At 43.4% G+C, this 72,089-nt stretch overlaps 3 protein-coding genes and 1 pseudogene across 4 annotated transcripts in view; all 4 read right to left on the bottom strand.

Annotated features, from left to right (window-relative positions):
- LOC120039544 (oocyte zinc finger protein XlCOF6-like) overlaps positions 1-3,503 on the bottom strand; it is a 9,143-nt gene extending 5,640 nt beyond the window's left edge. The window contains exon 1 of the mRNA XM_038984953.1: positions 3,177-3,503. Coding sequence (XP_038840881.1) covers positions 3,177-3,389 — 213 coding nt within the window. The 5' untranslated portion in view covers positions 3,390-3,503. The remainder of the gene's footprint in view (positions 1-3,176) is intronic.
- Positions 3,430-14,414, bottom strand: LOC120039545 (zinc finger protein 664-like). Of its 2 annotated transcripts, none has more exons than XM_038984955.1 (5): positions 14,014-14,414; positions 9,080-9,293; positions 5,643-6,574; positions 3,854-3,962; positions 3,430-3,688 (listed from the first exon to the last, which is right to left on the bottom strand). In XM_038984955.1, exons 1-5 carry the CDS (start codon positions 14,020-14,022, stop codon positions 3,459-3,461), a joined length of 1,494 nt encoding a protein of 497 aa, XP_038840883.1. In that variant the 5' UTR covers positions 14,023-14,414; the 3' UTR covers positions 3,430-3,458. The 2 variants fall into 2 exon arrangements, with proteins under 2 accessions (XP_038840883.1, XP_038840884.1); XM_038984956.1 differs by having other exon boundaries at positions 3,854-3,938.
- Positions 14,415-23,093: 8,679 nt separating this feature from the next.
- LOC120039546 (zinc finger protein 239-like) lies at positions 23,094-24,970 on the bottom strand. Its single transcript, XM_038984957.1, has 2 exons — positions 23,904-24,970; positions 23,094-23,584 (listed from the first exon to the last, which is right to left on the bottom strand). Exons 1-2 carry the CDS (start codon positions 24,880-24,882, stop codon positions 23,532-23,534), a joined length of 1,032 nt encoding a protein of 343 aa, XP_038840885.1. The 5' UTR covers positions 24,883-24,970; the 3' UTR covers positions 23,094-23,531.
- A 19,549-nt stretch (positions 24,971-44,519) lies between these two features.
- LOC120039543 lies at positions 44,520-66,960 on the bottom strand (annotated as a pseudogene).
- Positions 66,961-72,089: the final 5,129 nt, after the last annotated feature.

Below are 72,089 nucleotides of genomic sequence, written 5' to 3'. Positions count from 1 at the left end.
AGGGGGCAGCATTTTCACTTTGGATGAATAGCGTGCCCAGAGTGAACTGCCTCCTACTCTGTCCCAGATGCTAATATTCACCTATTGAAATCCCAGTGGGATATGGATCTGTTTGCACTTCCTACAGCTTCCACTAGATGTCAACAGTCTGTAGAACGTTGAATGAAGCTTCTACTGTGATGTTGAGCCGGATGGGAGCTGTTTGAGTTAGTGGTCTGGCAGAGAGCCAGGTCCTGGTCACGCGCATTCCACATGATATCGACTTGCGTTCCATTACTTCTATAGACACAAAGAAATTCTCCGGTTGGAACGTTATTGAATATTTATGATAACAACATCCTAAAGATTGATTCTATACTTAGTTTGACAAGTTTATTCGACCGTGGCTTTTGTGGAGCGATGGGTAACGACGCTTCGTGGGTGTCAGTTGTTGATGTGTGCAGAGGGTCCATGGTTCGCGCCCGGGTCGGGGCGAGGGGACGGTTTAAAGTTATACTGTTACATTGTATAATATAATACAATAATATTAATAATAACAATAATAATATAATATATAATATAACTTTTTGAAGGTTTCGTCCGGACTTCGCCTGGACCTGGCGCGAGCGTTTGGATATGTGTACTAAACGTGCTAACATGGACATTATCGAACAAAAACAACAATTTGTTGTGGAACTAGGATTCCTGGGAGTGCATTCTGATGAAGATCAAAGGTAAGGGAATATTTATGATGTAATTTCGTATTTCTGTTGACTCCAACCAACATGGCGGAGAAATTTTGTTTCTATCTGAGCGCCATCTCAGATTATTGCATGGTTTGCTTTTTCCGTAATAAAAATAAAAAAATCTGACACAGCGGTTGCATTAAGAACAAGTGTATCTTTAATTTGATGAAAGATACATGTTTTACATATAAGTTTATGATGAGCATTTATGTTATTTGACGTGGCTCTTTTGGAGGCATTTTTGAACATGGCACCAATGTAAACTGAGATTTTTTGATATAAATATGAACTTTATCGAACAAAACATATATGTATTGTGTAACATGAAGTCCTATGAGTGTCATCTGATGAAGATCATCAAAGGTTAGTGATTTATTTTATCTCTATTTCTGCTTTTTGTGACTCCTATCTTTGGCTGGGAAATGGCTGTGTTTTTTGGACTTGGCGGTGATCTAACATAATCATATGTTGTGTTTTCGCTGTAAAGCATTTTTTTTTTAAAAATGGGACACGATGGGTAGGTTAACAAGATGTTTATCTTTCATTTGCTGTATTGGACTTGTTAACTTCTTATGGCGGCAGCCCGACGTCGGTACACTTATGACAACAGCCAGCTCAAAGTGCAGGGCGCGAAATTCAAAAGATATTTTTTAAAAATATTTAACTTTCACACATTAACAAGTCCAATACAGCATATGAAAGGTACACATCTTGTGAATCAAGCCAACATGTCCGATTTTTAAAATGTTTTACAGGGAAGACAAAATATGTAAATCTATTAGCTAACCACGTTAGCAAAAGACACCACTTTTTTTTACTCCAACAGTTTCTTACTCCATCACTAGCTATCACAAATTCGACCAAATAAAGATATAAATAGCCACTAACCAAGAAACAACTTCATCAGATGACAGTCTGATAACATATTTATTGTATAGCATATGTTTTGTTCGAAAAATTTGCATATTTCAGGTATAAATCATAGTTTACATTTCAGCTACAATCAGAAATTGCACCGAAAGCAGCCATAATATTTACAGACACCAACGTCAAATACCTAATTACTCATCATAAAACATTTCTGAAAAATACATAGTGTACAGCAATTGAAAGACAGGCATCTTGTGATTCCAGACAATATTTCCGATTTATCAAGTGTTTTACAGCGAAAACAAAATGTAGCGTTATATTAGCTTAGCACAATAGCCAGAAACACTTGGGCGCCGGCGACTACGGCAGATATATGAAATAACATCATAAAATGGGTCTTACTTTTGCTGATCTTCCGTCAGAATGTTGGACAAGGTGTCCTTTGTACAGAACAGTCGTTGTTTGAATCTGGAACGGCAAATTTCCCTCTTCATTTAGCATGGGCACTTGCCAAGTGCTACATATTTCTCCAACGTCAACAAAGTCAGAGAACGGAACACGGCAAAACTCCCGAAAAAATTTCAATAATCTGATTAAACTATATTGAAAAAACATACTTTACGATGATATGGTCACATGTATCAAATAAAATCTAAGACGGAGAAGTTAGTCGTTCATAACGACAGCTAAAAAGAAGGCAAGTCCATGTCCTCTTTGCGTGCTCCAGAAACAGGAAGTGGACGGTCACGTCAAAGAAAGAGCTTTTATTCCACCTTAGACCAAGATAAACACAATTTTTTTTCTCTCACAACCTCTTGACCAACCAGGGGAAGGTGTATGAAGTGTACGTAGCCTCTTACGTCTTATGCCCATGTATAGGCAAGAAGTTGAACAGAGCATAGATTTCTGACATTCCACTTCCTGGTCAGGAAAAGTGCTGCAGAATGAGTTCTGTTTCACTCAGAGAAATAATTCAAACGGTTTTAGAAACTAGAGAGTGTTTTCTATCCAATAGTAATAATAATATGCATATTGTACGAGCAAGAATTGAGTACGAGGCCGTTTGAAATGGGCACTATTTAACTGGCTACTCAATGCTGCCCCTTGCAGCCATAAGAAGTTAATGTGTGAAAGTTACATATTCATAAAAATATTTTTGAATTTCCCGCGCTGCCTTTTCAGCGGAATGTTGTCGAGGGGTTTTGGAACGTGTGTCCTAGAAAGGTTAACTAGGCAAGTCAGTTAAGAACAAATTCTTACTTCTTAATTCTTACAAATTCTTACAACGACAGCCTACCGGGGAACAGTGGGTTAACTCCCTTGTTCAGGTATAGAACGACAGATTTTTACCTTGTCCGCTCGGGGATTCGATCCAGCAAACTTTTGGTTACTGGCCCAACGCTCTAACTACTAGACTAATGCTTAGTCCAGGGCCAGTCTTAATCTGTGTCTGGGATATGGGCCTATAGAATTAAAGGTGAAAGATTGGCCCTATATGAAGGACAAAAGTTTAGCTTTATTGAGAGGACAACTGCACCCTTGGACAAATGTTTGGTTGATAGGATAATAATTTCCACCGACCTTGACCAGTATATTCTGGAAGACAGTAGCATCTTGTGGAAGTAGAATCCCACTCCCAGTAGCCTGATTAAGGCTCACAGCACCACATATCCCTGAAGAGTTACGCTGGTGTCTCAGTAGGTTCTCAGAGAGCGAGAACCTCATTCCACACCCGGAGCACTGGTACGGTTTCTCTCCAGTGTGCAACAACTGGTGTCTCTTCAAGTCTCCCATGTGAGTAAACCTGCTCCCGCAGTCAGAGCAGGGGTACGGTTTCTCTCCACTGTGCACTTTCTGGTGCGTCTAGAGGTTTGCGGCTTGGGAGAAGCCCTTCCCACACACCATACACTCGTAAGGCTTCTCTCCTGTGTGTGTTCTCTGGTGTAGCATTAGTTTATAGGAGCTGGATAGTTCTTTTCCACACGTTGAACAGATGTGAGGGCCCAGAGCTTTGTTGCTCTCCTGGTGTTGGTCAGGTTCTGCTAATGTAGAGGGACTCTCCTCACTGTCAGAGGAATGGTCAGGTCTCTCTGCTGTGGTAAAGAGGTGGTATGGATAAGTAAACACCTTAAATATGTGAAAATTTGAGATTCTGCCAATAATATAGATGTTTCTTCATTTGGGTAATTGGAAATAAATAAAGTAAACTTGAATGTGTAGGCTAACCCATACCTTCATAAATTAACCTTTGAACTCACCAAAAGCAGGATCTTCCTCCTCTTCTTTGACTTTGACATCCAGTACTAGACTGAGACCAGACTCCTCTACAGCTGTGGGTTCAACCTGGTTGTTTTGGTCAACACAAGCCTAGGATTAATAATCAGACAACTCATTCAATATAATATTCAACAGCAGCATTAATCTTAGTTATATTGTTGTAAGGGCCTTAACCTCTCTTGGGTATGGGGCAGTATTTTCACCTCCGGATGAAAAGCGTGCCCAAATTAAACTGCCTGTTACTCAGGCCCAGAAGCCCAGAAGCTAGGATATGCATATAATTAGTATATTTGGATAGAAAACACTCTAAAGTTTCTAAAACTGTATAACAGAACTGATATGGCAGGCGAAAACCCGAGGAAAATCCAACCAGGAAGTACTATTATTTTGAAAGGCTGTTTTTCCATTGAAAGCCTATCCACCATACAAAGACTTAGGACTCAATTCATCTGGCCAGTCTTTAGGCATTGTTTCAGGCTTTTACTCTGAAAAATGAGGGAGATACAGCACTTTCAACGAGTGGACAATGGAAATTTCCAGACATGAGGCAAGCACATGATCGGGAGTGCGCATTTCTTGTTTCTCTTTTTCTATTGACGAAGCTTTTGTCCGGTTGAAATATTATTGATTATTTACGACAAAACAACCTGAGGATTGATTTTAAACATCGTTTGACATGTTTCTACAAACTTTTATTGTACTTTTTAAAAACTTTTCGTCTGGACTTAGTGCCCGCGCATTGTGCCTTTTGATTACTGATCTAAACGCACCAACAAAACTGAGATTTACAAACATTTATTGTCTAACATGGAGACCTGGGAGTGCCACCAGATGAAGATCATCAAAGGTAAGTGATTAATTTTAACGCTATTTCTGACTTGTGTGACACCTCTCCTTGGTTGTAAAATGGCTGTATGGTTTTCTGTGGCTAGGCGCTGACCTAACATAATCGCATGGTGTGCTTTTGCCGTAAAGCCTTTTTGAAATCAGACACAGCGGCTGGATTAACAAGACGTTTATCTTTAATCCTATGTATAAAACTTGTATTTTTCATCAATGTTTATGATGAGTATTTCTGTAATTTGATGTGGCTCTGAAATTTCACCGGATGTTTGTTTGAGACAATGAATACTGTACATAACGCGCAAATTTCAACTGAGGTTTTTGACATAAAGATTAACTTTATCGAACAAAACACACATTTATTGTGTAACATGAAGTCCTGTGAGTACCATCTGATGAAGATCATCAAAGGTTAGTGATTAATTTAATCGCTATTTCTGACTTTTGTGAGCCCTCCCCTTGGCTGGAAAATGGCTGTATGGTTTTCTGTGACTAGGCGCTGACCTAACATAATCGTATGGTGTGCTTTTGCCGTAAAGCACTTTTTGAAATCGGACTTTGTGGTTGGATTTATACGAATTTTATCTTATCTTTAAAATGGTGTATAATACTTGTATGTTTGTGGAATTTTAATTATGGGATTTCTGTTGTTTTGAATTTGGCGCCCTGCAATTTCACTTGCTGTTGTCGAGGTGGGACGCTACCAACACACTGGTGCCAGACAGGTTAATGACTGGTTTGAGGGTGCAAAATTCCAGTAACTTTCTTAAAAATTCCCAGGTTTTCCAGAAATACAGGTTGGAAGATTCCTGGAATCAGAAGAAAATAAGCAGGAAATCTGTAATCCAGCAACACGGACTTCTAGAAAAACCTTTTTAAGAAAGAAAATAAATGCAAAATTGCACTGGATGCACCATAGAAACCTACCTTATTGGTACCATCCACAGAGGTCACCTCCTGCTGCTGTGACCTACTCTGTATACCTTCATGGATACGACGACGGTGACTAGTTCTATTCGTTGACGAGGAGAAACTCTTCCCGCAGTCGGAGCACTGGAATGGTTTCTCTCCGGTGTGAACCCTCTGGTGTCTTTTAAGGAGTGACGAAGATGAGAACCTCTTCTCGCACTGAGAGCAGTGGTACGGTTTCTCTCCGGTGTGCTGGCGCATGTGTATCTTTAAGGTCCATGGCTGAGTGAATTCCTTCCCACATTCTGAGCAGCTGTACGGCTTGGCGGTACTATTCGCTTCGCTAATATGGGATTGCTCATGTCTTGTTAAAGAGCTTGGGAAAACAAAGGTCTTTTTGCAGGTGGAACACTGGTAAGGTCTCTCACCAGTGTGCATCCTCTGGTGCATCTTGAGCTCTGCTGCAGAGTTGCAGCCCCTCTCACACTCAGAGCATGGGAAAGGTTTCTTCATGCTGAGTCTCTGCTTCTCTCCGGCGTGCGTCATCATGTGGACCTTCAAGTGCCACATACGTGAGAAACTCTTCCCACACACAGAGCAGTGGCAAGGTTTCTCTCCGGTGTGTGTCCGATGGTGTAGTTTTAACTCTCCTTGGCTGACAAACCTCTTCCAACAGTCCTTTTCCGGGCAGGTGTACGGTTTCTCTCCTGTGTGCAACCTCTCATGTGTTTTGAGGGTCCCTGTATCACTGAATCGCTTCCCGCACACAGAGCAAGGATATGGTTTCTCTCCTGTGTGTGTTCTCAGATGTGTCTGTAGTTTTGATGGGTGAGGAAACTCTTTCCCACACTCCGGGCAGCGGTAAAAAGTCTTCTTAGCGGTGTGACTCTCCTGGTGTTGTTCAGCTACTCCTGATGCCTCATCACTAGAGCTGGGGTTAGGACTCTCTCCTGTTACAACAGTAAGGATAAAACAAGTTATGGTGCGTCCCAGATTTCCTATATAGTGCACTACTTTTGACCTGGACCCTGGTCAAGGGTAGTGCACTATACAGGAACTAGGGTATCATAATCTACTGTAACGTTCTATGTTCATGTATTAACCAAATAAATCATCTCCTCGAGGGGCACTAAAGTATCGTCAGTGGGATTGAAAGTATTGTCCATCTGTAGGTAGGAGGCTGTGGGTAGGGGGGTGTGGGTAGGGTGATGTGGGTAGGGTGATGTGGGTAGGGTGATGTGGGTAGGGTGATGTGGGTAGGGTGATGTGGGTAGGGTGATGTGGGTAGGGTGATGTGGGTAGGGTGGTGTGGGTAGGGTGGTGTGGGTAAGGTGATGTGGGTAGGGTGATGTGGGTAGGAGGGTTGTGGGTAGGAGGGTTGTGGGTAGGAGGGTTGTGGGTAGGAGGCTGTGGGTAGGAGGCTGTGGGTAGGAGATGAATGCATGTCGATGAAAGTTGTCATCACGTTGATTTAAAATCGCCCCGGCAACAAGGAAAGCAGGTCCGGGACCAGGCTAATTAATTGCCACATGGGACAATAAAGCTGGAATCCTTAATGGTGAAACTAACACGTTCCTTTAATATTACAAGAAAGACGTTACTGTAAACGACCAACACTGTTCTTCCCCCTCAGACATCATTACAACACTGTTCTTTCCCCCTCAGACATCATTACAACACTGTTCTTTCCCCCTCAGACATCATTACAACACTGTCCTTTCCCCCTCAGACATCATTACAACACTGTTCTTTCCCCTCAGACATCATTACAACACTGTTCTTTCCCCCCTCAGACATCATTACAACACTGTTCTTTCCCTCCTCAGACATCATTACAACACTGTTCTTTCCCCCCTCAGACATCATTACAACACTGTTCTTTCCCCCTCAGACATCATTACAACACTGTTCTTTCCCCCCTCAGACATCATTACAACACTGTTCTTTCCCCCCTCAGACATCATTACAACACTGTTCTTTCCCCCTCAGACATCATTACAACACTGTTCTTTCCCCCCTCAGACATCATTACAACACTGTTCTTTCCCCTCAGACATCATTACAACACTGTTCTTTCCCCCTCAGACATCATTACAACACTGTTCTTTCCCCCTCAGACATCATTACAACACTGTTCTTTCCCCCTCAGACATCAATACAACACTGTTCTTTCCCCCTCAGACATCATTACAACACTGTTCTTTCCCCCCTCAGACATCATTACAACACTGTTCTTTCCCCCTCAGACATCATTACAACACTGTTCTTTCCCCCCTCAGACATCATTACAACACTGTTCTTTCCCCCTCAGACATCATTACAACACTGTTCTTTCCCCTCAGACATCATTACAACACTGTTCTTTCCCCTCAGACATCATTACAACACTGTTCTTTCCCCCTCAGACATCATTACAACACTGTTCTTTCCCCCTCAGACATCATTACAACACTGTTCTTTCCCCCCTCAGACATCATTACAACACTGTTCTTTCCCCCCTCAGACATCATTACAACACTGTTCTTTCCCCCTCAGACATCATTACAACACTGTTCTTTCCCCCCTCAGACATCATTACAACACTGTTCTTTCCCCCCTCAGACATCATTACAACACTGTTCTTTCCCCCTCAGACATCATTACAACACTGTTCTTTCCCCCTCAGACATCATTACAACACTGTTCTTTCCCCCTCAGACATCATTACAACACTGTTCTTTCCCCCTCAGACATCATTACAACACTGTTCTTTCCCCCTCAGACATCATTACAACACTGTTCTTTCCCCCTCAGACATCATTACAACACTGTTCTTTCCCCCTCAGACATCATTACAACACTGTTCTTTCCCCCTCAGACATCATTACAACACTGTTCTTTCCCCCCTCAGACATCATTACAACACTGTTCTTTCCCTCCTCAGACATCATTACAACAATGTTCTTCCTCCTCAGACATCATTACATGGGTGACAGAACAGCAGATACGGCAACAACAAAAAATACCCCGCTGCTCACATCTGTTTCATCTACAAAACATAAAAAATAACAAAGAGTCTGTGGCAAACAGTGGATCTGTTTCCTCTAACGAGGATTCCATCTTTAAAGACTCATCAAGGCAAACAGTGGATCTGTTTCCCCTAATGAGGATTCCATCTTTAAAGACTCATCAAGGCAAACAGTGGATCTGTTTCCTCTAACGAGGATTCCATCTTTAAAGACTCATCAAGGCAAACAGTGGATCTGTTTCCCCTAATGAGGATTCCATCTTTAAAGACTCATCGAGGCAAACAGTGGATCTGTTTCCTCTAACGAGGATTCCATCTTTAAAGACTCATCAAGGCAAACAGTGGATCTGTTTCCTCTAACGAGGATTCCATCTTTAAAGACTCATCAAATTGAACTGCCCTTTTGAGAGAACCATTTTCTAGTGAACATTTTCAGTTGGCTACTTACCTGTATAATTAAAACTCCACTCCTCTAAATCTTCTTCCTCCTCCTCCTCTTTGACTACGATGTTAAATCTAGGTATTTCACTGAAGCCGTCAAGGCCTCCAGGGTAACCCTGCCCCTGTGGTGTGTAGTCCCGGTCACCGTGGTTACCGTCAGGACCTAGTGACGGTGTTGGTTGGGGTTCAGTGGAGCAGGATGGCGATGGCCCACCAAAGTCCTGGAATACAGAATCAAATCAAATTGTATTTAAAGCACATTTTAAAAAATCGCAACACTTTGGACCAGGTCTCTCTTGGAAAAGAGATGTTATCTCAATGAGAAAAAACCTGTATGAATAAAGGTAAAATAAATAAACTTTATAGTAAAACAAACAGTCAGTGCCACTTGTCAGTTAAAAAACGACATCATCATTTAAGAACCACCTTCTTCTGACACATTAGCCTGCTGTGGGTTTACAAGCCTTTCTGAAAGGGATTCTACGGTGACCCTTGACCCTATTCACACACATTAGCCTGCTGTGGGTTTACAAGCCTTTCTGAAAGGGATTCTACGGTGACCCTTGACCCTATTCACACACATTAGCCTGCTGTGGGTTTACAAGCCTGTCTGAAAGATATTCTACGGTGACCCTTGACCCTATTCACACACATTAGCCTGCTGTGGGTTTACAAGCCTGTCTGAAAGATATTCTACGGTGACCCTTGACCCTATTCACACACATTAGCCTGCTGTGGGTTTACAAGCCTGTCTGAAAGATATTCTACGGTGACCCTTGACCCTATTCACACACATTAGCCTGCTGTGGGTTTACAAGCCTGTCAAAGATATTCTACGGTGACCCTTGACCCTATTCACACACATTAGCCTGCTGTGGGTTTACAAGTACAAGCCTGTCTGAAAGGGATTCTACGGTGACCCTTGACCCTATTCACACACATTAGCCTGCTGTGGGTTTACAAGTACAAGCCTTGTTTTGTTTTGTGTGAAAACATGGTCGGAAGGCAGTGACGGCGCTTGGGATATTTTTCAGCCTTCTACGAGGACCAAATCTGAAGTGTGGTCGTATTTTGGGTTTTACAAGAGTGCCGAGGGAAACGTAATCTAAGATGGTCTGCAGAACATGCAACAAGGCACATGGTTTTCTGCAACTACTGACCCCTGGACCAGTGAAAGCGGGGTGGTCAACCCTACATCGGCTTCCCTATCCATTACCTCACCCCAGACTGGCAACTGGAATCAAACTGCCTGGAAACACAGTTCTTCCCAGAAGATCACTCGGCTCACAAAATCAGAGTTTTTTGAGAATATGCTGGAAGAGTGGGGGGGGGGGGGATCAACAAGAAAGACCTGGTCTGCATTACCACAGACAACGCACCCAACATGCACAAATTGGTCTCCACGGAAAAATTCTGGCCTGGTTTAGAGCTTATCTGTCGGAAAGATAGTTTGTCTCTGTGGATGGTTTGTCCTCTGACAAATCAACTGTAAATTTTGGTGTTCCTCAAGGTTCGGTTTTAGGACCACTATTGTTTTCACTATATATTTTACCTCTTGGTGATGTCATTCGGAAACATAATGTTAACTTTCACTGCTATGCAGACGACACACAGCTGTACATTTTGATGAAACATGGTGAAGAACCAAAATTGCTCTCCCTGGAAGCCTGTGTTTCAGACATAAGTCGATTTCTTTGTTTCTTGGGACAGAGAACTAGCATCTCTGTTTTGTTCACGTTTAAAAGTAAACCATTGCAAATGGTTTACTTTTAAACGTGAACAAAACAGAGATGCTAGTTCTCTGTCCCAAGAAACAAAGAAATTTTCTGTTGGATCTGACAATTAATCTTGATGGTTGTACAGTCGTCTCAAATAAAACTGAAGGACCTCGGCGTTACTCTGGACCCTGATCTCTCTTTTGACGAACATATCAAGACTGTTTCAAGGACAGCTTTTTTCCATCTACGTAACACTGCAAAAATCAGAAACGTTCTGTCCAAAAATGATGCAGGAAAATGTATCCATGCTTTTGTCACTTCTAGATTAGACTACTGCAATGCTCTACTTTCTGGCTACCCGGATAAAGCACGAAATGAACTTCAGTTAGTGCTAAACACGGCTGCAAGAATATTGACTAGAACCCAAAAGTTTGATCATAATACTCTAGTGCTAGCCTCTCTACACTGGCTTCCTGGTAAGGCAAGGGCTGATTACAAGGTTTTACTGTTAACCTACAAAGCATTACATCGGCTTGCTCCTACCTATCTTTCTGACTTGGTCCTGCCGTACATACGTACACGTACGCTACGGTCACAAGCCTCATTATTGTCCCTAGAATTTATATTTCTTATTGTCCCTAGAACAGCTGGAGGCAGGGCTTTCTCCTATAGAGCTCCATTTTTATGGAATGGTCTGCCTACCCATGTGAGAGACGCAGACTCGGTCTCAACCTTTAAGTCTTTACTGAAGACTCATCTCTTCAGTAGGTCCTATGATTGAGTGTAGTCTGGCCCAGGGGTGTGAAGTTGAACGGAAAGGCACTGGAGCCACGAACCGCCTTTGCCGTCTCTGCCTGGCCAGTTCCCCTCTCTTCACTGGGATTCTCTGCCTCTAACCCTATTACGGGGGCTGAGTCACTGGTGCTCTTCCATGTTATCCCTAGGAGTGGTGCGTCACTTGAGTGGGTTGAGTCACTGACGTGATCTTCCTGTCCGGGTTGGCGCCCCCTCGGGTTTGTTTCCGTGGGGGAGATCTTTGTGGGCTATACTCTGCCTTGTCTCAGGGTAGTAAATTGGTGGTTTGAAGATATCCCTCTAGTGGTGTGGGGGCTGTGCTTTGGCAAAGTGGGCGGGGTTATATCCTGCCTGGTTGGCCCTGTCCGGGGGGTATCGTCGAACAGGGCCACAGTGTCTCCCGACACCTCCTGTCTCAGCCTACAGTATTTATGCTGTAATAGTCTACGTGCTAGGGTCAGTCTGGTGTAATTCTCCTGTCTTATCCGGTGTCCTGTGTGAATTTAAGCACGCTCCCTCTAATTCTCTCTGAATTTCTTCTCTCGGAGGACCTGAGCCCTAGGACCATGCCTCAGGACTACCTGGCCCGAGGACTTCTCTCCACGTTTCTTCCGTGGTTCCTGCTGTTCTAGGGAGTTGTTCCTAGCCACCGTGCTTCTACATCTGCATTGCTTGCTGTTTGGGGTTTTAGGCTGGGTTTCTGTACAGCACTTCGTGACATCATCGGCTGACGTAAAAAGGGCTTTATAAAATACATTTGATTGATTTTACAATTTGAAAGTAGTCAACTGGGTGGGACTTCCTGTGGTTTAAAGAAGGATCACATAATTCCATCCAGGTAGGCAGGAGGGACCTGCCAATGAATTATACTCATGAGCAAACATACCATAACAGCAGGCCAACCATGGCTTTATAACTGTTTAAATAACACACAGTACGCACCCTTTCAGTTTGTTTACCAACTCATACAAGTAGTAGTAAATTGGACTACTTCAAAATGGAGATGGCCTCAATGGTGCTGCCCGTGCGCTCAGAGACGCCTTAATGAGACAGATACAACGCTGCCATCTTTAGACATCTCTATACTCCTACCAACACAGAGACCGGTTAGATCTGGTTCAGGGCATCGGAGCTGAATTCCACAAAGCCCGGTCTCTGCTCAACTCCGTTGGTGGAGTTCATCAGAAACTTCCTTCACCATGGAGTTGAGTTTAGTAACCTAGCTAGGTCAGGGAGAGATCTGTAGACCAACCAACAGCAATAACAAGGCATTCCACTAGTACTGAGCAATTCACCAAAATGTCTGTTATGCTTCATTTTTTAAACAACTAATTGACCAACGTTTAATTTCTTTCTGTGAGCTCAATGGGCACATTGCAGTTTCTCTAGAGTTACACCAGATCCGGCCTGAACTGTGAGATGTAGTAGGGAGTTGAAGTTTCCAACAAGCGAATATTCCACATAATTACGTTTTATGCGCTAAACTAACTACAATGACCATAATCTATTGTGCATCTATTTGTCTGGTCTGTGTTTCTTTTATGCCTGCTACAGCATGATTTGAGAGGTATCGCTACCTGAAAATACATGATCTAAGTGATTGATAGTTGCATGGGGAGGCAGGTAGCCTTGTTGTTAGAGCTTTGGGCCAGTAACCGAAAGGTTGCTGAATGGAATCCCTGAGCTGACAAGGGGAAAAAAATCTGTCTTTCTGCCCCTGACATGGTGGATGTTGATTAAGGCAGCCCCCCGGTACCTCTCTGATTCAGATGGTTTGGGTTAAATGTAGAAGACACATTTCAGTTAAGGCATTCAGTTGTACAACTGACTAGGTATCCCCTTTCCCTATTCAGCAGTCATTAAAGTATGCCTTATTTACTTTAAATTAATACTGATGACTTGGCATGAAATGAAAGTCATAAAATAAAACAAATGTAATATATATTAACTGAAATATTTTATTAGAGTAAATTAATGGTTAATAGGTGAAACGCTGTAATTGGCATTCACTACCATCATGGGACTTTTATTCATAGTTGTATCCTGTGCATTCAACCCCAATAATCGAAAACGAAAAGTTTTTATTTTTCTGAATCTAACAGACCTCAAAAATAACTAATCGTTCAGCACAGCGGGGATTGGTCGTGTTCGTGTGTAAGCCAAAGATATGTCGGGAGAAGAGTGGAGAATGCTAAAGGCTAATTACTATTCTGCCGAAGTGTACTTGGTTTACACAAGATCAATCCCCGCTACTGATAGCTAACGCTAGCTATCTCCATCCAACCACTAATATTGTGCTAACACCAATCCGATGCTTGTTTTAAATCTGGGAGTGTACACTTTGGGAAAAGGGTGGAGAAACGGGACGCAACTAGCTAGCTAGCTAGAGAACGTTTCGTTTGCTAGCAACCAAAGTCATGGTTCTCACCTCATCCATCTTGAATCCTTCAGGAATGGTTGAAGCAGCTAGCTAAATGCTGTAGCGGAAAATGAATTTCTGAAATCGTCCACGTCCTTCCTCTGAAATTAAATGTTCACCACGAGGTCACGTTAGCTAGTTAACTAGCGAATTAAATAGCCTCGCTACTAGTAGCACTTGCCATTACAATTTGACAAAGGTTAGTTAGCTAGGCTAACGGCAGCCAGGAAGCTAGCTAACTGCTTTGCTAAACAAGATTACAAAACTATAAAAATAGTAGTTGGAAATATTGCCTGCTCCGTGTTTACAGTTCGAGTTTGGCAACGTCACAGCATATTTTTCAACCGTATCATTGTGATATTTGACGAATTTTCAACAAAATTACGTGGACAGCTAATCCAGACTGCTGGCTAGCTACATCAGTGTCTTTCTGCTTCCGGTCAAACTTCCGGTTAGGATTATCTTCTACTGTGGACTCTGCTATACCGCCACCACCAGTTCAGGAGCACATTGCAGTGGTGTTTTACAAAATGTATACTTTAATTTCTTAATCCAAATAATGTTATTTTAATAATACTGAGTTGACTGTTATTGATATTTCATATGCAGAGCTCCTGAGGCATCAACTAAATGGGTAATACACAGAGTGGAAGAGGAGAGGTCCAGTGGCTACATGGCTCTGGATAAGAGCGTCTGCTAAATGACTAAAATGTAAATGTATTGTAAATCCTAGTAATATACTTCTGACGAGGGGTAACCAACCCTTCTCACGCATCGCTATTGGAGAAAAGCAACGAGTAGTAACAACTTTTACAAGTTGTAGATCACAAATTCTTCCTCTTAATACAATTAATCAATTAATGGTCTTAATTTTTCGGTTCCGCTTCCTGGACCATGAAACACATTTTCTGAAGCCTGTTTTGGTGGGTGGGCCTTAGAATTTACTTCCATGAAAATTTGACCATTGGAATTTACTTTCTGGATTGAAATCGCTATGAAAGCGACGGCAAAGATTATGGATATACTGACAGGACATGTCTCTCATTTGGGAGTCGTTGTCCACAAAATCGGCACGGCGGGCTGTCAAGCTTCGGTCTATCCTTTCTTTGGATTGGTGGATACGTCTCATCTCATTATTGTAATCCAGTTTTGAATATTCAATGAGGGTTGTTGACGTCAACCGCCGTTATACAATGGGGAGAGATGCTATGCCCCATTCATGAATATGCATAGCCATCATGAGACAACGCGGATTTAAAGTGTTTTTTTCTTAAAGATGCGGGGATGTCACGTGTCCTACTTATATAAGTACACTCGTAACAACTTAAGCTTTACGAAACGTCTATTAGATCAAATAAACCTCAGGTAGCAAATCATTTTTTGTTGTTGAACAAATCCGACACTCTCTTTGACCTCCATACAAAACTCCTTGCTTGGTGGGCGGAACAACGCCACCTGCTGGAGGGAGAAAGATTTTCCGCCGAGTTGGACACTCCCTTCTTCCTTTTCCTCTGGTGATGGCCACTTCCACGTTACTTCTGGGTCGTGTCCCATAATCTCTTGAATGGGCTTCAAGATTATATGATCAAATTCATGAAAACGCAGTCATTTAAGATATATACATTTGCTCATAACCGTAGCCTTTTATCAAAAATATTTGACGCTCAGAAACGAACACCCATCTCCTAAAGTTAAAACATTTGAACTACAACTCCTGCAGCCTTGTTACCATGCTGGAGCGTGGTAACAAGATCATGCTGGGTTTTCTCACTGAACCTTTCCAGCCAGTAGTTTTTTGTAGACCTGCAAACCAGACTGTATATAATAAGGACGAAGCCATCAGTGGCGTCACCCCATTGTTTCCTATGTGAAGTCTCAGTGGCGTCACCCCATTGTTTCCTATGTGAAGTCTCAGTGGCGTCACCCCATTGTTTCCTATGTGAAGTCTGTGGCGTCACCCCATTGTTTCCTATGTTAAGTCTCAGTGGCGTCACCCCATTGTTTCCTATGTGAAGTCTCAGTGGCGTCACCCCATTGTTTCCTATGTGAAGTCTCAGTGGCGTCACCCCATTGTTTCCTATGTGAAGTCTGTGGCGTCACCCCATTGTTTCCTATGTGAAGTCTCAGTGGCAGCACCCCATTGTTTCCTATGTGAAGTCTCAGTGGCGTCACCCCATTGTTTCCTATGTGAAGTCTCAGTGGCGTCACCCCATTGTTTCCTATGTGAAGTCTGTGGCGTCACCCCATTGTTTCCTATGTGAAGTCTCAGTGGCGTCACCCCATTGTTTCCTATGTGAAGTCTCAGTGGCGTCACCCCATTGTTTCCTATGTGAAGTCTCAGTGGCGTCACCCCATTGTTTCCTATGTGAAGTCTCAGTGGCGTCACCCCATTGTTTCCTATGTGAAGTCTCAGTGGCGTCACCCCATTGTTTCCTATGTGAAGTCTCAGTGGCAGCACCCCATTGTTTCCTATGTGAAGTCTCAGTGGCGTCACCCCATTGTTTCCTATGTGAAGTCTCAGTGGCAGCACCCCATTGTTTCCTATGTGAAGTCTCAGTGGAGCATTTGAAGATCAGGAAGTGTCATTTCAGCATGTCGCCATCTTGCTACATGGAGGTTTTGGAAACATGGCATGCAGTTTGAGCTACTCCAGGAAGTGAAACATCACATGCAGTTTGAGCTACTCCAGGAAGTGAAACATCACATGCAGTTTGAGCTACTCCAGGAAGTGAAACATCACATGCAGTTTGAGCTACTCCAGCAAGTGAAACATCACATGCAGTTTGAGCTACTCCAGCAAGTAAAACATCACATGCAGTTTGAGCTACTCCAGGAAGTAAAACATCACATGCAGCTTGAGCTACTCCAGGAAGTGAAACATTACAAACATCACATGCAGTTTGAGCTACTCCAGGAAGTGAAACATCACATGCAGTTTGAGCTACTCCAGCAAGTGAAACATCACATGCAGCTTGAGCTACTCCAGGAAGTAAAACATCACATGCAGCTTGAGCTACTCCAGGAAGTAAAACATCACATGCAGTTTGAGCTACTCCAGGAAGTGAAACATCACATGCAGTTTGAGCTACTCCAGGAATTGATACATCACATGCAGTTTGAGCTACTCCAGGAAGTGAAACATCAGATGCAGTTTGAGCTACTCCAGGAAGGAAAACATCACATGCAGTTTGAGCTACTCCAGGAATTAAAACATCACATGCAGTTTGAGCTACTCCAGGAAGTGAAACATCACATGCAGTTTGAGCTACTCCAGGAAGTAAAACATCACATGCAGTTTGAGCTACTCCAGGAAGTAAAACATCACATGCAGTTTGAGCTACTCCAGGAAGTGAAGTTGCAGCCTCAGTGCTGCTCCCTTCCATTGAGTATCTCAAGTTGAAGGCCGACTGGGTCACTGCAGGCTGCAAATTATCCTTATAACTTCTAATGTGTGTGATTTTAAAATAATCGGTTCAAGGACATACGTTGTTTGGGGGCAGCAGGTAGCCTAGTGGTTAGAGCGTTGGACTAGTAACCAAAAGGTTGCAAGATCTAATCCCTGAGCTGACAAGGTAAAAATCTGTTGTTATGCCCCTGAACAAGGCCGTTAACCCATTGTTCCTAGGCCGTCATTGAAAATAAGAATTTGTTCTTAACTGACTTGCCTTGTTAAAGGTAAAATAAAAAATACTTCTGGTGAAATAGAAGCAAGTATTGGTCACATTGTGTACTGAAAAAATAATGATATTGACCATGAAGTTTGCCATACTCCCATTGATTATAATGGGGGAATCCAACTTTCTGAAAACATTCCCTCAGTACCCTTGATATCCTAAATGAGAGAAGGCAGCTTGTTCTCCCCTGCTGCAAACTCTCGAAAGATAGATATATACAGCTGTTGGGAGTTGTAGTTTATGTGTGTAGTTCTAATGAAACGTAACTTTTCGGCTTCGTGCTCCTTCTTGGGAATCAAATAAGTTGAAAACCGATATGGTAAGTACATTCATATGAAAACACATACATTTTACTATGCAGTACCAGTCAAAAGTTTGGACACATCTACTCATTCAAGAGTTTCTTTCTATTTTCTACATTGTAGAATTTGTGAAGACATCAAAACTATGAAATAACACATATGGAATCATGTAGTAATCAAAAAAGTGTTAAATAAATCAAAATGTATTTTTTATTTTTCAAAGTAGCCATCCTTTGCCTTGATGACAGCTTTGCACACTCTTGGCATTCTCTCAACCAGCTTCACAGTGCAGTGGTGTGGTGTAAAGCAGTGGTGTAAAGTACTTAAGTAAAAATACTTTAAAGTACTACCTATACATTTTCCCTGACACCCTAAAGTACTCGTTACATTTTGAATGCTTAGCAGGACAGGGAAATGGTCTAATTCACACACTTATCAAGAGAACATGCCTGGTCATCCATACTGCCTCTGATCTGGCTGACTCACTAAACACACGTTCCGTTTGTAAATTATGTCTGAGTGTTGGAGCGTGCCCTCTGTGAATAAAACAAAAAAAAAAGAAAATTGTCCCATCTGGTTTGCTTAATACCAAGAAGTTTAAATTATTTATACTTCTACTTTTGATACTTAAGTATATTTAAAATCAAATACTTTTAGACTTTTATTCAAGTAGTATTTTACTGGTTGACTTTCACTTGAGTCATTTTCTATTAAGGTATTGTTACTTTTACTCAAGTATGACAATTGGGTACTTTTTCCACCACTGGTCACCTGGAATGCATTTCATTTAGTAATACAGGAAATTACCACGACAACACTCTTGGCATTCTCTCAACCAGCTTCATTAGGTAGTCACCTGGAATGCATTTCAAGTAACAGGTGTTCCTTGTTCAAAGTAAATTTGTGGAATTTCTTTCCTTCTTAATGTGTTTGAGCCCATCAGTTGTGTTGTGACAAGGTAGGGGTGGTATACAGAAGATAGCCCTATTTGGTAAAAGACCAAGTCCATATTATGGCAAGAACAGCTCAAAATAGCAAAGAGAAACAACAGTCAATCATTACTTTAAGACACGAAGATCAGTCAATCCGTAAAATGTAAATAACTTTGAAAAGTTTCTTCAAATGCAGTCGCAAAAACCATCAAGCGCTATGATGAAACTGGCTCTCATTTGTTTTTCAACAGGACAATGACCCAAAACACTCCTCCAGCCTGTGTAAAGGCTATTTGATCAAGAAGGAGAGTGATGGAGTGCTGCATCAGATGACCTGGCCTCCACAATCACCTGACCTCAACCCAATTGAGATGGTTAGGGATGAGTTGGACCACAGAGTGAAGGAAAAGCAGCCAACAAGTGCTCAGCATATGTGGGAACTCCTTCAAGACTGTTGGGAAAAAAGCATTACTCATGCAGCTGGTTGAGAGAATACCAAGAGTGTGCAAGCTGTCATCAAGGCAAAGGGTGGCTACTTTGAAGAATCTCAATTATATTTTTGTTGAAATATTGATTTGTTAAACACTTTTGGTTACTACATGATATCATGTGCTATTTCATAGTGTTGATGTCTTCACTATTGTTCTACAATGTAGTAAATAGTACAAAATAATGAAAAACCCTTGAATGAGTAGGTGTGTCCAAACTTTTGCCTGGTACTTTATATCTTAAATGAATTTGAAGATGACAATTTGGAGCCCATTAGCCTACAAAACCAGAACCCAGAAGTTAAAATGACACGTCACTTTCATAGGGTATTGAAATTGCCCCCAACCCTGCTGTGCCATCTCTATTATCCTCTCCTCCATACCAGGTAACTAAGGTGTATCTTTAACACACCTGAGGCAACTCTGTCAATGACATTTGCTTACTGTGTATCGCAAATGAAAGGACCAATCAAAGTCATTATTTACTTGGCTCTTTATTTTTCTACACAACACTACAGATAACATATTTTCACTATATTTAGCCGTCTTTGTTGAGTATAAACATCTAAATAAACGAGTGCTTCTTGTAAACGTACACCAGCGTTCTTCCAGGAAGCACAGTGCATTCAGAAAGTATTCAGACCCCTTGACTTTTTACACATTCTGTTACGTTACAACCTTTTTCTAAAATGGATTAAATAAAAAAATCCTCATCAATCTCCACACAATAACAACACAACAACACTATACCCCACAACGACAGAGCTGAAACAGGTTTTTAGACACGCTGGCAATTTTTTTGTTGGCAAAAAAAACAAAACAGAAATATCTTATTTAAATAAGTATTCAGACCCTTTGATCATCCTTGAGATGTATTTACAACTTGATTGGAGTCCACCTGGGGTAAATTCAATCGACTGGACATGATTTGTAAAGGCACACACCTGTCTGTATAAAAGGTCCCACAGTTGACAGTGCATGTCAGAGCAAAAACCAAGCCATGAGGTCGAACAAATTGTCCGTAGAGCTCCGAGACAGGATTGTGTTGAGGCACAGATCTGGGGAAGGGTACCAAAACATTTCTGGAGCATTGAAGGACCCCAAGAACACAGTGGCCTCCATGATTCTTAAATGGAAGAAGTTTGGAACCACCAAGACTCTTCCTTGTGCTGGCCGCCCGGGCCAAACTGAGCAATCGGTGTTGAAGGGCCTTGAAGGGCCTCAAGGAGATGACCAAGAACCAGATGGTCACTCTGACAGAGCTCCAGAGTTCCTCTGTGGAGATGGGCAAACCTTCCAGATGGACAACCATCTTTGCAGCACTCCACCAATCAGGCCTTTATGGTAGAGTGGCCAGACGGAAGCCACTCCTCAGTAAAAGGCACACGACAGCCCGCTTGGAGTTTGCCCAAAGGCACCTAAAGGACTCAGACCATGAGAAACCATATTCTCTGGTCTGATGAAACCAAGATTGAATTATTTGGCCTGAATGCCAAGCATCACATCTGGAGGAAACCGGGCACCATACCTACGGTGAAGCATGGTGGTGGCAGCATCATGCAGTGGGGATGTTTTTCAGCGGCAGGGACTGAAAGTCTAGTCAGGATTGAGGGAAAGAAGAACAGAGAGATCCTTGATGAAAACTTACTCCAGAGCGCTCAGACCGGGGCAAAGGTTCACCTTCCAACAGGACAACGACCATAAGCACACAGCCAAGACAACGCAGGAGTGACTTCGGGACACATCTCTGAATGTCCTTGAGTGGCCCAGCCAGAGCTCGGAATTGAACACGATTGATCATCTCTGGAGAGAACTTCAAATAGCTGTGCAGCAACGCTCCCATTCCAACCTGACAGAGCTTGAGAGGATCTGCAGAGAAGAATGGCAGAAACTCTGTAAATACAGGCGTGTCATACCCAAGAAGACTCGAGGCTGTAATCGCTGCCAAAGGTGCTTCAACAAAGTACTGAGTACAGGGTCTGAATGCTTACAGCTGAAGTCGGAAGTTTACATACACTTAGGTTGGAGTCATTAAAACTAGTTTTTTAACCACTCCACAAATTTCTTGTTAACAAACTATAGTTTTGGCAAGTCAGTTAGGACATCTACTTTGTGCATGACAAGTAATTTTTCCAACAATTGTTTACAGACAGATTATTTCACTTATAATTCACTGTATTACAATTCCAATGGGTCAGAAGTTTACATACACTAAGTTGACTGTGCCTTTAAACAGCTTGGAAAATTCCAGAAAATGTCATGGCTTTAGAAGCTTCTGATAGGCTAATTGACATAATTTGAGTCAATTGGAGGTGTACCTGTGGATGTATTTAAAGGCCTACCTTCAAACTCAGTGCCTCTTTGCTTGACATCATGGGAAAATCAAAAGAAATCAGCCAAGAAATCAGCCAAGAAAGTGAGAAATTTCCAAATGCCTTAAGGTACCACGTTCATCTGTACAAACAATAGTACGCAAGTATAAACACCATGGGACCAAGCAGCCATCATACCGCTCAGGAAGGAGATGCGTTCTGTCTCCTAGAGATGAACATAGTTTGGTGCGAAAAATAACAAATAAATCCCAGAACAACAGCAAATGACCTTGTGAAGATGCTGGAGGAGTAAAACGAGTCCTATATCGACATAACCTGAAAGGCCGCTGCGCACGGAAGAAGCCATTGCTCCAAAACCGCCATAAAAAAGCCAGACTACGGTTTGCAATTGCACATGGGGACAAAGATTGTACTTTTTGGAGAACTGTCCTCTGGTCTGATGAAACAAAAATAGAACTGTTTGGCCATAATAACCATCGTTATGTTTGGCGGTAAAAGGGGGAAGCTTGCAAGCCAAAGAACACCATCCCAACCGTGAAGCACGGGGATGGCAGCATCATGTTGTGGGGTTGCTTTGCTGCAGGAGGGACTGGTGCACTTCACAAAATAGATGGCATCATGAGGACGGAAAATTATGTGGATATATTGAAGCAACATCTCAAGACCTCAGTCAGGAAGTTATAGCTTGGTTGCAAATGGGTCTTCCAAATGGACAATGACCCCAAACATACTTCCAAAGTTGTGGCAAAATGGCTTCAGGACAACAAAGTCAAGGTATTGGAGTGGCCATCACAAAGCCCTGACCTCAATCCGATAGAAAATATGTGGGCAGAACTGAAAAAGCGTGTGCGAGCAAGGAGGCCTGCAAACCTGACTCAGTTACATCTGTAAGGAGGAATGGGCCAAAATTCACCCAACTTATTGTGGGAAGCTTGTCAAAGACTACTCGAAACGTTTGACCCAAGTTAAACAATTTAAAGGCAATGCTACCAAATACTAATTGAGTGTATGTAAACTTCTGACCCACTGTGATGAAAGAAATAAAAGCTGAAGTAAATCATTCTCTCTACAATTATTCTGACATTTCACATTCTTAAAATAAAGTGGTGATCCTAACTGACCTAAGACAGGGAATTTTTACTTGGATTAAATGTCAGGAATTGTGAAAAATTTAGTTTAAATGTATTTGGCTAAGGTGTATGTGAACTTCCGACTTCAACTGTATGTAAATGTGACATTTCCGGGGAAAAAAGCCCCGTTTTTGCTTTGTCATTGCGGGTTATTGTGTGAATGTTGATGAGGGGGGAAAAAACGATTTAATCAATTTTAAAATGAGGCTGTAACGTAACAAAATGTGCAAAAAGTCAAGGGGTCTGAATCCTTTCCGAAGGCACTGTATATATTTTACTTCAAGATGTTTAGGGTTAGTTCTTGTTTCCCCCCTTCCACCGTGCTACCGTTGACATAAGAGGATGCCTCCTCCTCTTCATCTATGATACTATTGGAGTCTTCAGTCTTGACCCCGCCAGCCTGGTCCTCAGGAAGTGAGATGTGGCGTCTCTTCTTGTGTCTCCCAAGACTCTGAGAAGTGGTAAATCTCTGGCCACATTCGACAAGGCTGTAAGTTCTCTCTACTGTATATGTTAAGGTCTGATGATCTTGTCAAACCCTTCCCACAGACAGAACAGCTGTGCGGTTTCTCTCCTGTGTGCGTTGTCATGTGTCTTTTCAGATCAAATAACCGTTGCCAGTCTTTCCCACACACAGAGCAACTGTATCTCTGAGCTTTGAGATTCCCCTAGGTTTCTTTAGGTTCTCCTGATGTAGAGGCTCTCCCCTCCGAAATCCCGTCTGTGTGAATGAGAAAACATAGGTTAAAAGGTCCAGTGCAATCAAAAATGTGATTTCCTGTCTTTTATACACATTTCCACACTATGAGGTTGGAAAAATACTGTGAAATTATGATAATAATACAATTCTTGCTTGAGAATTTGCTCTTATCTACAAAGATATGTTTATTTTAATTGAAAACAATCACAGCAGGGTACTTAATAAAATACAATTTCATATGGAGTTAAAAAGTGGCATTGGATTTTTAAATAAAAGAGCGATGTTCATTCAAAGTCAATATTGTATTAATGTTATTCATGGCTGTTCTGCTTCCACTTACCGAGACGATGAAGATCCCAACCAACCGCTTCTCCATCTGAATTAATCAGACCACCAACTTCCTCTTCTTCTCCCTCCCTCTCTCCTTCAATTGGAACAGGGTTTTGAAACTCAACAGGTGGTAAACCAGCATGAGTTTTCTGATGTCTCTGAAGTTTTTGAGAACTAATGAAGCTCTGGCCGCATTTAGCACAGCTGTAAGGTTTCTCTCCTGTATGATATCTGTGGTGGACTTTAAGGCTTGCTGATCTTGCAAAACTCTTTTCGCAGACAGAGCAGGAGAAAGGTTTCTCTCCAGTGTGTGTCCGGAAATGCTCCTTCAAGTAACGTGCTTCAGAAAAACTCTTCCCACACACAGAGCAGGAGTGGGATTTCCCTTCTATGTGCAACAGTCCGTGTTTACGCAGGGATGAAGCACATCCAAACTTCTTGTCACAATCAGGGCAAGGATGTCGTTTCTCCCCAGTGTGCACTGACCGGTGGTCTTCAAGATACGCCTTCTCGCTGAAACTCTTCCCACACACAGAGCAACTATAAGGTCTCTTTCCTGTGTGAGTCTTCTCATGCTTCAGGAGTTGTTTAGACAAGGCAAAGCTTAGCTCACACACAGAACAGTGGTGGGGTTTCCCTGCATGTTGCAGAGAGTGGTCCTTTAACTGATCTGGACGGCTGAAACTCTTTCCACAGACAGAGCAGGAGTGGGGTTTTTCTCCTGAGTGCATCAGGAAGTGTTCCTTCATGCGTGATTGTAAGCTAAAACCCTTCCCACACACAGAGCAGGAGTAAGGTTTCTCTTCTATGTGTAACCACTGGTGCCTTTTCAAGGCTGAGGCGAAACCAAACCTCTTGTCACATTTGGAGCAGACGTAAGGTTTCTCTCCAGTGTGCACTGTCTGGTGGTCTTGGAGATGTCTTTTTACACGGAACTGCTTTCCACACACAGAGCAAGGGTATGGCTTTTCTCCTGTGTGTATTCTCATATGTATTAGCAGTTTTGATAACTTTTTGCAGTCTTGTCCGCACACTGAACAGCAGTGAATTTTCTTAGCTGTGTGATTCCCCTGGTGTTGTTCAGGTAGTTCTGATGTAGAGGGACTCCCTTCACTGTCAGTGCAGTGGTCATGTCTCTCTGCTGTGGGATAAGATGGCATGGATAAACTATGCAAACATTTGGAACTGTAACAAAAAATATTTTTTCTCCTTTGAATAACTGAAAGTAATACAAAGATGTATAAAAAATGTTTTGCAATTCAACCCCTTACAGAATAAGTCCCTTTTAAACTTACCAAAAGCAGGATCCTCTTCCTCCTCTTTCACTTTGATAACCAGTGCTGATGTCAGACCACACTCTTCTACAGCTACAGACACTGGACTCTCTCCTGTGTGTGTTCTCTGGTGTTTGGTAAGATTTAACGATGAAGAGAAACTTTCCCCGCACACGGAGCAACTGTACAGCTTCTCTCCTGTGTGCAACGTCTGGTGTTTTTTCAGGTTTCCTTTCTCACTGAATTGCTTCCCACACACAGAGCAGGAGTACGGTTTTTCTCCTGTGTGAGTTCTCATATGTGTTTGTAGTTTTGATAACTTGTGACAGTTTTTTCCACACACTGAACAGCAATGAATCTTCTTAGCTGTGTGATTCCCCTGGTGTTGTTCAGGTAGTCCTGATGTAGAGGGACTCCCTTCGCTCTCAGAGCAGTGGTCAGGTCTCTCTGCTGTGGTAAAGACATAAGTATGGATTAACTCAAATTAGTCAACACCCTAAGTCAAAATGTTTGTTCCTGACTAAACAGAAAATAATAAATATTGTAAAATTATACGGTCCATACTTATCCCGAAAATGCTACATGTTAGCTTTTCCCATGAGATAACCTGGCACAGTTAGCCCTAAGCTAACCACCAGAGGGATATTTTAAACCTCCAAATCAAGGTTGCTCCACTTAAAATCAAATACAATTTTATTGGTCGTGTACACACAGTATTCTGCCATTGTTATAGCAGGTGCAGCTAAATGCTTATGTTTCTAGCTCCAACAGTGCAGCATTACCTAATTATACAAAACAATACATACAAATCCCACCAAAATGTATCAGAACAGTCTGGAATATATATAGAATGGTGTGTATAGACAGTATATACAGTATATGAATAGAAAAGGTGTGTATAGACAGTAGTTATATAGGATGGTGTGTATAGAGACAGTAGTTATATAGGATGGTGTGTACAGCAGTAGTTATATAGGATGGTGTGTATAGACAGTAGTTATATAGGATGGTGTGTATAGACAGTATGGACAGTAGTTATATAGGATGGTGTGTATAGACAGTAGTTATATAGGATGGTGTGTATAGACAGTATGGACAGTAGTTATATAGGATGGTGTGTATAGACAGTAGTTATATAGGATGGTGTGTATAGACAGTATGGACAGTAGTTATATAGGATGGTGTGTATAGACAGTATGGACAGTACATGAATAGAAAAGGTGTGTACAGCAGTAGTTATATAGGATGGTGTGTATTGACAGTAGTTATATATGATGGTGTGTATAGACAGTATGGACAGTAGTTATATAGGATGGTGTGTATAGACAGTATATGAATAGAAAAGGTGTGTACAGCAGTAGTTATATAGGACAAACTACTGACTAGAATACAGTATATACATATGAAGTGGGGAAAACAGGATGTAAACATAATTAAAGTGACCAGTGTTCAATGACTATGTACATAGGGCAGCAGTCTCTATGGTGCAGGATACAGGGTGGTAGCCAGCCAGTAACAGTGACTATGTACATAGGGCAGCAGTCTCTATGGTGCAGAATACAGGGTGGTAGCCAGCTAGTAACAGTGACTATGTACATAGGGCAGCAGTCTCTATGGTGCAGGATAGAATACAGGGTGGTAGCCAGCTAGTAACAGTGACTATGTACATAGGGCAGCAGTCTAAGGTGCAGAATACAGGGTGGTAGCCAGCTAGTAACAGTGACTATGTACATAGTGCAGCAGTCTCTATGGTGCAGGATAGAATACAGGGTGGTAGCCAGCTAGTAACAGTGACTATGTACATAGGGCAGCAGTCTAAGGTGCTGGATAGAATACAGGGTGGTAGCCAGCTAGTAACAGTGACTATGTACATAGGGCAGCAGTCTAAGGTGCTGGATAGAATACAGGGTGGTAGCCAACTAGTAACAGTGACTAAGTTCAGGGCACGGTACTGGGCGGAGGCTAATAGTGGTGACTATTTAATGGTCTGATAGAAGCTGTTTTTCAATCTCTCTGTTCCAGCTTTGATGCACCTGTACCGTCTCCCCCTTCTAGATGGTAGCAGGGTGAACAGGCTGTGGCTCGGGTGGCTATAGTCCTTGATGATCTTCTTGGCCTCCTGTGACACCGGGGGCTGTAGATGTCCTGGAGGGCAGTGTGCTCCCGGTGATGCGTTGGGCTGAACGCACCACCCTATGGAAAGCCCTGCGGTTGCGGACGGTGCAATTGCCGTAACAGGCGGTGATACAGCCCGACAGGATGCTCTCAATGGTGCATCTGTAGAAGTTTGAGGGTCTTCGGGAGCCAAGACAAATTTCTTGAGCCTCCCGGGAGGTTGAAGAGGCGCTGCTATGCCTTCTTCACCACACGGCCTGTGTGACTGGATCATTTCAGGTTGTCAGTGATGTGACGCTTCTCACCATCTTCACTTCTCTGCCGTCTCCAGGATCCGCTCCTTCATTTTGTTGACGTTGAGGGAGAGGTTATTTTCCTGGCACCACTCCACCAGGGCCCTCACCTGGTAGGCTGTCTCGTTGTTGTTGGTAATCAGGCGATCCCAACACAACAGGCTGAAATTTCAGGCGGCAGTTTCAAACAGCTCTTACACAAAAAAGGGTATTATCATAATTTTTACATTTTCACAGTATGATTCCATCCTCAGCGTGGAAATACAGGACCAGTCAAAGGTTTGGAAAACTACTCATTCAAGGGTTTTTCTTTATTTTTTACTAATTTCTACATTGTAGAAAAATAGTGAAGACATCAAAACTATGAAATAACACATGTGGAATCATGTAGTAACCAAAAAAGTGTTAAACAAATCAAATTATATTTTCTATTTTAGATTCTTCAATTTTCTGTTTGAGATTCTTCAAAGTAGCCACCCTTTGCCTTGATGACAGGTTTGCACACTCTTGGCATTCTCTCAACCAGCTTTGTGAGGTAGTCACCTGGAATGCATTTCAATTAACAGGTGTGCCTTGTTAAAAGTGAATTTGTGGAATTTCTTTCCTTCTTAATGCATTTGAGCCAATCAGTTGTTATGACAAGGTAGGGGTGGTATTCAGAAGATAGCCCTATTTGGTAAAAGCAAGTCTATATTATTTAAAGAAAAGCTCAAATAAGAAAAGAGAAACAACAATCCATCATTACTTTAAGACATGAAGGTTAGTCAATTCAGAAAAATTCAAGAACTTTGAAAGTTTCTTCAAGGACAGTGGCAAAAACCATCAAGCGCTATGATAAAACTGGTTCTCATGAGGACCGCCACAGGAAAGGAAGACCCAGAGTTACCTCTGCTGCAGAGGATACATTCATTAGAGTTACCAGCCTCAGATATTGCAGCCCAAATAAATGCTTCAGAGTTCAAGTAACAGACACATCTCAACATCAACTGTTCAGAGGAGACAGCGTGAATCAGACCTTCATGGTCGAATTGCTGCAAAGAAACCACTACTAAAGGACACCAATAAGAAGAAGAGACTTGCTTGGGCCAAGAAACACAAGCAATGGACATTAGACCAGTGGAAATCAGTCCTTTGGTCTGATGAGTCCAAATTTGAGATTTTTGGTTCCAACTGCCGTGTCTTTGTGAGACGCAGAGTAGGTGAACGGATGATCTCCGCATGTGTGTTTCCCACCGTGACTCATGGAGGTGGTGGTGTGATGGTCCTTTGCTGGTGACACTGTCAGGGATTTATTTAGAATTCAAGGCACACTTAACCAGCATGGCTACCACAGCATTCTGCAGTGGTACGCCATCCCATCTGGTTTGCGGTTAGAGGGACTATCATTTGTTTTTCAACAGGACAATGACCCAACACACCTCCAGGCTGTGTAAGGTCTATTTTACCAATTTTATACAGGACCAGTGCTCAGCATATGTGGGAACTCCTTCAATACTGTTGGAAAAGCATTCCCCATGAAGCTGGTTGAGAGAATGCCAAGAGTGTGCAAAGCTGTCATCAAGGCAAAGGGTGGCTACTTTGAAGAATCTCAAATATAAAATAAATGTTTTGGTTCCTACATGTTTCCATATGTGTTATTTCATAGTTTTGATGTCTTCACTATTATTCTATAATGTAGAAAATAGTGAATATAAAGAAAAACCCTTGAATGAGTAGGTGTGTCCAAACTTTTGACTGGTACTATATCTATAAAGCACAATATGTATAAAAATAAAATATTGGCTGATGTGGAATTTGTTACAGGAAATAATCACGCTGTCAGCTGGTTGTGTTAGCATAGGGCTACGTTTTCTCATGTTGTCAGCTGGTCGTGTTAGCATAGGGCTACGTTTTCTCATGCTGTCAGCTGGTCGTGTTAGCATAGGGCTACGTTTTCTCATGTTGTCAGCTGGTCATGTTAGCATAGGGCTACGTTTTCTCATGCTGTCAGCTGGTCGTGTTAGCATAGGGCTACGTTTTCTCATGTTGTCAGCTGGTCATGTTAGCATAGGGCTACGTTTTCTCACCCTGTCAGCTGGTCGTGTTAGCATAGGGCTACGTTTTCTCATGTTGTCAGCTGGTCATGTTAGCATAGGGCTACGTTTTCTCACCCTGTCAGCTGGTCGTGTTAGCATAGGGCTACGTTTTATCACCCTGTCAGCTGGTCGTGTTAGCATAGGGCTACGTTTTCTCACCCTGTCAGCTGGTCGTGTTAGCATAGGGCTACATTTTCTCACCCTGTCAGCTGGTCGTGTTAGCATAGGGCTACGTTTTCTCACCCTGTCAGCTGGTCGTGTTAGCATAGGGCTACGTTTTCTCACCCTGTCAGCTGGTCGTGTTAGCATAGGGCTACGTTTTCTCACCCTGTCAGCTGGTCGTGTTAGCATAGGGCTACGTTTTCTCATGTTGTCAGCTGGTCGTGTTAGCATAGGGCTACGTTTTCTCACCCTGTCAGCTGGTCGTGTTAGCATAGGGCTACGTTTTCTCACCCTGTCAGCTGGTCGTGTTAGCATAGGGCTACGTTTTCTCACCCTGTCAGCTGGTCGTGTTAGCATAGGGCTACGTTTTCTCACCCTGTCAGCTGGTCGTGTTAGCATAGGGCTACGTTTTCTCACCCTGTCAGCTGGTCGTGTTAGCATAGGGCTACGTTTTCTCATGGTTAAAGCTTAAGCAAGAGGTCACAAGTATGGACCCATTAAACATCAAAGCTACAGTACAAAATAAACACTTTTACTCACCAAAAGCAGGATCTTCCTCATCTTTCACTTTGACATCCAGTACAACAGACTCCTCTACCGCTGCAGACACCTGCTGCCGTGATCCCTGTCCAGGAGCTTGGCTCAGGCTAGTCACAGCTCCGGCATGGAGACAGGACTGATTTGCTGATGAGGAGAATTTCTCTCTGCAGAGAGAGCAGGGGTGAGGTTTCACCTTAGTGTGAACTCGTTGGTGTCTTTTGTGGAGTGGTGAAGCTGAGAAACTCTTATCACACTGAGAGCAGTGGTACGGGTTCTCTCCGGTGTGCTGTTGCATGTGTATCTTGAAAGTACACGATTGGCTGAATTCCTTCCCACATTCTGAGCAGCTGTATTGTGCGGCACTAGTGTGGGATTTTTTGTGTCTTGCTAGAGAGCTACGGTGAACAAAGGTATTTTTACAGGATGTACACTGGTAAGGTTTCTCTCTATCAGCATAGACAAAAATACTAATTTCCTCCTCCTCCTCTTTGACATTAATTGCCAGCTCCTGTTCCTCGTCTTCGATCTTGATATTCATAGTTCGACTGCCTGATGACGCCGTATCTGAAATTCCCAGTGTACACTGGTTGCTATGGTTACTGGCATGGCTGCATTGACGTTTGCGAAGACCTTTGGTCGAAGCGAAACCCCTCCCGCAATCAGAGCACTCGTAAGGTTTCTCTCCAGTGTGCATAGTCTGATGCTGCCTGAGCCTCGATGGTGACTCGTATCTCTTCCCACACTGTGAGCATTGGTAAGGTATTGTTGTGGGTGCTCCTGTATGGCGTCGTACGTGTCTCGATAGAGTTCCCTTACAGCCAAAGCTCATCTCGCAGTAGGAGCACTGGTGAAGTCTCTCCCCTGTGTGCTTTCTCATGTGCATTTTCAGTTCATATGCAGAGAAACATTCCTTTCCACAATCGGAGCACGGGTGCTTCTTTTTCGCGTCTGGCTGCTTCTCTCCAGGGTGGGTCATCTGATGTCTTTCCAGGTGGGGCTTTAGTGTGAATCGCTTCCCGCACACAGAGCACTGGTAAGGCTTCTCTCCTGTATGTGTTCGGAGGTGTCTCTTCAGTTTGGAGAGGTGAACAAAGTCTTTTACACATACTGGACAGACGGAAGACTCCTTAGCAGGTTTTGTGTGTGTTCTCAGGTGTCTGTTGAAATTAGATGGGTGAGCGATCTCTATTCCACATTCTGGGCAGCGCCAAAGCTTCTTAGCTCTAGGATTCTCCTGGTCCTGTTCAGGTTCTGCTGGTGCCCCATCACTGGAGTTAGAACTCTCTCCTCTTTCAACTGGAAAATAAGGGGGGGGGGGGTCATTCAACCTCAAAAAACACACGAAAAAGGCTTTCAACACTCAGATTGTTCTGAAATCGTTTCTATAGTTTCTAACAGATAAGAGAAGCGTTTCTGAAACGCAAATTATTTTTGTTCAAATGTAATTTGATCTCTGAGAAATTCAGCTAATTTGATTGCACCCAAATTGGCCATTCTAATTGAAGGGATTCATATAATTTTCAGTAAATATAGTACCGGACGTCCAATTTAAAATGGTCAAAAGTCATCTGCAGACACCAATCTCACCCAGACAGCCAGTGTTACAGTATCAGTTCTTTACAGTGCCTTGAAAAGTATTCACCCCCTTGGTATTTTTCCTATTTTGTTGCATTACAACTTGTAATTTAAATAGATTTTTGGGGGGGGGGGGGGTTTCATGTAACGGACAGACACAAAATAGTCCAAATTGGTGAAGTGAAAAAAAATTACTTGTTTCTAAAAAATAAAAAACTGAAAAGTGGTGCATGCATATGTATTCACGACCTTTGCTATGAAACCCCTAAATAATATCTGGTGCAACCAATTACATTCAGAAGTCCACCTGCGTGCAATCTAAGTGTCACATGATCTCAGATATACACACCTGTTCTGTAAGGCCCCAGAGTCTGCAACACCACTAAGCAAGGGGCACCACCAAGCAAGCGGCACCATGAAGACCAAGGAGCTCTCCAAACAGGTCAGGGACAAAGTTGTGGAGAAGTAAAGATCAGGGTTGAGTTATAAAAAAAATATCAGAAACTTTGAACATCCCACGGAGCACCATTAAATCCATTATTTAAAAAATGGAAAGAATATGCCACCACAACAAACCTGCTAAGAGAGGGCCGCCCACCAAAACTCACAGACCAGGCAAGTAGGGCATTAATCAGAGAGGCAACAAAGAGACCAAAGATAACCCTGAAGGAGCTGCAAAGCTCCACAGCGGAGATTGGAGTATCTGTCCATAGGACCACTTTAAGCCATCCACTCCACAGAGCTGGGCTTTACAAAAGAGTGGCCATAAAAAAGCCACCGTTTAAAGAAAAAAATAAGCAAACATATTTGGTGTTCGCCAAAAGACATGGGAGACACCCCAAACATATGGAAGAAGGTGCTCTGGTCAGATGAGACTAAAATTGAGCTTTTTGGCCATCAAGGAAAACGCTATGTCTGGTGAAAACCCGACACTTCTCATCACCCCGAGAACACCATCCCCACAGTGAAGCATGGCCGTGGCAGCATCATGCTGTGGGGATGTTTTTCCATCGGCAGGGACTGGGAAACTGGTCAGAATGGAAGGAATGATGGATGGGGCCAAATACAGGGAAATTCTTGAGGGAAACCTGTTTCAGTCTTCCAGAGATTTGAGACTGGGATGGAGGTTCACCTTCCAGCAGGACAATGACCCTAAGTATACTGCTAAAGCAACACTCGAGTGGTTTGGTCTTGGAATGGAATCAATCTAATTGAGAAGCTGTGGTATGACTTAAAGATTGCTGTACACCAGCGGAACCCATCCAACTTGAAGGAGCTGGAGCAGTTTTGCCTTGAAGGTTGGGCAAAAATCCCAGTGGCTAGATGTGCCAAGCTTATAGAGACATACCCCAAGAGACTTGCAGCTGCAAAAGGTGGCTCTACAAAGTACTGACTTTGGGGGGGGTGAATAGTTATGCACGCTCAAGGTCTGTTTTTTTGTCTTATTTCTTCTTTGTTTCACAATAAAAAATATTTTGCATCTTCAAAGTAGTAGGCATGTTGTGTCAATCAAATGATCCATTTAATAAACACAGTACACCAGTAAAATGTATAAAATTATGTGGCAGCAGTAGGAACAGCGGCATCTCGTGGGAAAAACCTGGTACTTGCACACAAATTTATGGTAAATAATGCAAGTTATTTAAATGGTTAATTTCAACGAACAGAGGAAAAAAAACATCACTAGATTCACAGGGAATGCATTACATAGTATGGAGAAGCAATACTCCAAGCCGCAGCTTCGTACTACTTGTCAGACAGAGAACTGATACTGTACACTGGTTAAGGTGAGATTGGCATTGGGGTGTCGGTTGGTGCCTATTTATCATTATATATTGGATTTCTCATACACTACATGTTCAAAAGTATGTGGACAGCTGATTGAACATCCCATTCCAAAATCATGGGCATTAATATGGCCTCACTTTGATATGGACTCACTTCCACCAAACTTTACAGTGGGCACTATGCATTCGGACAGGTAGCGTTCTCAAACCCAAATTAGTCCGTCGGACTGCCAGATGGGGAAGCGTGATTCATCACTCCAGAAAACACGTTTCCACTGCCCCAGATTCCAATGGCGGCGAGCTTGGCATTGCGCATGGTGATCTTAGGCTTGTGTGTGGCTGCTCGGAACTCGGTAGTGAGTGTTGCAACTGAGGACAGATGATTTGTATGCACTCTTCAGCACTCTGCGGTCCTGTTCTGTGAGCTAGTGTGGCCTACCATTTCGCGGCTGAGCCGTTGTTGCTCCTAGACGTTTCCACTTCACAATAACAGCACTTACAATTGACCGGGGCAGGTGAGCTCTTCAGTACGGGCCATTCTACTACCAATGTTTGTTTATGGAGATTGCATGGCTATGTGACTGATTTTATTTTATAAATGTTTTCAATTTAATTTTACATGTTTTATTTTACCCCTTTTTCGTCAATATCTAATTCGTAGTTAGTCTTGTCCCATCGCTGTAACTCCCGTACGGACTCGGGAGAGGCGAAGTTCGAGAGCCATGCATCCTCCGAAACATGACACCACCAAGCCACACTACTTCTTTTTTTAATTTTTTATAAATCTTTACCCCATTTTCTCCCCAATTTTCGTGGTATCCAATCGCTAGTAATTACTATCTTGTCCCATCGCTACAACTCCCGTACGGGCTCGGGAGAGACGAAGGTCGAAAGCCATGCGTCCTCCGAAGCACAACCCAACCAAGCCGCACTGCTTCTTAACACAGCGCGCCTCCAACCCGGAAGCCAGCCGCACCAATGTGTCGGAGGAAACACCGTGCACCTGGCCCAATCGGTTAGCGCGCACTGCGCCCGGCCCGCCACAGGAGTCGCTGGAGCGCGATGAGACAAGGATATCCCTACCGGCCAAACCCTCCCTAATCCGGACGACGCTAGGCCAATTGTGCGTCGCCCCACAGACCTCCCGGTCCCGGCCGGCTGTGACAGAGCCTGGGCGTGAACCCAGAGACTCTGGTGGCGCAGCTAGCGCTGCGATGCAGTGCCCTAGACCACTGTGCCACCCGGGAGGCCCGCCACACTACTTCTTGACACACTGCTCGCTTAACCCGGAAGCCAGCCGCACCAATGTGCTGGAGGAAACACCGTACACCTGGCGACCGTGTCAGCGTGCATTGCGCCCGGGCCTGCCACAGGAGTCGCTAGAGCGCGATGGGACAAGGACAACACGGCCGGCCAAACTCTCCCCTAACCCGGGTCAATTGTGCGACACCTTATGGGTCTCCCGGCCGCGGCCTGGGAACGGACCAGGATCAGTAGTGACACAGCTAGCACTGCGACACCTTATGGGTCTCCTGGTCGCGGCCTGGGAACGAACCAGGATCAGTAGTGACACAGCTAGCACCGTGTCAACGTGTTCCGTCCAGGTCAGCCTAGTATAACCAGCCTAGTGTCAATATGTTCTGTCCAGGTCAGCCTAGTATAACCAGCCTAGTGTCAATATGTTCTGTCCAGGTCAGCCTAGTATAACCAGCCTAGTGTCAATATGTTCTGACCAGGTCAGCCTAGTATAACCTGCCTAGTGTCAATATGTTCTGTCCAGGTCAGCCTAGTATAACCAGCCTAGTGTCAATATGTTCTGTCCAGGTCAGCCTAGTATAACCAGCCTAGTGTCAATATGTTCTGTCCAGGTCAGCCTAGTATAACCAGCCTAGTGTCAATATGTTCCGTCCAGGTCAGCCTAGTATAACCAGCCTAGTGTCAATATGTTCCGTCCAGGTCAGCCTAGTATAACCAGCCTAGTGTCAATATGTTCCGTCCAGGTCAGCCTAGTATAACCAGCCTAGTGTCAATATGTTCCGTCCAGGTCAGCCTAGTATAACCAGCCTAGTGTCAATATGTTCCGTCCAGGTCAGCCTAGTATAACCAGCCTAGTGTCAATATGTTCCGTCCAGGTCAGCCTAGTATAACCAGCCTAGTGTCAATATGTTCTGTCCAGGTCAGCCTAGTATAACCAGCCTAGTGTCAATGTGTTCTATCCAGGTCAGCCTAGTATAACCAGCCTAGTGTCAATGTGTTCTGTCCAGGTCAGCCTAGTATAACCAGCCTAGTGTCAATATGTTCTGACCAGGTCAGCCTAGTATAACCAGCCTAGTGTCAATGTGTTCTGTCCAGGTCAGCCTAGTATAACCAGCCTAGTGTCAATATGTTCTGTCCAGGTCAGCCTAGTATAACCAGCCTAGTGTCAATATGTTCTGTCCAGGTCAGCCTAGTATAACCAGCCTAGTGTCAATATGTTCCGTCCAGGTCAGCCTAGTATAACCAGCCTAGTGTCAATATGTTCTGTCCAGGTCAGCCTAGTATAACCAGCCTAGTGTCAATATGTTCTGACCAGGTCAGCCTAGTATAACCTGCCTAGTGTCAATATGTTCTGTCCAGGTCAGCCTAGTATAACCAGCCTAGTGTCAATATGTTCTGTCCAGGTCAGCCTAGTATAACCAGCCTAGTGTCAATATGTTCTGTCCAGGTCAGCCTAGTATAACCAGCCTAGTGTCAATATGTTCCGTCCAGGTCAGCCTAGTATAACCAGCCTAGTGTCAATATGTTCCGTCCAGGTCAGCCTAGTATAACCAGCCTAGTGTCAATATGTTCCGTCCAGGTCAGCCTAGTATAACCAGCCTAGTGTCAATATGTTCTGTCCAGGTCAGCCTAGTATAACCAGCCTAGTGTCAATATGTTCTGTCCAGGTCAGCCTAGTATAACCAGCCTAGTGTCAATATGTTCTATCCAGGTCAGCCTAGTATAACCAGCCTAGTGTCAATATGTTCTGTCCAGGTCAGCCTAGTATAACCAGCCTAGTGTCAATATGTTCTATCCAGGTCAGCCTAGTATAACCAGCCTAGTGTCAATATGTTCTGTCCAGGTCAGCCTAGTATAACCAGCCTAGTGTCGGCATGTTCTGTCTAGGTCAGCCTAGTATAACCAGCCTAGTGTCGGCATGTTCTGTCTAGGTCAGCCTAGTATAACCAGCCTAGTGTCGGCATGTTCCGTCCAGGTCAGCCTAGTATAACCAGCCTAGTGTCAATATGTTCTGTCCAGGTCAGCCTAGAATAACCAGCCTAGTGTCAATATGTTCTGTCCAGGTCAGCCTAGTGTCAATGTGTTCTTTCCAGGTCAGCCTAGTATAACCAGCCTAGTGTCAATGTGTTCTGACCAGGTCAGCCTAGTATAACCAGCCTAGTGTCAATGTGTTCTATCCAGGTCAGCCTAGTATAACCAGCCTAGTGTCAATATGTTCCGTCCAGGTCAGCCTAGTATAACCAGCCTAGTGTCAATATGTTCCGTCCAGGTCAGCCTAGTATAACCAGCCTAGTGTCAATGTGTTCTATCCAGGTCAGCCTAGTATAACCAGCCTAGTGTCAATATGTTCCGTCCAGGTCAGCCTAGTATAACCAGCCTAGTGTCAATATGTTCTGTCCAGGTCAGCCTAGTATAACCAGCCTAGTGTCAATATGTTCCGTCCAGGTCAGCCTAGTATAACCAGCCTAGTGTCAATATGTTCTGTCCAGGTCAGCCTAGTATAACCAGCCTAGTGTCAATATGTTCTGACCAGGTCAGCCTAGTATAACCTGCCTAGTGTCAATATGTTCTGTCCAGGTCAGCCTAGTATAACCAGCCTAGTGTCAATATGTTCTGTCCAGGTCAGCCTAGTATAACCAGCCTAGTGTCAATATGTTCTGTCCAGGTCAGCCTAGTATAACCAGCCTAGTGTCAATATGTTATGTCCAGGTCAGCCTAGTATAACCAGCCTAGTGTCAATATGTTCCGTCCAGGTCAGCCTAGTATAACCAGCCTAGTGTCAATATGTTCCGTCCAGGTCAGCCTAGTATAACCAGCCTAGTGTCAATATGTTCCGTCCAGGTCAGCCTAGTATAACCAGCCTAGTGTCAATATGTTCCGTCCAGGTCAGCCTAGTATAACCAGCCTAGTGTCAATATGTTCCGTCCAGGTCAGCCTAGTATAACCAGCCTAGTGTCAATATGTTCTGTCCAGGTCAGCCTAGTATAACCAGCCTAGTGTCAATATGTTCTATCCAGGTCAGCCTAGTATAACCAGCCTAGTGTCAATGTGTTCTGTCCAGGTCAGCCTAGTATAACCAGCCTAGTGTCAATATGTTCTGACCAGGTCAGCCTAGTATAACCAGCCTAGTGTCAATGTGTTCTGTCCAGGTCAGCCTAGTATAACCAGCCTAGTGTCAATATGTTCTGTCCAGGTCAGCCTAGTATAACCAGCCTAGTGTCAATATGTTCTGTCCAGGTCAGCCTAGTATAACCAGCCTAGTGTCAATATGTTCCGTCCAGGTCAGCCTAGTATAACCAGCCTAGTGTCAATATGTTCTGTCCAGGTCAGCCTAGAATAACCAGCCTAGTGTCAATATGTTCTGTCCAGGTCAGCCTAGTGTCAATGTGTTCTTTCCAGGTCAGCCTAGTATAACCAGCCTAGTGTCAATGTGTTCTGACCAGGTCAGCTTAGTATAACCAGCCTAGTGTCAATGTGTTCTATCCAGGTCAGCCTAGTATAACCAGCCTAGTGTCAATATGTTCCGTCCAGGTCAGCCTAGTATAACCAGCCTAGTGTCAATATGTTCCGTCCAGGTCAGCCTAGTATAACCAGCCTAGTGTCAATGTGTTCTATCCAGGTCAGCCTAGTATAAACAGCCTAGTGTCAATATGTTCCGTCCAGGTCAGCCTAGTATAACCAGCCTAGTGTCAATATGTTCTGTCCAGGTCAGCCTAGTATAACCAGCCTAGTGTGAATATGTTCCGTCCAGGTCAGCCTAGTATAACCAGCCTAGTGTCAATATGTTCTGTCCAGGTCAGCCTAGTATAACCAGCCTAGTGTCAATATGTTCTGACCAGGTCAGCCTAGTATAACCAGCCTAGTGTCAATATGTTCTGTCCAGGTCAGCCTAGTATAACCAGCCTAGTGTCAATATGTTCTATCCAGGTCAGCCTAGTATAACCAGCCTAGTGTCAATATGTTCTGTCCAGGTCAGCCTAGTATAACCAGCCTAGTGTCGGCATGTTCTGTCTAGGTCAGCCTAGTATAACCAGCCTAGTGTCGGCATGTTCTGTCTAGGTCAGCCTAGTATAACCAGCCTAGTGTCGGCATGTTCCGTCCAGGTCAGCCTAGTATAACCAGCCTAGTGTCAATATGTTCTGTCCAGGTCAGCCTAGAATAACCAGCCTAGTGTCAATATGTTCTGTCCAGGTCAGCCTAGTGTCAATGTGTTCTTTCCAGGTCAGCCTAGTATAACCAGCCTAGTGTCAATGTGTTCTGACCAGGTCAGCCTAGTATAACCAGCCTAGTGTCAATGTGTTCTATCCAGGTCAGCCTAGTATAACCAGCCTAGTGTCAATATGTTCCGTCCAGGTCAGCCTAGTATAACCAGCCTAGTGTCAATATGTTCCGTCCAGGTCAGCCTAGTATAACCAGCCTAGTGTCAATGTGTTCTATCCAGGTCAGCCTAGTATAACCAGCCTAGTGTCAATATGTTCCGTCCAGGTCAGCCTAGTATAACCAGCCTAGTGTCAATATGTTCTGTCCAGGTCAGCCTAGTATAACCAGCCTAGTGTCAATATGTTCCGTCCAGGTCAGCCTAGTATAACCAGCCTAGTGTCAATATGTTCTGTCCAGGTCAGCCTAGTATAACCAGCCTAGTGTCAATATGTTCTGACCAGGTCAGCCTAGTATAACCTGCCTAGTGTCAATATGTTCTGTCCAGGTCAGCCTAGTATAACCAGCCTAGTGTCAATATGTTCTGTCCAGGTCAGCCTAGTATAACCAGCCTAGTGTCAATATGTTCTGTCCAGGTCAGCCTAGTATAACCAGCCTAGTGTCAATATGTTATGTCCAGGTCAGCCTAGTATAACCAGCCTAGTGTCAATATGTTCCGTCCAGGTCAGCCTAGTATAACCAGCCTAGTGTCAATATGTTCCGTCCAGGTCAGCCTAGTATAACCAGCCTAGTGTCAATATGTTCCGTCCAGGTCAGCCTAGTATAACCAGCCTAGTGTCAATATGTTCCGTCCAGGTCAGCCTAGTATAACCAGCCTAGTGTCAATATGTTCCGTCCAGGTCAGCCTAGTATAACCAGCCTAGTGTCAATATGTTCTGTCCAGGTCAGCCTAGTATAACCAGCCTAGTGTCAATATGTTCTATCCAGGTCAGCCTAGTATAACCAGCCTAGTGTCAATGTGTTCTGTCCAGGTCAGCCTAGTATAACCAGCCTAGTGTCAATATGTTCTGACCAGGTCAGCCTAGTATAACCAGCCTAGTGTCAATGTGTTCTGTCCAGGTCAGCCTAGTATAACCAGCCTAGTGTCAATATGTTCTGTCCAGGTCAGCCTAGTATAACCAGCCTAGTGTCAATATGTTCTGTCCAGGTCAGCCTAGTATAACCAGCCTAGTGTCAATATGTTCCGTCCAGGTCAGCCTAGTATAACCAGCCTAGTGTCAATATGTTCTGTCCAGGTCAGCCTAGAATAACCAGCCTAGTGTCAATATGTTCTGTCCAGGTCAGCCTAGTGTCAATGTGTTCTTTCCAGGTCAGCCTAGTATAACCAGCCTAGTGTCAATGTGTTCTGACCAGGTCAGCTTAGTATAACCAGCCTAGTGTCAATGTGTTCTATCCAGGTCAGCCTAGTATAACCAGCCTAGTGTCAATATGTTCCGTCCAGGTCAGCCTAGTATAACCAGCCTAGTGTCAATATGTTCCGTCCAGGTCAGCCTAGTATAACCAGCCTAGTGTCAATGTGTTCTATCCAGGTCAGCCTAGTATAAACAGCCTAGTGTCAATATGTTCCGTCCAGGTCAGCCTAGTATAACCAGCCTAGTGTCAATATGTTCTGTCCAGGTCAGCCTAGTATAACCAGCCTAGTGTGAATATGTTCCGTCCAGGTCAGCCTAGTATAACCAGCCTAGTGTCAATATGTTCTGTCCAGGTCAGCCTAGTATAACCAGCCTAGTGTCAATATGTTCTGACCAGGTCAGCCTAGTATAACCTGCCTAGTGTCAATATGTTCTGTCCAGGTCAGCCTAGTATAACCAGCCTAGTGTCAATATGTTCTGTCCAGGTCAGCCTAGTATAACCAGCCTAGTGTCAATATGTTCTGTCCAGGTCAGCCTAGTATAACCAGCCTAGTGTCAATATGTTCTGTCCAGGTCAGCCTAGTATAACCAGCCTAGTGTCAATATGTTCCGTCCAGGTCAGCCTAGTATATCCAGCCTATTGTCAATATGTTCCGTCCAGGTCAGCCTAGTATAACCAGCCTAGTGTCAATGTGTTCTATCCAGGTCAGCCTAGTATAACCAGCCTAGTGTCAATATGTTCCGTCCAGGTCAGCCTAGTATAACCAGCCTAGTGTCAATATGTTCCGTCCAGGTCAGCCTAGTATAACCAGCCTAGTGTCAATGTGTTCTATCCAGGTCAGCCTAGTATAAACAGCCTAGTGTCAATATGTTCCGTCCAGGTCAGCCTAGTATAACCAGCCTAGTGTCAATATGTTCTGTCCAGGTCAGCCTAGTATAACCAGCCTAGTGTCAATATGTTCCGTCCAGGTCAGCCTAGTATAACCAGCCTAGTGTCAATATGTTCTGTCCAGGTCAGCCTAGTATAACCAGCCTAGTGTCAATATGTTCTGACCAGGTCAGCCTAGTATAACCTGCCTAGTGTCAATATGTTCTGTCCAGGTCAGCCTAGTATAACCAGCCTAGTGTCAATATGTTCTGTCCAGGTCAGCCTAGTATAACCAGCCTAGTGTCAATATGTTCTGTCCAGGTCAGCCTAGTATAACCAGCCTAGTGTCAATATGTTCTGTCCAGGTCAGCCTAGTATAACCAGCCTAGGGTCAATATGTTCCGTCCAGGTCAGCCTAGTATAACCAGCCTAGTGTCAATATGTTCCGTCCAGGTCAGCCTAGTATAACCAGCCTAGTGTCAATATGTTCTGTCCAGGTCAGCCTAGTATAACCAGCCTAGTGTCAATATGTTCTATCCAGGTCAGCCTAGTATAACCAGCCTAGTGTCAATGTGTTCTGTCCAGGTCAGCCTAGTATAACCAGCCTAGTGTCAATATGTTCTGACCAGGTCAGCCTAGTATAACCAGCCTAGTGTCAATGTGTTCTGTCCAGGTCAGCCTAGTATAACCAGCCTAGTGTCAATGTGTTCTATCCAGGTCAACTTAGTGGGAACCTGAAGGCCCCCAGCCTCTACAAGTTTCTCCCATAAAACCTCAAGCCTGCTTCATCTCCCACCGTTCCTCCTGGTACAGAACACTGTCTGAGTTCTCTACAGAGAACCTGAATCACCACATTAATACCCAACGCTCTACCTCCTCAATGGGCTTCCTGCACCTTCCTGGCTGTGTATGATACCCCTCTTCTCCTCTTCCATAAGGCCCATCACCTGCAAATAGAGACCTTCCAATATCCCGCCGTACCTGAGAGTAAACATCATTAACGATGATTGAGAAAAGAAGAGGACTAATTACACCCCCCTGCGGTGTACCATGATCCGCTATGTAGCTGCTCGATAGAGACTTCCCGACCCCTGACCTTTATCCACTTGTTCTTCCTTCTACCTACAAAAGATCGAGCTCGATTAGCAACCCCTCCTTTCAGATCGTACGTCTTCTCCACATCCAACAAGACAGAGACTTTCAGATCGTACGTCTTCTCCACATCCAACAAGACAGAGACTTTCAAATCGTACGTCTTCTCCACATCCAACAAGACAGAGACATTCAGATCGTACGTCTTCTCCACATCCAACAAGACAGAGACTTTCAGATCGTACGTCTTCTCCACATCAAACAAGACAGAGACTTTCAGATCGTACGTCTTCTCCACATCCAACAAGACAGAGACTTTCAGATCGTACGTCTTCTCCACATCCAACAAGACAGAGACTTTCAGATCGTACGTCTTCTCCACATCAAACAAGACAGAGACTTTCAGATCGTACGTCTTCTCCACATCCAACAAGACAGAGACTTTCAGATCGTACGTCTTCTCCACATCCAACAAGACAGAGACTTTCAGATCGTACGTCTTCTCCACATCCAACAAGACAGACACAACCTTCTCCTTCTTCACCTGGGTCTTCCTGACCTCTGCTTCTAGGCAGACCACTCGGTTCCATAGCTCCCCTTCAATTCTGTGGCGATACTAACCCCCTTACTCTCCAGGAAGTTGGTTAGCCTCTCTGTTATCAACCTTAAACACGATGATTAGGGCTATTGGCACGATAGCTTGATGTCCTCGTTGGGTGCTCCCCTGGCTTCTGGATCGGCACCACTACTCCCTCAGTACAGACTCCATTACGTTATCCAGCGCCTCATCACTGAAATGGGCCAACATGACATGGCACAGCTCATCCTGCTCAGGTGAAATGGGCCAACATGACATGGCACAGCTCATCCTGCTCAGGTGAAATGGGCCAACATGACATGGCACAGCTCATCCTGCTCAGGTGAAATGGGCCAACATGACATGGCACAGCTCATCCTGCTCAGGTGAAATGGGCCAACATGACATGGCACAGCTCATCCTGCTCAGGTGAAATGGACCCGAGAGACAACTGGCTTGTCTGATGCCTCTTCTCATACCTCTAAGGTATTTCAGACGGTTGCTAGGCGACCTTGGTCCTGAAGACTGGCTGTTTGTTATGATTGTGTTTTTGCTTTTCATGTGTTGTTGTGTATAATGTTTATTTTAAATGCGTAGTTGAATGTGTTGATGTGTATTGTGGTGCTATTTTCCCATCTGGGAAAGAGACCTTGGTCTCAGCTTTGACTCCCTGTCAAAATAAAGGTACAACAAAATAAACCCAGCCTTGCCTATTGCCCTCTTCATCTCTGCCATAGTAGGGTGCTCCCCTCTCGTTCTCCCTCTCCTTCTGACAGAGGAGAAACGCTTTAGCCATCGTCTCCGCTTCCTCATCTGTTACTGCCATATTCTCCCACTCGTCAACACGGGATCCTATCCCTTCTGACCCCACTCATCCCCCCACACTTCTCACCCTTCCAATGCTCGCCTTGTGTGTACGGTATGAAAGTGATCTGTCGTTTTCCAGGAAGTAGCCTTGTAGTCTATTCACTTTCGTAGGAGTTTTGAATGGTTTCATTATAAAAAACATCATCAAATGCATCTGGGAGAAGTACATTCATCCACAAACAAGAATATAATCTGAATGCAGATTGGCTGACAGCCTTGGTATATTAAAGCAACAAGGCCCGAGGGGGTGTGGTATATGGCCAATATACCACCAAGTTTATAATCTTTCACAAATTTGATGATAGAATTGTCAAAGCCCATTCAAAAAAAAGGTTAGGTGAGGACAGGACCCCGGAAGCATGACGACGCCACCTGCACATGGCATTACCAGACTGATTACCTCTGTAGCGAATCAGAATGCAAGCTCACGAGACTTCTGGGATGGTTGTAACCAGGCTAGATCCTCTCCACTAAAACCAGAAACCACATATGTTGAGAGGTGTTGCAATAGTGTAAATGTCATCGACAACACGTGCTGACTCTGGACAATGAAAGGGACTAGCACATTCACTAGCTTTACTTTTATTTCCATTGTTCACGTAACATGATTATGACATCACGTAACATGATTATGACATACAATCCATATCAATATTCCACAAACACCTCATTCTGAAATGATTGTCCACACACACACACTTCTTTCAGCAATATCCTACTCTGAACAATCTCGACTTTCTAAAATAACATCGTTTACTAAGATGATGAACATTGATATTAAAAGACAAGTTTTGTAAGTGTTAAGAACAGGGAAGAAGAGCTATTCTATGGACTACAAACCTACTATTTGGACTGTTGCATAATTAGCATATTATCACATGAATTAACCTTAATAAAATAGAAAGAACATGGATCACTTTATTAAAATGTTTATAGATACCACCAGCTAGTTTGCTCATGTCATTTCTTACGTTGGATTGACTGATTGTGTATTAGTATGTTGTTTATCCGCTTTATACTGTTCAGTCTGCTGTCTTTACCTTTTCATGCTTTTTTTTATAGTTTAAATGTATTTGATACAAATTGGCTTAAATCTTGAAACCATTAACCTTTCACAAAAACATTGCTCACTTAAAATAAAATACAATTCTTGGAAACATGCATCAGTGTGCAGATATATTTTGTACATTATGAAGTCATCATTGTTCATCGTTCCCAGTCTAAACCGGCACCTCGTTAGGAGACCAACGGTCATCAGGCGGCACTCTCAATCATCACGATTATCCACCCTACTAGCATCCACTAACTGTAGAGGCTCCTCCTCCTCCTCCTCTTCACCCTACTAGCATCCACTAACTGTAGAGGCTCCTCCTCCTCCTCCTCTTCACCCTACTAGCATCCACTAACTGTAGAGGCTCCTCCTCCTCTTCACCCTACTAGCATCCACTAACTGTAGAGGCTCCTCCTCCTCTTCACCCTACTAGCATCCACTAACTGTAGAGGCTCCTCCTCTTCACCCTACTAGCATCCACTAACTGTAGAGGCTCCTCCTCCTCTTCACCCTACTAGCATCCACTAACTGTAGAGGCTCCTCCTCTTCACCCTACTAGCATCCACTAACTGTAGAGGCTCCTCCTCCTCTTCACCCTACTAGCATCCACTAACTGTAGAGGCTCCTCCTCTTCACCCTACTAGCATCCACTAACTGTAGAGGCTCCTCCTCTTCTTCACCCTACTAGCATCCACTAACTGTAGAGGCTCCTCCTCCTCTTCACCCTACTAGCATCCACTAACTGTAGAGGCTCCTCCTCCGCTTCACCCTACTAGCATCCACTAACTGTAGAGGCTCCTCCTCCTCTTCACCCTACTAGCATCCACTAACTGTAGAGGCTCCTCCTCCTCTTCACCCTACTAGCATCCACTAACTGTAGAGGCTCCTCCTCCTCCTCTTCTTCACCCTACTAGCATCCACTAACTGTAGAGGCTCCTCCTCCTCCTCTTCTTCACCCTACTAGCATCCACTAACTGCGGAGGCAGCCTCCACTTCTTCATCATCATCAATACTCATGGAATTCTCTTCACATCTTTAGTCAGATTCTCTTCAGTGTTTGTGTTCTGATGGATCTTCTTGTGTCGTCCCAGCTTCATAGAACTGGTGAAGGTCTTACCACATTCAGCACAGCTGTACGGTCTCTCTCCTGTATGAGATCTGTTGTGTATAGTGAGTTCAGAAGGGTTTCTGAAGGTTTTCTCGCAGACAGAGCAGGAGAAAGGTCTCTCTCCCGAGTGCGTCCGTAGGTGTTCTTTCAGGCGCCCTGCTTGAGAGAAACAATTCCCACACACAAAGCAACAGTGGGGTTTTTCTCCTGTGTGTAACTGCTGGTGTCTTTTCAAGGCTGAGGAGAAGCTGAACCGCTTGTCACAGTGGGGGCAGGGGTACGGTTTCTCTCCAGTGTGTACTTTCTGGTGGTCTTGCAGATGTCTTTTCTGAGTGAACTGCTTCTGGCACACAGAGCAACTGAAGGGCTTCTCTCCTGTGTGGAACCTCATGTGCAACTTGAATGCGGACAACTTCTGGCAATCTCTCCTACATATGTTACAGGTATAAGGACTCTCCCCCAAGTGGACTTTGCTGTGCGTTTTGAGGTGCGTTTTGAGGTACGACGCAATAGTGAAGCGCTTCCCACACTCAGAGCAGCAGTGTGGTTTCTCTCCCGAGTGCGTCGGGTAGTGTTCCTTCAAACGTGACAGTTGAGCGAAACCTTTCCCACACACTGTGCAAGTGTGAGGTTTCTCTTCTCTGTGTAACTTCTTGTGTCTATTCAGAGCTGTGGTTGAACCGAACATCTTGTCGCAGTCTGAGCAACCATAAGGTTTTTCAACTGAATGTACACTCTCGTGTCTTCGCAGATGTCCTTTGTGGTTGAACTGCTTCCCACACACAGAGCAGCTGTACCTCAGAGCTGTATTGTGGTTCACCTGGTATTGTTCAGTTTCTCCTGATGTTGACGGACTCTCCTCTTCCTCAGAACTCAGAGGATTGAGACAAGGAGGATCCAAGTCCAATCCAACTTCTTCTCCATCAGAATTGATCAGAACACCGAATTCCTCCTCCTCCTCATCTAGTCCTTCGTTTTTAGTATTCATCTCAGGTGTTTGGTTGTGGTTGTCAAACTCAACAGGTGGTGGTAGTCCAGGTGGTAGATGGGTCTTCTGATGTTTCCATAGGTTGTGGGAACTGGTGAAGCTCTGGCCACATTCAACGCAGCTGTAAGGTTTCTCACCTGTGTGATCTCTGTGGTGTACTTTAAGGTCTGCTGGTCTTGCAAAATTCTTCCTGCATACAGAGCAGGGGTAAGGTTTCTCTCCAGTGTGTGTCAGCAGGTGTATTTTCATGGCTCCCAAATGGGCGAACTTCATCCCACAGGTCGGGCAGTGGTAAGGTTTCTCTCCAGTGTGTGTTTTCAGATGTGCTTTCAGGTGTCCCTTCTCACGGAATTGGTTTCCACACAAAGTACAGGGGTAAGGCTTCTCTCCTGTGTGAATTCTCATGTGTTTTTGTAGCGCCGATAATTTTTGGCAGTCTTTTCCACACACTGAACAGCAGTGAGAGCTCTTAGCGGTATGGTTCTCCTGGTGATGTTCAGGTACTCCTGATGTAGAGGGACTCTCTTCAATGTCAGAACTCTGACTGGGATTATATCCTGTGTGAACATTTTTTGAATGGGTTAAACAAAGCAGCAGACAAGTCAAGAAAAAATTCCCAGGTTTTCCTGAAATCCTGGCTGGAGTATTCCGGATTTCCTGTTTATTCCCTCCTGATTCCAGGAATCTTCCAACCAGGATTTCTGAAAAACCTGGGCATTTTGGGAAAGTTAAATGAATTCAAACTCATCTCAATTTACCAAGAAGAGAAGGATCCCAGTCCATTTCTTCTCCATCAGAATTAATCAGCCCAACAACTTCCTCCTCCTCCTCCTCTTCCTCCGCCTCTTCTTCTTCATCCTCCAGTTCTTCAGTTTTAATCTTCAGTCCAAGTGTTCGGTCCTCCTCTTTAACATTAACAGTCATTCCAGCAGTTTGAGTGGAGGCTTCACTTTGGCTCTGGTCAGAAGGCAGGGACTCTGTTGGTTTGTGCCCAGCCTGGTGAGAAAATAAACGTTTATTTAGAAAAACAATTAAAACAGTTCAAATTGCCTTAAAATTACATTTTTGGTCCACCAGCCACAAAAAAAAAATTACCAGCTAAAATATTTATTTTCTGCTTAAAATGACACCAACAAAAACACAAAATAAACAGATGTGCTTCGTAATGTTTCAAAAACAACATGTATTACTGAATTCAACCACTTTGAGTCCCCTTTTAAGGGCTTGTGGTTACCGTGGTAACGGGACTCGAGTCATGTTTGTGCTTGTGAGATCGAGTCTGACGAGTAGAAGTGCTACCTTCTCTTCCCTAGCAGTTGAAACTCAAAACATTGAAAAACCAACCTAGCTTTGTCAACAAAACCATGTAAATAGCCAAGAAACACAAGGACAAAGTGACACTTCAGTAGACTTTTCTTTTCAAGTAAATTAGACCAACTTTTATACCTGTGCGCAGCGCTTCTAAAAATGAATATTTTACTCAGCTCTTCAGGTGCGCACAGCCCCCAGCAAGGCAGCGATGCAGCACGAGCTGGGAGGGGCTTTAGGAGTTGCAGTTCTTGGACTTTGTGCAATTTATTTTCCAGTTAAGAAACAAATTTGGCAGGAATAGTTTGAAAACAGCTACTGCAGCATTTCCTTTGCTATAAATGTGATCATACCTGACTAAACATGTGATCATACCTGACTATAAATGTGATCATACCCGACTATAAATGTGATCATACCTGACTATAAATGTGATCATACCTGACTATAAATGTGATCATACCTGACTATAAATGTGATCATACTTGACTATTTTTATTCACAAATCTTAGTGAAATGCTGGCACTGTGGAGCGCTGACCACCCGTCAACGTGGTGAAAAATCTACCCGCATTTGGCAGATGGCGGGTGTTAATTTTAGGCAAGGGTTTTCTCACTGTCTAGGGAGTCGGGCATACTCAAAGGTGACGACTCAATGGTGACGACTCACAGGAGACAGCATGGTGCAAACAGACTGGCTTTTATTAAGAAAAAGGCTAATTAAATCTTGGCTCTTCCAGAGCTCTACAGGGTCACACTTTAAAATGATCAAGTCAACAGGACTAGCCACAAGCTGCAGGACAGGACTAGCCACAAGCTGCAGGACAGGACTAGCCACAAGCTGCAGGACAGGACTAGCCACAAGCTGCAGGACAGGACTAGCCACAAGCTGCAGGACAGGACTAGCCACAAGCTGCAGGACAGGACTAGCCACAAGCTGCAGGACAGGACTAGCCAAACCTCAAGTGACGTGCTCTTCAGAACGCTCTTTCCCCATAGTGAGAGCTGCAGACCTTGAAGTCTATAGGGAGTCCATTAGAGGGCTGCCACACCCTCGTTAAGGGAACCGCGCTCAGCTGGTATCTAGGCTTGGCCCTGCTGCACCACAGTCATGACTAAAATGCATGTACAATGGAGAATCTCCCAATGGACAATTTTTGTAAATGTTTTATTTTACCTTTATTTAACTTTTTAGGGATAGGGGGCAGCATTTTCACTTTGGATGAATAGCGTGCCCAGAGTGAACTGCCTCCTACTCTGTCCCAGATGCTAATATTCACCTATTGAAATCCCAGTGGGATATGGATCTGTTTGCACTTCCTACAGCTTCCACTAGATGTCAACAGTCTGTAGAACGTTGAATGAAGCTTCTACTGTGATGTTGAGCCGGATGGGAGGTGTTTGAGTTAGTGGTCTGGCAGAGAGCCAGGTCCTGGTCACGCGCATTCCACATGATATCGACTTGCGTTCCATTACTTCTATAGACACAAAGAAATTCTCCGGTTGGAACGTTATTGAATATTTATGATAACAACATCCTAAAGATTGATTCTATACTTAGTTTGACAAGTTTATTCGACCGTGGCTTTTGTGGAGCGATGGGTAACGACGCTTCGTGGGTGTCAGTTGTTGATGTGTGCAGAGGGTCCATGGTTCGCGCCCGGGTCGGGGCGAGGGGACGGTTTAAAGTTATACTGTTACATTGTATAATATAATACAATAATATTAATAATAACAATAATAATATAATATATAATATAACTTTTTGAAGGTTTCGTCCGGACTTCGCCTGGACCTGGCGCGAGCGTTTGGATATGTGTACTAAACGTGCTAACATGGACATTATCGAACAAAAACAACAATTTGTTGTGGAACTAGGATTCCTGGGAGTGCATTCTGATGAAGATCAAAGGTAAGGGAATATTTATGATGTAATTTCGTATTTCTGTTGACTCCAACCAACATGGCGGAGAAATTTTGTTTCTATCTGAGCGCCATCTCAGATTATTGCATGGTTTGCTTTTTCCGTAATAAAAAAAAAAAAATCTGACACAGCGGTTGCATTAAGAACAAGTGTATCTTTAATTTGATGAAAGATACATGTTTTACATATAAGTTTATGATGAGCATTTATGTTATTTGACGTGGCTCTTTTGGAGGCATTTTTGAACATGGCACCAATGTAAACTGAGATTTTTTGATATAAATATGAACTTTATCGAACAAAACATATATGTATTGTGTAACATGAAGTCCTATGAGTGTCATCTGATGAAGATCATCAAAGGTTAGTGATTTATTTTATCTCTATTTCTGCTTTTTGTGACTCCTATCTTTGGCTGGGAAATGGCTGTGTTTTTTGGACTTGGCGGTGATCTAACATAATCATATGTTGTGTTTTCGCTGTAAAGCATTTTTTTTTTTTAAATGGGACACGATGGGTAGGTTAACAAGATGTTTATCTTTCATTTGCTGTATTGGACTTGTTAACTTCTTATGGCGGCAGCCCGACGTCGGTACACTTATGACAACAGCCAGCTCAAAGTGCAGGGCGCGAAATTCAAAAGATATTTTTTAAAAATATTTAACTTTCACACATTAACAAGTCCAATACAGCATATGAAAGGTACACATCTTGTGAATCAAGCCAACATGTCCGATTTTTAAAATGTTTTACAGGGAAGACAAAATATGTAAATCTATTAGCTAACCACGTTAGCAAAAGACACCACTTTTTTTTACTCCAACAGTTTCTTACTCCATCACTAGCTATCACAAATTCGACCAAATAAAGATATAAATAGCCACTAACCAAGAAACAACTTCATCAGATGACAGTCTGATAACATATTTATTGTATAGCATATGTTTTGTTCGAAAAATTTGCATATTTCAGGTATAAATCATAGTTTACATTTCAGCTACAATCAGAAATTGCACCGAAAGCAGCCATAATATTTACAGACACCAACGTCAAATACCTAATTACTCATCATAAAACATTTCTGAAAAATACATAGTGTACAGCAATTGAAAGACAGGCATCTTGTGATTCCAGACAATATTTCCGATTTATCAAGTGTTTTACAGCGAAAACAAAATGTAGCGTTATATTAGCTTAGCACAATAGCCAGAAACACTTGGGCGCCGGCGACTACGGCAGATATATGAAATAACATCATAAAATGGGTCTTACTTTTGCTGATCTTCCGTCAGAATGTTGGACAAGGTGTCCTTTGTACAGAACAGTCGTTGTTTGAATCTGGAACGGCAAATTTCCCTCTTCATTTAGCATGGGCACTTGCCAAGTGCTACATATTTCTCCAACGTCAACAAAGTCAGAGAACGGAACACGGCAAAACTCCCGAAAAAATTTCAATAATCTGATTAAACTATATTGAAAAAACATACTTTACGATGATATGGTCACATGTATCAAATAAAATCTAAGACGGAGAAGTTAGTCGTTCATAACGACAGCTAAAAAGAAGGCAAGTCCATGTCCTCTTTGCATGCTCCAGAAACAGGAAGTGGACGGTCACGTCAAAGAAAGAGCTTTTATTCCACCTTAGACCAAGATAAACACAATTCTTTTTCTCTCACAACCTCTTGACCAACCAGGGGAAGGTGTATGAAGTGTACGTAGCCTCTTACGTCTTATGCCCATGTATAGGCAAGAAGTTGAACAGAGCATAGATTTCTGACATTCCACTTCCTGGTCAGGAAAAGTGCTGCAGAATGAGTTCTGTTTCACTCAGAGAAATAATTCAAACGGTTTTAGAAACTAGAGAGTGTTTTCTATCCAATAGTAATAATAATATGCATATTGTACGAGCAAGAATTGAGTACGAGGCCGTTTGAAATGGGCACTATTTAACTGGCTACTCAATGCTGCCCCTTGCAGCCATAAGAAGTTAATGTGTGAAAGTTACATATTTCAAAAAAATATTTTTGAATTTCCCGCGCTGCCTTTTCAGCGGAATGTTGTCGAGGGGTTTTGGAACGTGTGTCCTAGAAAGGTTAACTAGGCAAGTCAGTTAAGAACAAATTCTTACTTCTTAATTCTTACAAATTCTTACAACGACAGCCTACCGGGGAACAGTGGGTTAACTCCCTTGTTCAGGTATAGAACGACAGATTTTTACCTTGTCCGCTCGGGGATTCGATCCAGCAAACTTTTGGTTACTGGCCCAACGCTCTAACTACTAGACTAATGCTTAGTCCAGGGCCAGTCTTAATCTGTGTCTGGGATATGGGCCTATAGAATTAAAGGTGAAAGATTGGCCCTATATGAAGGACAAAAGTTTAGCTTTATTGAGAGGACAACTGCACCCTTGGACAAATGTTTGGTTGATAGGATAATAATTTCCACCGACCTTGACCAGTATATTCTGGAAGACAGTAGCATCTTGTGGAAGTAGAATCCCACTCCCAGTAGCCTGATTAAGGCTCACAGCACCACATATCCCTGAAGAGTTACGCTGGTGTCTCAGTAGGTTCTCAGAGAGCGAGAACCTCATTCCACACCCGGAGCACTGGTACGGTTTCTCTCCAGTGTGAACTCTCTGGTGTTTCAGTAGCTTTGACTCGATGGTGAAACTCTTCCCACATTCGGTGCATTGGTACAGATTCTCCCCAGTGTGGATTCTCTGATGTTCCTTCAGCTTGGTTGAAGTGGAGAAGCTCTGCTCACAATGGAAACATTTGTAGAAGTTGACTCCAGTGTGTGATTGGGCATGTATCTTCAAGGACACCAGTTGAGCAAATCCCTTACCACATTCTCCACATTGGTACGGTGTTTCTCCGGTGTGGAGTCGTTCATGCTTCACCAGTGTCCCAGATAGAGCAAAGCGCTTGGGGCAGTAGGAGCAGCAGTAAGGTCTCTCGCCGGTGAGCACTCTCTCGTGGTTCTTCAGCTTGGCAGCAGTGGAGAAAGTCTTTTCACAGTGAGCGCAGAGAAAAGGTTTCTCCCCTGTGTGTGTCTGCTGGTGAGATTTCAGGTGCGCCAACTGAGAAAAACTCTTCCCGCACTCGGGGCAGCTATAAAGTTTCTCACCCGAGTGCAACAACTGGTGTCTCTTCAAGTCTCCCATGTGAGTAAACCTGCTCCCGCAGTCAGAGCAGGGGTACGGTTTCTCTCCACTGTGCACTTTCTGGTGCGTCTAGAGGTTTGCGGCTTGGGAGAAGCCCTTCCCACACACCATACACTCGTAAGGCTTCTCTCCTGTGTGTGTTCTCTGGTGTAGCATTAGTTTATAGGAGCTGGATAGTTCTTTTCCACACGTTGAACAGATGTGAGGGCCCAGAGCTTTGTTGCTCTCCTGGTGTTGGTCAGGTTCTGCTAATGTAGAGGGACTCTCCTCACTGTCAGAGGAATGGTCAGGTCTCTCTGCTGTGGTAAAGAGGTGGTATGGATAAGTAAACACCTTAAATATGTGAAAATTTGAGATTCTGCCAATAATATAGATGTTTCTTCATTTGGGTAATTGGAAATAAATAAAGTAAACTTGAATGTGTAGGCTAACCCATACCTTCATAAATTAACCTTTGAACTCACCAAAAGCAGGATCTTCCTCCTCTTCTTTGACTTTGACATCCAGTACTAGACTGAGACCAGACTCCTCTACAGCTGTGGGTTCAACCTGGTTGTTTTGGTCAACACAAGCCTAGGATTAATAATCAGACAACTCATTCAATATAATATTCAACAGCAGCATTAATCTTAGTTATATTGTTGTAAGGGCCTTAACCTCTCTTGGGTATGGGGCAGTATTTTCACCTCCGGATGAAAAGCGTGCCCAAATTAAACTGCCTGTTACTCAGGCCCAGAAGCCCAGAAGCTAGGATATGCATATAATTAGTATATTTGGATAGAAAACACTCTAAAGTTTCTAAAACTGTATAACAGAACTGATATGGCAGGCGAAAACCCGAGGAAAATCCAACCAGGAAGTACTATTATTTTGAAAGGCTGTTTTTCCATTGAAAGCCTATCCACCATACAAAGACTTAGGACTCAATTCATCTGGCCAGTCTTTAGGCATTGTTTCAGGCTTTTACTCTGAAAAATGAGGGAGATACAGCACTTTCAACGAGTGGACAATGGAAATTTCCAGACATGAGGCAAGCACATGATCGGGAGTGCGCATTTCTTGTTTCTCTTTTTCTATTGACGAAGCTTTTGTCCGGTTGAAATATTATTGATTATTTACGACAAAACAACCTGAGGATTGATTTTAAACATCGTTTGACATGTTTCTACAAACTTTTATTGTACTTTTTAAAAACTTTTCGTCTGGACTTAGTGCCCGCGCATTGTGCCTTTTGATTACTGATCTAAACGCACCAACAAAACTGAGATTTACAAACATTTATTGTCTAACATGGAGACCTGGGAGTGCCACCAGATGAAGATCATCAAAGGTAAGTGATTAATTTTAACGCTATTTCTGACTTGTGTGACACCTCTCCTTGGTTGTAAAATGGCTGTATGGTTTTCTGTGGCTAGGCGCTGACCTAACATAATCGCATGGTGTGCTTTTGCCGTAAAGCCTTTTTGAAATCAGACACAGCGGCTGGATTAACAAGACGTTTATCTTTAATCCTATGTATAAAACTTGTATTTTTCATCAATGTTTATGATGAGTATTTCTGTAATTTGATGTGGCTCTGAAATTTCACCGGATGTTTGTTTGAGACAATGAATACTGTACATAACGCGCAAATTTCAACTGAGGTTTTTGACATAAAGATTAACTTTATCGAACAAAACACACATTTATTGTGTAACATGAAGTCCTGTGAGTACCATCTGATGAAGATCATCAAAGGTTAGTGATTAATTTAATCGCTATTTCTGACTTTTGTGAGCCCTCCCCTTGGCTGGAAAATGGCTGTATGGTTTTCTGTGACTAGGCGCTGACCTAACATAATCGTATGGTGTGCTTTTGCCGTAAAGCACTTTTTGAAATCGGACTTTGTGGTTGGATTTATACGAATTTTATCTTATCTTTAAAATGGTGTATAATACTTGTATGTTTGTGGAATTTTAATTATGGGATTTCTGTTGTTTTGAATTTGGCGCCCTGCAATTTCACTTGCTGTTGTCGAGGTGGGACGCTACCAACACACTGGTGCCAGACAGGTTAATGACTGGTTTGAGGGTGCAAAATTCCAGTAACTTTCTTAAAAATTCCCAGGTTTTCCAGAAATACAGGTTGGAAGATTCCTGGAATCAGAAGAAAATAAGCAGGAAATCTGTAATCCAGCAACACGGACTTCTAGAAAAACCTTTTTAAGAAAGAAAATAAATGCAAAATTGCACTGGATGCACCATAGAAACCTACCTTATTGGTACCATCCACAGAGGTCACCTCCTGCTGCTGTGACCTACTCTGTATACCTTCATGGATACGACGACGGTGACTAGTTCTATTCGTTGACGAGGAGAAACTCTTCCCGCAGTCGGAGCACTGGAATGGTTTCTCTCCGGTGTGAACCCTCTGGTGTCTTTTAAGGAGTGACGAAGATGAGAACCTCTTCTCGCACTGAGAGCAGTGGTACGGTTTCTCTCCGGTGTGCTGGCGCATGTGTATCTTTAAGGTCCATGGCTGAGTGAATTCCTTCCCACATTCTGAGCAGCTGTACGGCTTGGCGGTACTATTCGCTTCGCTAATATGGGATTGCTCATGTCTTGTTAAAGAGCTTGGGAAAACAAAGGTCTTTTTGCAGGTGGAACACTGGTAAGGTCTCTCCCCAGTGTGCATCCTCTGGTGCATCTTGAGCTCTGCTGCAGAGTTGCAGCCCCTCTCACACTCAGAGCATGGGAAAGGTTTCTTCATGCTGAGTCTCTGCTTCTCTCCGGCGTGCGTCATCATGTGGACCTTCAAGTGCCACATACGTGAGAAACTCTTCCCACACACAGAGCAGTGGCAAGGTTTCTCTCCGGTGTGTGTCCGATGGTGTAGTTTTAACTCTCCTTGGCTGACAAACCTCTTCCAACAGTCCTTTTCCGGGCAGGTGTACGGTTTCTCTCCTGTGTGCAACCTCTCATGTGTTTTGAGGGTCCCTGTATCACTGAATCGCTTCCCGCACACAGAGCAAGGATATGGTTTCTCTCCTGTGTGTGTTCTCAGATGTGTCTGTAGTTTTGATGGGTGAGGAAACTCTTTCCCACACTCCGGGCAGCGGTAAAAAGTCTTCTTAGCGGTGTGACTCTCCTGGTGTTGTTCAGCTACTCCTGATGCCTCATCACTAGAGCTGGGGTTAGGACTCTCTCCTGTTACAACAGTAAGGATAAAACAAGTTATGGTGCGTCCCAGATTTCCTATATAGTGCACTACTTTTGACCTGGACCCTGGTCAAGGGTAGTGCACTATACAGGAACTAGGGTATCATAATCTACTGTAACGTTCTATGGTCATGTATTAACCAAATAAATCATCTCCTCGAGGGGCACTAAAGTATCGTCAGTGGGATTGAAAGTATTGTCCATCTGTAGGTAGGAGGCTGTGGGTAGGGGGGTGTGGGTAGGGTGATGTGGGTAGGGTGATGTGGGTAGGGTGGTGTGGGTAGGGTGGTGTGGGTAAGGTGATGTGGGTAGGGTGATGTGGGTAGGAGGGTTGTGGGTAGGAGGGTTGTGGGTAGGAGGGTTGTGGGTAGGAGGCTGTGGGTAGGAGGCTGTGGGTAGGAGATGAATGCATGTCGATGAAAGTTGTCATCACGTTGATTTAAAATCGCCCCGGCAACAAGGAAAGCAGGTCCGGGACCAGGCTAATTAATTGCCACATGGGACAATAAAGCTGGAATCCTTAATGGTGAAACTAACACGTTCCTTTAATATTACAAGAAAGACGTTACTGTAAACGACCAACACTGTTCTTCCCCCTCAGACATCATTACAACACTGTTCTTTCCCCCTCAGACATCATTACAACACTGTTCTTTCCCCCTCAGACATCATTACAACACTGTCCTTTCCCCCTCAGACATCATTACAACACTGTTCTTTCCCCCCTCAGACATCATTACAACACTGTTCTTTCCCCCCTCAGACATCATTACAACACTGTTCTTTCCCTCCTCAGACATCATTACAACACTGTTCTTTCCCCCCTCAGACATCATTACAACACTGTTCTTTCCCCCCTCAGACATCATTACAACACTGTTCTTTCCCCCTCAGACATCATTACAACACTGTTCTTTCCCCCCTCAGACATCATTACAACACTGTTCTTTCCCCCTCAGACATCATTACAACACTGTTCTTTCCCCTCAGACATCATTACAACACTGTTCTTTCCCCCTCAGACATCATTACAACACTGTTCTTTCCCCCTCAGACATCATTACAACACTGTTCTTTCCCCCTCAGACATCATTACAACACTGTTCTTTCCCCCTCAGACATCATTACAACACTGTTCTTTCCCCCCTCAGACATCATTACAACACTGTTCTTTCCCCCTCAGACATCATTACAACACTGTTCTTTCCCCCCTCAGACATCATTACAACACTGTTCTTTCCCCCTCAGACATCATTACAACACTGTTCTTTCCCCTCAGACATCATTACAACACTGTTCTTTCCCCTCAGACATCATTACAACACTGTTCTTTCCCCCTCAGACATCAATACAACACTGTTCTTTCCCCCTCAGACATCATTACAACACTGTTCTTTCCCCTCAGACATCATTACAACACTGTTCTTTCCCCCCTCAGACGTCATTACAACACTGTTCTTTCCCCCCTCAGACATCATTACAACACTGTTCTTTCCCTCCTCAGACATCATTACAACACTGTTCTTTCCCCCCTCAGACATCATTACAACACTGTTCTTTCCCCCTCAGACATCATTACAACACTGTTCTTTCCCCCTCAGACATCATTACAACACTGTTCTTTCCCCCTCAGACATCAATACAACACTGTTCTTTCCCCCTCAGACATCATTACAACACTGTTCTTTCCCCTCAGACATCATTACAACACTGTTCTTTCCCCCCTCAGACGTCATTACAACACTGTTCTTTCCCCCCTCAGACGTCATTACAACACTGTTCTTTCCCCCTCAGACGTCATTACAACACTGTTCTTCCCCCTCAGACATCATTACAACACTGTTCTTTCCCCCTCAGACATCATTACAACACTGTTCTTTCCCCCTCAGACATCATTACAACACTGTTCTTTCCCCCCTCAGACATCATTACAACACTGTTCTTTCCCCCTCAGACATCATTACAACACTGTTCTTTCCCCCCTCAGACATCATTACAACACTGTTCTTTCCCCCTCAGACATCATTACAACACTGTTCTTTCCCCCCTCAGACATCATTACAACACTGTTCTTTCCCCCCTCAGACATCATTACAACACTGTTCTTTCCCCCCTCAGACATCATTACAACACTGTTCTTTCCCCCCTCAGACATCATTACAACACTGTTCTTTCCCCCCTCAGACATCATTACAACACTGTTCTTTCCCCCCTCAGACATCATTACAACACTGTTCTTTCCCTCTCAGACATCAATACAACACTGTTCTTTCCCCCTCAGACATCATTACAACACTGTTCTTTCCCCCTCAGACATCATTACAACACTGTTCTTTCCCCCTCAGACATCATTACAACACTGTTCTTTCCCCTTAGACATCATTACAACACTGTTCTTCCCCCCTCAGACATCATTACAACACTGTTCTTTCCCCTCAGACATCATTACAACACTGTTCTTCCCCCCTCAGACATCATTACAACACTGTTCTTTCCCCCTCAGACATCATTACAACAATGTTCTTTCCCCCTCAGACATCACTACAACACTGTTCTTTCCCCTCAGACATCATTACAACACTGTTCTTTCCCCCTCAGACATCATTACAACACTGTTCTTTCCCCCTCAGACATCATTACAACACTGTTCTTTCCCCTCAGACATCATTACAACACTGTTCTTTCCCCTCAGACATCATTACAACACTGTTCTTTCCCCCTCAGACATCATTACAACACTGTTCTTTCCCCCTCAGACATCATTACAACACTGTTCTTTCCCCCTCAGACATCAATACAACACTGTTCTTTCCCCCTCAGACATCATTACAACACTGTTCTTTCCCCCCTCAGACATCATTACAACACTGTTCTTTCCCCCCTCAGACATCATTACAACACTGTTCTTTCCCCCTCAGACATCATTACAACACTGTTCTTTCCCCCCTCAGACATCATTACAACACTGTTCTTTCCCCCTCAGACATCATTACAACACTGTTCTTTCCCCTCAGACATCATTACAACACTGTTCTTTCCCCTCAGACATCATTACAACACTGTTCTTTCCCCCTCAGACATCAATACAACACTGTTCTTTCCCCCTCAGACATCATTACAACACTGTTCTTTCCCCTCAGACATCATTACAACACTGTTCTTTCCCCCTCAGACGTCACGTCATTACAACACTGTTCTTTCCCCCCTCAGACATCATTACAACACTGTTCTTTCCCTCCTCAGACATCATTACAACACTGTTCTTTCCCCCCTCAGACATCATTACAACACTGTTCTTTCCCCCTCAGACATCATTACAACACTGTTCTTTCCCCCTCAGACATCATTACAACACTGTTCTTTCCCCCTCAGACATCAATACAACAATGTTCTTTCCCCCTCAGACATCACTACAACACTGTTCTTTCCCCTCAGACATCATTACAACACTGTTCTTTCCCCCTCAGACATCATTACAACACTGTTCTTTTCCCCTCAGACATCATTACAACACTGTTCTTTTCCCCTCAGACATCATTACAACACTGTTCTTTCCCCCTCAGACATCATTACAACACTGTTCTTTCCCCCTCAGACATCATTACAACACTGTTCTTTCCCCCTCAGACATCATTACAACACTGTTCTTTCCCCCTCAGACATCATTACAACACTGTTCTTTCCCCCTCAGACATCATTACAACACTGTTCTTTCCCCCTCAGACATCATTACAACACTGTTCTTTCCCTCTCAGACATCATTACAACACTGTTCTTTCCCTCTCAGACATCATTACAACACTGTTCTTTCCCCCCTCAGACATCATTACAACACTGTTCTTCCCTCCTCAGACATCATTACAACACTGTTCTTTCCCCCTCAGACATCATTACAACACTGTTCTTCCCCCTCAGACATCATTACAACACTGTTCTTCCCCCTCAGACATCATTACAACACTGTTCTTTCCCCCTCAGACATTACAACACTGTTCTTTCCTCCTCAGACATCATTACAACACTGTTCTTTCCCCCTCAGACATCATTACATGGGTGACAGAACAGCAGATACGGCAACAACAAAAAATACCCCGCTGCTCACATCTGTTTCATCTACAAAACATAAAAAATAACAAAGAGTCTGTGGCAAACAGTGGATCTGTTTCCTCTAACGAGGATTCCATCTTTAAAGACTCATCAAGGCAAACAGTGGATCTGTTTCCCCTAATGAGGATTCCATCTTTAAAGACTCATCAAGGCAAACAGTGGATCTGTTTCCTCTAACGAGGATTCCATCTTTAAAGACTCATCAAGGCAAACAGTGGATCTGTTTCCCCTAATGAGGATTCCATCTTTAAAGACTCATCAAGGCAAACAGTGGATCTGTTTCCCCTAATGAGGATTCCATCTTTAAAGACTCATCAAGGCAAACAGTGGATCTGTTTCCTCTAACGAGGATTCCATCTTTAAAGACTCATCGAGGCAAACAGTGGATCTGTTTCCTCTAACGAGGATTCCATCTTTAAAGACTCATCAAGGCAAACAGTGGATCTGTTTCCTCTAACGAGGATTCCATCTTTAAAGACTCATCAAGGCAAACAGTGGATCTGTTTCCCCTAATGAGGATTCCATCTTTAAAGACTCATCAAGGCAAACAGTGGATCTGTTTCCTCTAACGAGGATTCCATCTTTAAAGACTCATCAAGGCAAACAGTGGATCTGTTTCCCCTAATGAGGATTCCATCTTTAAAGACTCATCGAGGCAAACAGTGGATCTGTTTCCCCTAATGAGGATTCCATCTTTAAAGACTCATCGAGGCAAACAGTGGATCTGTTTCCTCTAACGAGGATTCCATCTTTAAAGACTCATCAAGGCAAACAGTGGATCTGTTTCCTCTAACGAGGATTCCATCTTTAAAGACTCATCAAATTGAACTGCCCTTTTGAGAGAACCATTTTCTAGTGAACATTTTCAGTTGGCTACTTACCTGTATAATTAAAACTCCACTCCTCTAAATCTTCTTCCTCCTCCTCCTCTTTGACTACGATGTTAAATCTAGGTATTTCACTGAAGCCGTCAAGGCCTCCAGGGTAACCCTGCCCCTGTGGTGTGTAGTCCCGGTCACCGTGGTTACCGTCAGGACCTAGTGACGGTGTTGGTTGGGGTTCAGTGGAGCAGGATGGCGATGGCCCACCAAAGTCCTGGAATACAGAATCAAATCAAATTGTATTTAAAGCACATTTTAAAAAATCGCAACACTTTGGACCAGGTCTCTCTTGGAAAAGAGATGTTATCTCAATGAGAAAAAACCTGTATGAATAAAGGTAAAATAAATAAACTTTATAGTAAAACAAACAGTCAGTGCCACTTGTCAGTTAAAAAACGACATCATCATTTAAGAACCACCTTCTTCTGACACATTAGCCTGCTGTGGGTTTACAAGCCTTTCTGAAAGGGATTCTACGGTGACCCTTGACCCTATTCACACACATTAGCCTGCTGTGGGTTTACAAGCCTTTCTGAAAGGGATTCTACGGTGACCCTTGACCCTATTCACACACATTAGCCTGCTGTGGGTTTACAAGCCTGTCTGAAAGATATTCTACGGTGACCCTTGACCCTATTCACACACATTAGCCTGCTGTGGGTTTACAAGCCTGTCTGAAAGATATTCTACGGTGACCCTTGACCCTATTCACACACATTAGCCTGCTGTGGGTTTACAAGCCTGTCTGAAAGATATTCTACGGTGACCCTTGACCCTATTCACACACATTAGCCTGCTGTGGGTTTACAAGCCTGTCTGAAAGATATTCTACGGTGACCCTTGACCCTATTCACACACATTAGCCTGCTGTGGGTTTACAAGTACAAGCCTGTCTGAAAGGGATTCTACGGTGACCCTTGACCCTATTCACACACATTAGCCTGCTGTGGGTTTACAAGTACAAGCCTTGTTTTGTTTTGTGTGAAAACATGGTCGGAAGGCAGTGACGGCGCTTGGGATATTTTTCAGCCTTCTACGAGGACCAAATCTGAAGTGTGGTCGTATTTTGGGTTTTACAAGAGTGCCGAGGGAAACGTAATCTAAGATGGTCTGCAGAACATGCAACAAAGCACGTGGTTTTCTGCAACTACTGACCCCTGGACCAGTGAAAGCGGGGTGGTCAACCCTACATCGGCTTCCCTATCCATTACCTCACCCCAGACTGGCAACTGGAATCAAACTGCCTGGAAACACAGTTCTTCCCAGAAGATCACTCGGCTCACAAAATCAGAGTTTTTTGAGAATATGCTGGAAGAGTGGGGGGGGGGGGGGGGGGGATCAACAAGAAAGACCTGGTCTGCATTACCACAGACAACGCACCCAACATGCACAAATTGGTCTCCACGGAAAAATTCTGGCCTGGTTTAGAGCTTATCTGTCGGAAAGATAGTTTGTCTCTGTGGATGGTTTGTCCTCTGACAAATCAACTGTAAATTTTGGTGTTCCTCAAGGTTCGGTTTTAGGACCACTATTGTTTTCACTATATATTTTACCTCTTGGTGATGTCATTCGGAAACATAATGTTAACTTTCACTGCTATGCAGACGACACACAGCTGTACATTTTGATGAAACATGGTGAAGAACCAAAATTGCTCTCCCTGGAAGCCTGTGTTTCAGACATAAGTCGATGGCGGCAAATGGTTTACTTTTAAACGTGAACAAAACAGAGATGCTAGTTCTCTGTCCCAAGAAACAAAGAAATCTTCTGTTGGATCTGACAATTAATCTTGATGGTTGTACAGTCGTCTCAAATAAAACTGAAGGACCTCGGCGTTACTCTGGACCCTGATCTCTCTTTTGACGAACATATCAAGACTGTTTCAAGGACAGCTTTTTTCCATCTACGTAACACTGCAAAAATCAGAAACTTTCTGTCCAAAAATGATGCAGGAAAATGTATCCATGCTTTTTTCACTTCTAGATTAGACTACTGCAATGCTCTACTTTCTGGCTACCCGGATAAAGCACGAAATGAACTTCAGTTAGTGCTAAACACGGCTGCAAGAATATTGACTAGAACCCAAAAGTTTGATCATAATACTCTAGTGCTAGCCTCTCTACACTGGCTTCCTGGTAAGGCAAGGGCTGATTACAAGGTTTTACTGTTAACCTACAAAGCATTACATCGGCTTGCTCCTACCTATCTTTCTGACTTGGTCCTGCCGTACATACGTACACGTACGCTACGGTCACAAGCCTCATTATTGTCCCTAGAATTTATATTTCTTATTGTCCCTAGAACAGCTGGAGGCAGGGCTTTCTCCTATAGAGCTCCATTTTTATGGAATGGTCTGCCTACCCATGTGAGAGACGCAGACTCGGTCTCAACCTTTAAGTCTTTACTGAAGACTCATCTCTTCAGTAGGTCCTATGATTGAGTGTAGTCTGGCCCAGGGGTGTGAAGTTGAACGGAAAGGCACTGGAGCCACGAACCGCCCTTGCCGTCTCTGCCTGGCCAGTTCCCCTCTCTTCACTGGGATTCTCTGCCTCTAACCCTATTACGGGGGCTGAGTCACTGGTGCTCTTCCATGTTATCCCTAGGAGTGGTGCGTCACTTGAGTGGGTTGAGTCACTGACGTGATCTTCCTGTCCGGTTGGCGCCCCCTCGGGTTTGTTTCCGTGGGGGAGATCTTTGTGGGCTATACTCTGCCTTGTCTCAGGGTAGTAAATTGGTGGTTTGAAGATATCCCTCTAGTGGTGTGGGGGCTGTGCTTTGGCAAAGTGGGCGGGGTTATATCCTGCCTGGTTGGCCCTGTCCGGGGGGTATCGTCGAACAGGGCCACAGTGTCTCCCGACACCTCCTGTCTCAGCCTACAGTATTTATGCTGTAATAGTCTACGTGCTAGGGTCAGTCTGGTGTAATTCTCCTGTCTTATCCGGTGTCCTGTGTGAATTTAAGCACGCTCCCTCTAATTCTCTCTGAATTTCTTCTCTCGGAGGACCTGAGCCCTAGGACCATGCCTCAGGACTACCTGGCCCGAGGACTTCTCTCCACGTTTCTTCCGTGGTTCCTGCTGTTCTAGGGAGTTGTTCCTAGCCACCGTGCTTCTACATCTGCATTGCTTGCTGTTTGGGGTTTTAGGCTGGGTTTCTGTACAGCACTTCGTGACATCATCGGCTGACGTAAAAAGGGCTTTATAAAATACATTTGATTGATTTTACAATTTGAAAGTAGTCAACTGGGTGGGACTTCCTGTGGTTTAAAGAAGGATCACATAATTCCATCCAGGTAGGCAGGAGGGACCTGCCAATGAATTATACTCATGAGCAAACATACCATAACAGCAGGCCAACCATGGCTTTATAACTGTTTAAATAACACACAGTACGCACCCTTTCAGTTTGTTTACCAACTCATACAAGTAGTAGTAAATTGGACTACTTCAAAATGGAGATGGCCTCAATGGTGCTGCCCGTGCGCTCAGAGACGCCTTAATGAGACAGATACAACGCTGCCATCTTTAGACATCTCTATACTCCTACCAACACAGAGACCGGTTAGATCTGGTTCAGGGCATCGGAGCTGAATTCCACAAAGCCCGGTCTCTGCTCAACTCCGTTGGTGGAGTTCATCAGAAACTTCCTTCACCATGGAGTTGAGTTTAGTAACCTAGCTAGGTCAGGGAGAGATCTGTAGACCAACCAACAGCAATAACAAGGCATTCCACTAGTACTGAGCAATTCACCAAAATGTCTGTTATTCTTCATTTTTTAAACAACTAATTGACCAACGTTTAATTTCTTTCTGTGAGCTCAATGGGCACATTGCAGTTTCTCTAGAGTTACACCAGATCCGGCCTGAACTGTGAGATGTAGTAGGGAGTTGAAGTTTCCAACAAGCGAATATTCCACATAATTACGTTTTATGCGCTAAACTAACTACAATGACCATAATCTATTGTGCATCTATTTGTCTGGTCTGTGTTTCTTTTATGCCTGCTACAGCATGATTTGAGAGGTATCGCTACCTGAAAATACATGATCTAAGTGATTGATAGTTGCATGGGGAGGCAGGTAGCCTTGTTGTTAGAGCTTTGGGCCAGTAACCGAAAGGTTGCTGAATGGAATCCCTGAGCTGACAAGGGGAAAAAAATCTGTCTTTCTGCCCCTGACATGGTGGATGTTGATTAAGGCAGCCCCCCCGGTACCTCTCTGATTCAGATGGTTTGGGTTAAATGTAGAAGACACATTTCAGTTAAGGCATTCAGTTGTACAACTGACTAGGTATCCCCTTTCCCTATTCAGCAGTCATTAAAGTATGCCTTATTTACTTTAAATTAATACTGATGACTAGGCATGAAATGAAAGTCATAAAATAAAACAAATGTAATATATATTAACTGAAATATTTTATTAGAGTAAATTAATGGTTAATAGGTGAAACGCTGTAATTGGCATTCACTACCATCATGGGACTTTTATTAATAGTTGTATCCTGTGCATTCAACCCCAATAATCGAAAACGAAAAGTTTTTATTTTTCTGAATCTAACAGACCTCAAAAATAACTAATCGTTCAGCACAGCGGGGATTGGTCGTGTTCGTGTGTAAGCCAAGGATATGTCGGGAGAAGAGTGGAGAATGCTAAAGGCTAATTACTATTCTGCCGAAGTGTACTTGGTTTACACAAGATCAATCCCCGCTACTGATAGCTAACGCTAGCTATCTCCATCCAACCACTAATATTGTGCTAACACCAATCCGATGCTTGTTTTAAATCTGGGAGTGTACACTTTGGGAAAAGGGTGGAGAAACGGGACGCAACTAGCTAGCTAGCTAGAGAACGTTTCGTTTGCTAGCAACCAAAGTCATGGTTCTCACCTCATCCATCTTGAATCCTTCAGGAATGGTTGAAGCAGCTAGCTAAATGCTGTAGCGGAAAATGAATTTCTGAAATCGTCCACGTCCTTCCTCTGAAATTAAATGTTCACCACGAGGTCACGTTAGCTAGTTAACTAGCGAATTAAATAGCCTCGCTACTAGTAGCACTTGCCATTACAATTTGACAAAGGTTAGTTAGCTAGGCTAACGGCAGCCAGGAAGCTAGCTAACTGCTTTGCTAAACAAGATTACAAAACTATAAAAATAGTAGTTGGAAATATTGCCTGCTCCGTGTTTACAGTTCGAGTTTGGCAACGTCACAGCATATTTTTCAACCGTATCATTGTGATATTTGACGAATTTTCAACAAAATTACGTGGACAGCTAATCCAGACTGCTGGCTAGCTACATCAGTGTCTTTCTGCTTCCGGTCGAACTTCCGGTTAGGATTATCTTCTACTGTGGACTCTGCTATACCGCCACCACCAGTTCAGGAGCACATTGCAGTGGTGTTTTACAAAATGTATACTTTAATTTCTTAATCCAAATAATGTTATTTTAATAATACTGAGTTGACTGTTATTGATATTTCATATGCAGAGCTCCTGAGGCATCAACTAAATGGGTAATACACAGAGTGGAAGAGGAGAGGTCCAGTGGCTACATGGCTCTGGATAAGAGCGTCTGCTAAATGACTAAAATGTAAATGTATTGTAAATCCTAGTAATATACTTCTGACGAGGGGTAACCAACCCTTCTCACGCATCGCTATTGGAGAAAAGCAACGAGTAGTAACAACTTTTACAAGTTGTAGATCACAAATTCTTCCTCTTAATACAATTAATCAATTAATGGTCTTAATATTTCGGTTCCGCTTCCTGGACCATGAAACACATTTTCTGAAGCCTGTTTTGGTGGGTGGGCCTTAGAATTTACTTCCATGAAAATTTGACCATTGGAATTTACTTTCTGGATTGAAATCGCTATGAAAGCGACGGCAAAGATTATGGATATACTGACAGGACATGTCTCTCATTTGGGAGTCGTTGTCCACAAAATCGGCACGGCGGGCTGTCAAGCTTCGGTCTATCCTTTCTTTGGATTGGTGGATACATCTCATCTCATTATTGTAATCCAGTTTTGAATATTCAATGAGGGTTGTTGACGTCAACCGCCGTTATACAATGGGGAGAGATGCTATGCCCCATTCATGAATATGCATAGCCATCATGAGACAACGCGGATTTAAAGTGTTTTTTTCTTAAAGATGCGGGGATGTCACGTGTCCTACTTATATAAGTACACTCGTAACAACTTAAGCTTTACGAAACGTCTATTAGATCAAATAAACCTCAGGTAGCAAATCATTTTTTGTTGTTGAACAAATCCGACACTCTCTTTGACCTCCATACAAAACTCCTTGCTTGGTGGGCGGAACAACGCCACCTGCTGGAGGGAGAAAGATTTTCCGCCGAGTTGGACACTCCCTTCTTCCTTTTCCTCTGGTGATGGCCACTTCCACGTTACTTCTGGGTCGTGTCCCATAATCTCTTGAATGGGCTTCAAGATTATATGATCAAATTCATGAAAACGCAGTCATTTAAGATATATACATTTGCTCATAACCGTAGCCTTTTATCAAAAATATTTGACGCTCAGAAACGAACACCCATCTCCTAAAGTTAAAACATTTGAACTACAACTCCTGCAGCCTTGTTACCATGCTGGAGCGTGGTAACAAGATCATGCTGGGTTTTCTCACTGAACCTTTCCAGCCAGTAGTTTTTTGTAGACCTGCAAACCAGACTGTATATAATAAGGACGAAGCCATCAGTGGCGTCACCCCATTGTTTCCTATGTGAAGTCTCAGTGGCGTCACCCCATTGTTTCCTATGTGAAGTCTCAGTGGCGTCACCCCATTGTTTCCTATGTGAAGTCTCAGTGGCGTCACCCCATTGTTTCCTATGTGAAGTCTCAGTGGCGTCACCCCATTGTTTCCTATGTGAAGTCTGTGGCGTCACCCCATTGTTTCCTAGGTGAAGTCTCAGTGGCGTCACCCCATTGTTTCCTATGTGAAGTCTCAGTGGCGTCACCCCATTGTTTCCTATGTGAAGTCTCAGTGGCGTCACCCCATTGTTTCCTATGTGAAGTCTCAGTGGCAGCACCCCATTGTTTCCTATGTGAAGTCTCAGTGGCGTCACCCCATTGTTTCCTATGTGAAGTCTCAGTGGCAGCACCCCATTGTTTCCTATGTGAAGTCTCAGTGGAGCATTTGAAGATCAGGAAGTGTCATTTCAGCATGTCGCCATCTTGCTACATGGAGGTTTTGGAAACATGGCATGCAGTTTGAGCTACTCCAGGAAGTGAAACATCACATGCAGTTTGAGCTACTCCAGGAAGTGAAACATCACATGCAGTTTGAGCTACTCCAGGAAGTGAAACATCACATGCAGTTTGAGCTACTCCAGCAAGTGAAACATCACATGCAGTTTGAGCTACTCCAGCAAGTAAAACATCACATGCAGTTTGAGCTACTCCAGGAAGTAAAACATCACATGCAGCTTGAGCTACTCCAGGAAGTGAAACATTACAAACATCACATGCAGTTTGAGCTACTCCAGGAAGTGAAACATCACATGCAGTTTGAGCTACTCCAGCAAGTGAAACATCACATGCAGCTTGAGCTACTCCAGGAAGTAAAACATCACATGCAGCTTGAGCTACTCCAGGAAGTAAAACATCACATGCAGTTTGAGCTACTCCAGGAAGTGAAACATCACATGCAGTTTGAGCTACTCCAGGAATTGATACATCACATGCAGTTTGAGCTACTCCAGGAAGTGAAACATCAGATGCAGTTTGAGCTACTCCAGGAAGGAAAACATCACATGCAGTTTGAGCTACTCCAGGAATTAAAACATCACATGCAGTTTGAGCTACTCCAGGAAGTGAAACATCACATGCAGTTTGAGCTACTCCAGGAAGTAAAACATCACATGCAGTTTGAGCTACTCCAGGAAGTAAAACATCACATGCAGTTTGAGCTACTCCAGGAAGTGAAGTTGCAGCCTCAGTGCTGCTCCCTTTCATTGAGTATCTCAAGTTGAAGGCCGACTAGGTCACTGTTGGCTGCAAATTATCCTTATAACTTCTAATGTGTGTGATTTTAAAATAATCGGTTCAAGGACATACGTTGTTTGGGGGCAGCAGGTAGCCTAGTGGTTAGAGCGTTGGACTAGTAACCAAAAGGTTGCAAGATCTAATCCCTGAGCTGACAAGGTAAAAATCTGTTGTTATGCCCCTGAACAAGGCCGTTAACCCATTGTTCCTAGGCCGTCATTGAAAATAAGAATTTGTTCTTAACTGACTTGCCTTGTTAAAGGTAAAATAAAAAATACTTCTGGTGAAATAGAAGCAAGTATTGGTCACATTGTGTACTGAAAAAATAATGATATCAACCAATATTGACCATGAAGTTTGCCATACTCCCATTGATTATAATGGGGGAATCCAACTTTCTGAAAACATTCCCTCAGTACCCTTGATATCCTAAATGAGAGAAGGCAGCTTGTTCTCCCCTGCTGCAAACTCTCGAAAGATAGATATATACAGCTGTTGGGAGTTGTAGTTTATGTGTGTAGTTCTAATGAAACGTAACTTTTCGGCTTCGTGCTCCTTCTTGGGAATCAAATAAGTTGAAAACCGATATGGTAAGTACATTCATATGAAAACACATACATTTTACTATGCAGTACCAGTCAAAAGTTTGGACACATCTACTCATTCAAGAGTTTCTTTCTATTTTCTACATTGTAGAATTTGTGAAGACATCAAAACTATGAAATAACACATATGGAATCATGTAGTAATCAAAAAAGTGTTAAATAAATCAAAATGTATTTTTTATTTTTCAAAGTAGCCATCCTTTGCCTTGATGACAGCTTTGCACACTCTTGGCATTCTCTCAACCAGCTTCACAGTGCAGTGGTGTGGTGTAAAGCAGTGGTGTAAAGTACTTAAGTAAAAATACTTTAAAGTACTACCTATACATTTTCCCTGACACCCTAAAGTACTCGTTACATTTTGAATGTTTAGCAGGACAGGAAAATGGTCTAATTCACACACTTATCAAGAGAACATCCCTGGTCATCCATACTGCCTCTGATCTGGCTGACTCACTAAACACACGTTCCGTTTGTAAATTATGTCTGAGTGTTGGAGCGTGCCCCTGGCCATCTGTAAATAAAACAAAAAAACAAGAAAATTGTCCCATCTGGTTTGCTTAATACCAAGAAGTTTAAATTATTTATACTTTTGATACTTAAGTATATTTAAAATCAAATACTTTTAGACTTTTATTCAAGTAGTATTTTACTGGTTGACTTTCACTTGAGTCATTTTCTATTAAGGTATTGTTACTTTTACTCAAGTATGACAATTGGGTACTTTTTCCACCACTGGTCACCTGGAATGCATTTCATTTAGTAATACAGGAAATTACCACGACAACACTCTTGGCATTCTCTCAACCAGCTTCATTAGGTAGTCACCTGGAATGCATTTCAAGTAACAGGTGTTCCTTGTTCAAAGTAAATTTGTGGAATTTCTTTCCTTCTTAATGTGTTTGAGCCCATCAGTTGTGTTGTGACAAGGTAGGGGTGGTATACAGAAGACAGCCCTATTTGGTAAAAGACCAAGTCCATATTATGGCAAGAACAGCTCAAAATAGCAAAGAGAAACAACAGTCAATCATTACTTTAAGACACGAAGATCAGTCAATCCGTAAAATGTAAATAACTTTGAAAAGTTTCTTCAAATGCAGTCGCAAAAACCATCAAGCGCTATGATGAAACTGGCTCTCATTTGTTTTTCAACAGGACAATGACCCAAAACACTCCTCCAGCCTGTATAAGGGCTATTTGATCAAGAAGGAGAGTGATGGAGTGCTGCATCAGATGACCTGGCCTCCACAATCACCTGACCTCAACCCAATTGAGATGGTTAGGGATGAGTTGGACCACAGAGTGAAGGAAAAGCAGCCAACAAGTGCTCAGCATATGTGGGAACTCCTTCAAGACTGTTGGGAAAAAAGCATTACTCATGAAGCTGGTTGAGAGAATACCAAGAGTGTGCAAAGCTGTCATCAAGGCAAAGGGTGGCTACTTTGAAGAATCTCAATTATATTTTTGTTGAAATATTGATTTGTTAAACACTTTTGGTTACTACATGATATCATGTGCTATTTCATAGTGTTGATGTCTTCACTATTGTTCTACAATGTAGTAAATAGTACAAAATAATGAAAAACCCTTGAATGAGTAGGTGTGTCCAAACTTTTGCCTGGTACTTTATATCTTAAATGAATTTGAAGATGACAATTTGGAGCCCATTAGCCTACAAAACCAGAACCCAGAAGTTAAAATGACACGTCACTTTCATAGGGTATCGAAATTGACCCCAACCCTGCTGTGCCATCTATATTATCCTCCATACCAGGTAACTAAGGTGTATCTTTAACACACCTGAGGCA

Source organism: Salvelinus namaycush, unplaced genomic scaffold (genome assembly GCF_016432855.1).
Source record: "Salvelinus namaycush isolate Seneca unplaced genomic scaffold, SaNama_1.0 Scaffold28, whole genome shotgun sequence".
NCBI classification, from domain to species: Eukaryota; Metazoa; Chordata; class Actinopteri; order Salmoniformes; family Salmonidae; genus Salvelinus; species Salvelinus namaycush.
This window is presented reverse-complemented; position numbering and strand designations above follow the sequence as displayed.

Excerpts from the sequence above, each read along its gene's own strand:
- LOC120039546 (XM_038984957.1), bottom strand. The coding sequence starts at position 24,882 with ATGAGAATACACACAGGAGAAAAGCCATACCCTTGCTCTGTGTGTGGA. Across the intron at positions 23,585-23,903 it reads TTGGGATCTTCATCGTCTCG|ACGGGATTTCGGAGGGGAGA; the intron begins GTAAGTGGAAGC and ends TCATTCACACAG.
- LOC120039545 (XM_038984955.1), bottom strand. Across the intron at positions 3,963-5,642 it reads CTGTGGATGGTACCAATAAG|GCTTGTGTTGACCAAAACAA; the intron begins GTAGGTTTCTAT and ends TATTAATCCTAG. Across the intron at positions 3,689-3,853 it reads GGAGGAAGATCCTGCTTTTG|CAGAGAGACCTGACCATTCC; the intron begins GTGAGTTCAAAG and ends TCTTTACCACAG.